This window comes from Rhipicephalus microplus, unplaced genomic scaffold (genome assembly GCF_043290135.1).
Source record: "Rhipicephalus microplus isolate Deutch F79 unplaced genomic scaffold, USDA_Rmic scaffold_64, whole genome shotgun sequence".
Taxonomy (NCBI): Eukaryota; Metazoa; Arthropoda; class Arachnida; order Ixodida; family Ixodidae; genus Rhipicephalus; species Rhipicephalus microplus.
The window spans coordinates 1,037,400-1,109,488 of record NW_027464637.1 but is presented as its reverse complement, the minus strand read 5'-3'; positions in this window follow the sequence as shown (position 1 = coordinate 1,109,488).

Genomic DNA, 72,089 nt, shown 5'->3' with positions numbered 1-72,089 from the left:
GACACACCGCTCTCGGGAGGGCTCGAACCTTCAAACTTTTGGTCAACACCCGAATGCGCTAGCCAATGGCGTCACGGAGGTAGTCGTGCTCCACTCTCACCACCATCAGAACATTTTTTCAAAGGTATCAGCGCAAAGAAAAAAAGAGACACACCGCTCATGGGAGGGTTCGAACCACCAACCTTTTGGTTAACAGCCCAACGCACTAGCGAATTGAACCATGGAGACAGTCGTTTTCCACTCTCACCACCATCAGAACATTTTTCCAAAGGTATCAGCGCAAAGAAAAAAAGAGACACACCGCTCATGGGAGGGTTCGAACCTCCAACCTTATGGTTAACAGCTTAACGCACTAGCCAATTGCGCCACAGAGACAGTCGTGCTCCATTCTCACCATGGTCAGGACACTTCTCCAAAGATATCAGTGCAAAGAAAACAAAAGCGACACACCACTCATTGGAGGGCTCGAACCTCCAACCTTTTGGTTAACAGCCAATCGCGCTAGCCATTGCACCACGGACCCAACCGCGCTCCACTCTCACCACCATCAGAACGTTTCTCCAAAGCTATCAGCGCAAAGAAAAAAAGCGACACACTGCTCCCGGGAGGGCTCGAACCTCCAACATTTTGCTTAACAGCCGACGCACTAGCATACTGCGCCACGGAGACAGTCGCGCTCCACTCTCACCACCGTCAGAACATTTCTCCAAAGCTATCAGCGCAAAGAAAAAAAAGACACACCGCTCTCGGGAGGGCTCGAACTTCCAACATTTTGATTAACAGCCGAACGCGCTAGCCAATTGCATCACAGAAGTAGTCATGCTCCACTCTCACCACCATCAGAACATTTCTCCAAAGCTATCAGTGCAAAGAAAAAAAAGAGACACATCGCTCTCGGGGGGCTCGAACCTCCAACCTTTTGGTTAACAGCCGAACGCGCTAGCCAATTGCGTCACGGAGGTAGTCGTCTTCACTCTCACCACCATCAGAACATTTTTCCAAAGGTATCAGCGCAAATAAAACAAGAGACACACCACTCATGGGAGGGTTCGAACCTCCAACCTTTTCGTTAACAGCCCAACGCGCTAGTCAATTGCGCAACAGAGACAGTCGTGCTCCACTCTCACCACCGTCAGAACGCTTCTCCAAGGCTATCATCGCAAACAAAAAAGCGACACACCGCTCATGGGAGGGCTCGAATCTCCAACCTTTTTGTTAACAGCCGACGCACTAGCAGATTGCGCCACGGAGACAGTCGCGCTCCACTCTCACCACCGTCAGAACATTTCTCCAAAGCTATCAGCGCAAAGAAAAAAAAGACACACCGCTCATGGGAGGGCTCGAATCTCCAACCTTTTGGTTAACAGCCGACGCACTAGCAGATTGCGCCACGGAGACAGTCGTGCTTCACTCTTCCCACCCCTAGAACATTTCTCCAAAGCTATCAGCGGAAAGAAAAAAAAAACACCGCTCTCGGGAGGGCTCGAACCTCCAACCTTTTGGATAACAGTTGATCGCGCTAGCCGATTCTGCAACGGAAACAGTCGTGCGCCACTCTCACCACCGTCAGAACATTTCTCCAAAGCTATCAGAGCAAAGAAAAAAAAGAGACACACCGCTCTAAGGAGGGCTCGAACCTCAAACCTTTTGCTTAACAGCCTACGCACTAGCAGATTGCGCCACGGAGACAGTCGTGCTCCACTCTCACCACCGACAGAACATTTCTCCAAAGCTACCAACGGAAAGAAAAAAAAGAGACACACCGCTCTCGGGAGGGCTCGAACCTCCAACCTTTTGGATAACAGTTGATCGCGCTAGCCGATTCTGCAACGGAAACAGCCGTGCGCCACTCTCACCACCGTCAGAAGATTTCTCCAAAGCTATCAGCGCAAAGAAAAAAAGCGACACACCGCTCATTGGAGGGCTCGAACCTCCAACCTTTTGGTTAACAGCCAATCGCGCTAGCCATTGCACCACGGACCAACCCGCGCTCCACTCTCACCACCATCAGAACGTTTCTCCAAAGCTATCAGCGCAAAGAAAAAAAGCGACACACCGCTCTCGGGAGGGCTCGAACTTCCAACATTTTGATTAACAGCCGAACGCGCTAGCCAATTGCGTCATGGAGGTAGTCGTCTTCACTCTCACCACTATCAGAACATTTTTCCAAAGGTATCAGCGCAAAGAAAAAAAGAGACACACTGCTCATGGGAGGGTTCGAACCTCCAACCTTTATGTTAACAGCCCAACGCGCTAGCCAATTGCTCAACAGAGACAGTCGTGCTCCACTCTCACCACCGTTAGAACGCTTCTCCAAGGCTATCATCGCAAACAAAAAAAGCGACACACTGCTCCTGGGAGGGCTCGAACCTCCAACCTTTTGGTTAACAGCCGAAAGCGCTAGCCAATGGCGTCACGGAGGTAGTCGTGCTCCACTCTCACCACCATCAGAACATTTTTCCAAAGGTATCAGCGCAAAGAAAAAAAGAGACACACCGCTCATGGGAGGGTTCGAACCTCCAACCTTTTCGTTAACAGCCCAACGCGCTAGCCAATTGCGCAACAGAGACAGTCGTGCTCCACTCTCACCACCGTCAGAACGCTTCTCCAAGGCTATCATCGCAAACAAAAAAAGCGACACACTGCTCCTGGGAGGGCTCGAACCTCCAACCTTTTGCTTAACAGCCGACGCACTAGCAGTTGCGCCACGGAGACAGTCGTGCTCCACTCTCAACACTGTCGGAACATTTCTCCATAGCTGTCAGCGCAAAGAAAGGAGAGACACACCGCTTTCGGGAGGGCTCGAACCTCCAACCTTTTGGTTAACAGCCGAACGCGCTAGCCAATTGCGTCATGGAGGTAGTCGTGCTCTACTCTCACCACCATCAGAACATTTTTCCAAAGGTATCAGCGCAAAGAAAAAAAGAGACACACCGCTCTCGGGAGGGCTCGAACCTCCAACCTTTTGGTTAACAGCCGAACGCGCTAGCCAATTGCGTCATGGAGGTAGTCGTGCTCTACTCTCACCTCCATCAGAACATTTTTCCAAAGGTATCAGAGCAAAAAAAAAGAGACACACCGCTCATGGGAGGGCTCGAATCTCCAACCTTTTGGTTAACAGCCAACGCAATAGCAGATTGCGCCACGGAGACAGTCGTGCTCCACTCTCACCACCGTTAGAACATTTCTCCAAAGCTATCAGTGGAAAAAAAAGAGACACACCGCTCTCGGGAGGGCTCGAACCTCCAACCTTTTGGTTAACAGCCGAACGCGCTAGCCAATTGCGTCATGGAGGTAGTCGTGCTCTACTCTCACCACCATCAGAACATTTTTCCAAAGGTATCAGCGCAAAGAAAAAAAGAGACACACCGCTCATGGGAGGGTTCGAACCTCCAACCTTTTGGTTAACAGCCCAACGCGCTAGCGAATTGAACCATGGAGACAGTCGTTTTCCACTCTCAACACCATCAGAACATTTTTCCAAAGGTATCAGCGCAAAGAAAAAATGAGACACACCGCTCATGGGAGGGTTCGAACCTCCAACCTTATGGTTAACAGCTTAACGCGCTAGCTAATTGCGCCACAAAGACAGTCGTGCTCCACTCTCACCATGGTCAGAACACTTCTCCAAAGATGTCAGTGCAAAGAAAACAAAAGCGACACACCGCTCATTGGAGGGCTCGAACCTCCAACCTTTTGGTTAACAGCCAATCGCGCTAGCCATTGCACCACGGACCCAACCGCGCTCCACTCTCACCACCATCAGAACGTTTCTCCAAAGCTATCAGCGCAAAGAAAAAAAGCGACACACTGCTCCCGGGAGGGCTCGAACCTCCAACCTTTTGCTTAACAGCCGACGCACTAGCAGACTGCGCCACGGAGACAGTCGCGCTCCACTCTCACCACCGTCAGAACATTTCTCCAAAGCTATCAGCGCAAAGAAAAAAAAAGAGACACACCGCTCTCGGGAGGGCTCGAACTTCCAACATTTTGATTAACAGCCGAACGTGCTAGCCAAATGCATCACGGAAGTAGTCGGGCTCCACTCTCACCACCATCAGAACATTTCTCCAAAGCTATCAGTGCAAAGAAAAAAAAGAGACACACCGCTCTCGGGAGGGCTCGAACCTCCAACCTTTTGGTTAACAGCCGAAAGCGCTAGCCAATTGCGTCACGGAGGTAGTCGTGCTCCACTCTCACCACCATCAGAACATTTTTCCAAAGGTATCAGCGCAAAGAAAGGAGAGACACACCGCTTTCGGGAGGGCTCGAACCTCCAACCTTTTGGTTAACAGCCGAACGCGCTAGCCAATTGCGTCATGGAGGTAGTCGTGCTCTACTCTCACCACCATCAGAACATTTTTCCAAAGGTATCAGCGCAAAGAAAAAAAGAGACACACCGCTTTCGGGAGGGCTCGAACCTCCAACCTTTTGGTTAACAGCCGAACGCGCTAGCCAATTGCGTCATGGAGGTAGTCGGGCTCCACTCTCACCACCATCAGAACATTTCTCTTCAGCTATCAGTGCAAAGAAAAAAAAGAGACACACCGCTCTCGGGAGGGCTCGAACCTCCAACCTTTTGGTTAACAGCCGAAAGCTCTAGCCAATTGCGTCACGGAGGTAGTCGTGCTCCACTCTCACCACCATCAGAACATTTTTCCAAAGGTATCAGCGCAAAGAAAAAAAGAGACACACCGCTCATGGGAGGGTTTAACCTGCAACCTTTTGGTTAACAGCCGAACACGCTAGCCAATTGCGCCATGGAGACAGTCGTGCTCCAATCTCACCACGGTCAGAACACTTCTACAAAGATATCAGTGCAAAGAAAAAAAAGCGACACACCGCTCATGGGAGGGCTCGAATCTCCAACCTTTTGGTTAACAGCCGACGCACTAGCAGATTGCGCCACGGAGACAGTCGTGCTCCACTCTTCCCACCCTTAGAACATTTCTCCAAAGCTATCAGCGGAAAGAAAAAAAAGAGACACACCGCTCTCGGGAGGGCTCGAACCTCCAACCTTTTGGATAACAGTTGATCGCGCTAGCCGATTCTGCAACGGAAACAGTCGTGCGCCACTCTCACCACCGTCAGAACATTTTTCCAAAGCTATAAGCGCAAAGAAAAAAAATGAAACACACCGCTCTCAGGAGGGCTCGAACCTCAAACCTTTTGCTTAACAGCCTACGCACTAGCAGATTGCGCCACGGAGACAGTCGTGCTCCACTCTCACCACCGACAGAACATTTCTCCAAAGCTATCAGCGGAAAGAAAAAAAAGAGACACACCGCTCTCGGGAGGGCTCGAACCTCCAACCTTTTGGATAACAGTTGATCGCGCTAGCCGATTCTGCAACGAAGACAGTCGTGCTCCACTCTCACCACCGTCAGAACATTTCTCCAAAGCTATCAGCGCAAAGAAAAAAAGAGACACACCGCTCTCGGGAGGGCTCGAACCTTCAAACTTTTGGTCAACACCCGAATGCACTAGCCAATTGCGTCACGGAGGTAGTCGTGCTCCACTCTCACCACCATCAGAACATTTTTTCAAAGGTATCAGCGCAAAGAAAAAAAGAGACACACCGCTCATGGGAGGGCTCGAACCACCAACCTTTTGGTTAACAGCCCAACGCACTAGCGAATTGAACCATGGAGACAGTCGTTTTCCACTCTCACCACCATCAGAACATTTTTCCAAAGGTATCAGCGCAAAGAAAAAAAGAGACACACCGCTCATGGGAGGGTTCGAACCTCCAACCTTATGGTTAACAGCTTAACGCACTAGCCAATTGCGCCACAGAGACAGTCGTGCTCCATTCTCACCATGGTCAGGACACTTCTCCAAAGATATCAGTGCAAAGAAGAAAAAAGCGACACACCGCTCATTGGAGGGCTCGAACCTCCAACCTTTTGGTTAACAGCCAATCGCGCTAGCCATTGCACCACGGACCCAACCGCGCTCCACTCTCACCACCATCAGAACGTTTCTCCAAAGCTATCAGCGCAAAGAAAAAAAGCGACACACTGCTCCCGGGAGGGCTCGAACCTCCAACATTTTGCTTACCAGCCGACGCACTAGCAGACTGCGCCACGGAGACAGTCGCGCTCCACTCTCACCACCGTCAGAACATTTCTCCAAAGCTATCAGCGCAAAGAAAAAAAAAGACACACCGCTCTCGGGAGGGCTCGAACCTCCAACCTTTTGGTTAACAGCCGAACGCGCTAGCCAATTGCGTCATGGAGGTAGTCGTGCTCTACTCTCACCACCATCAGAACATTTTTCCAAAGGTATCAGCGCAAAGAAAAAAAGAGACACACCGCTCATGGGAGGGTTTAACCTGCAACCTTTTGGTTAACAGCCGAACACGCTAGCCAATTGCGCCATGGAGACAGTCGTGCTCTACTCTCACCACGGTCAGAACACTTCTACAAAGATATCAGTGCAAAGAAGAAAAAGCGACACACCGCTCATGGGAGGGCTCGAATCTCCAACTTTTTGGTTAACAGCCGACGCACAGGCAGATTGCGCCACGGAGACAGTCGTGCTCCACTCTTCCCACCCCTAGAATATTTCTCCAAAGCTATCAGCGGAAAGAAAAAAAAGAGACACACCGCTCTCGGGAGGGCTCGAACCTCCAACCTTTTGGATAACAGTTGATCGCGCTAGCCGATTCTGCAACGGAAACAGTCGTGCGCCACTCTCACCACCGTCAGAACATTTCTCCAAAGCTATCAGCGCAAAGAAAAAAAAGAGACACACCGCTCTCAGGAGGGCTTGAACCTCAAACCTTTTGCTTAACAGCCTACGCACTAGCAGATTGCGCCACGGAGACAGTCGTGCTCGACTCTCACCACCGACAGAACATTTCTCCAAAGCTATCAGCGGAAAGAAAAAAAAGAGACACACCGCTCTCGGGAGGGCTCGAACCTCCAACCTTTTGGATAACAGTTGATCGCGCTAGCCGATTCTGCAACGGAAACAGCCGTGCGCCACTCTCACCACCGTCAGAACATTTCTCCAAAGCTATCAGCGCAAAGAAAAAAAAGAGACACAGCGCTCTCAGGAGGGCTCGAACCTCAAACTTTTTGCTTAACAGCCGACGCACTAGCACATTGCGCCACGAAGACAGTCGTGCTCCACTCTCACCACCGTCAGAACATTTCTCCAAAGCTATCAGCGCAAAGAAAAAAAGGGACACACCGCTCTCGGGAGGGCTCGAACCTTCAAACTTTTGGTCAACACCCGAATGCGCTAGCCAATTGCGTCACGGAGGTAGTCGTGCTCCACTCTCACCACCATCAAAACATTTTTCCAAAGGTATCAGCGCAAAGAAAAAAAGAGACACACCGCTCATGGGAGGGTTTAACCTGCAACCTTTTGGTTAACAGCCGAACACGCTAGCCAATTGCGCCATGGAGACAGTCGTCCTCCACTCTCACCACGGTCAGAACACTTCTACAAAGATATCAGTGCAAAGAAAAAAAAGCGACACACCGCTCATGGGAGGGCTCGAATCTCCAACCTTTTGGTTAACAGCCGACGCACTAGCAGATTGCGCCACGGAGACAGTCGTGCTCCACTCTTCCCACCCCTAGAACATTTCTCCAAAGCTATCAGCGGAAAGAAAAAAAAGAGACACACCGCTCTCGGGAGGGCTCGAACCTCCAACCTTTTGGATAACAGTTGATCGCGCTAGCCGATTCTGCAACGGAAACAGTCGTGCGCCACTCTCACCACCGTCAGAACATTTTTCCAAAGCTATAAGCGCAAAGAAAAAAAATGAGACACACCGCTCTCAGGAGGGCTCGAACCTCAAACCTTTTGCTTAACAGCCTACGCACTAGCAGATTGCGCCACGGAGACAGTCGTGCTCCACTCTCACCACCGACAGAACATTTCTCCAAAGCTATCAGCGGAAAGAAAAAAAAGAGACACACCGCTCTCGGGAGGGCTCGAACCTCCAACCTTTTGGATAACAGTTGATCGCGCTAGCCGATTCTGCAACGAAGACAGTCGTGCTCCACTCTCACCACCGTCAGAACATTTCTCCAAAGCTATCAGCGCAAAGAAAAAAAGAGACACACCGCTCTCGGGAGGGCTCGAACCTTCAAACTTTTGGTCAACACCCGAATGCACTAGCCAATTGCGTCACGGAGGTAGTCGTGCTCCACTCTCACCACCATCAGAACATTTTTTCAAAGGTATCAGCGCAAAGAAAAAAAGAGACACACCGCTCATGGGAGGGCTCGAACCTTCAAACTTTTGGTCAACACCCGAATGCGCTAGCCAATGGCGTCACGGAGGTAGTCGTGCTCCACTCTCACCACCATCAGAACATTTTTTCAAAGGTATCAGCGCAAAGAAAAAAAGAGACACACCGCTCATGGGAGGGTTCGAACCACCAACCTTTTGGTTAACAGCCCAACGCACTAGCGAATTGAACCATGGAGACAGTCGTTTTCCACTCTCACCACCATCAGAACATTTTTCCAAAGGTATCAGCGCAAAGAAAAAAAGAGACACACCGCTCATGGGAGGGTTCGAACCTCCAACCTTATGGTTAACAGCTTAACGCACTAGCCAATTGCGCCACAGAGACAGTCGTGCTCCATTCTCACCATGGTCAGGACACTTCTCCAAAGATATCAGTGCAAAGAAAACAAAAGCGACACACCACTCATTGGAGGGCTCGAACCTCCAACCTTTTGGTTAACAGCCAATCGCGCTAGCCATTGCACCACGGACCCAACCGCGCTCCACTCTCACCACCATCAGAACGTTTCTCCAAAGCTATCAGCGCAAAGAAAAAAAGCAACACACTGCTCCCGGGAGGGCTCGAACCTCCAACATTTTGCTTAACAGCCGACGCACTAGCATACTGCGCCACGGAGACAGTCGCGCTCCACTCTCACCACCGTCAGAACATTTCTCCAAAGCTATCAGCGCAAAGAAAAAAAAGACACACCGCTCTCGGGAGGGCTCGAACTTCCAACATTTTGATTAACAGCCGAACGCGCTAGCCAATTGCATCACAGAAGTAGTCATGCTCCACTCTCACCACCATCAGAACATTTCTCCAAAGCTATCAGTGCAAAGAAAAAAAAGAGACACATCGCTCTCGGGGGGCTCGAACCTCCAACCTTTTGGTTAACAGCCGAACGCGCTAGCCAATTGCGTCACGGAGGTAGTCGTCTTCACTCTCACCACCATCAGAACATTTTTCCAAAGGTATCAGCGCAAATCAAACAAGAGACACACCACTCATGGGAGGGTTCGAACCTCCAACCTTTTCGTTAACAGCCCAACGCGCTAGTCAATTGCGCAACAGAGACAGTCGTGCTCCACTCTCACCACCGTCAGAACGCTTCTCCAAGGCTATCATCGCAAACAAAAAAGCGACACACCGCTCATGGGAGGGCTCGAATCTCCAACCTTTTTGTTAACAGCCGACGCACTAGCAGATTGCGCCACGGAGACAGTCGCGCTCCACTCTCACCACCGTCAGAACATTTCTCCAAAGCTATCAGCGCAAAGAAAAAAAAGACACACCGCTCATGGGAGGGCTCGAATCTCCAACCTTTTGGTTAACAGCCGACGCACTAGCAGATTGCGCCACGGAGACAGTCGTGCTTCACTCTTCCCACCCCTAGAACATTTCTCCAAAGCTATCAGCGGAAAGAAAAAAAAACACCGCTCTCGGGAGGGCTCGAACCTCCAACCTTTTGGATAACAGTTGATCGCGCTAGCCGATTCTGCAACGGAAACAGTCGTGCGCCACTCTCACCACCGTCAGAACATTTCTCCAAAGCTATCAGAGCAAAGAAAAAAAAGAGACACACCGCTCTCAGGAGGGCTCGAACCTCAAACCTTTTGCTTAACAGCCTACGCACTAGCAGATTGCGCCACGGAGACAGTCGTGCTCCACTCTCACCACCGACAGAACATTTCTCCAAAGCTACCAACGGAAAGAAAAAAAAGAGACACACCGCTCTCGGGAGGGCTCGAACCTCCAACCTTTTGGATAACAGTTGATCGCGCTAGCCGATTCTGCAACGGAAACAGCCGTGCGCCACTCTCACCACCGTCAGAAGATTTCTCCAAAGCTATCAGCGCAAAGAAAAAAAGCGACACACCGCTCATTGGAGGGCTCGAACCTCCAACCTTTTGGTTAACAGCCAATCGCGCTAGCCATTGCACCACGGACCAACCCGCGCTCCACTCTCACCACCATCAGAACGTTTCTCCAAAGCTATCAGCGCAAAGAAAAAAAGCGACACACCGCTCTCGGGAGGGCTCGAACTTCCAACATTTTGATTAACAGCCGAACGCGCTAGCCAATTGCGTCATGGAGGTAGTCGTCTTCACTCTCACCACTATCAGAACATTTTTCCAAAGGTATCAGCGCAAAGAAAAAAAGAGACACACTGCTCATGGGAGGGTTCGAACCTCCAACCTTTATGTTAACAGCCCAACGCGCTAGCCAATTGCTCAACAGAGACAGTCGTGCTCCACTCTCACCACCGTTAGAACGCTTCTCCAAGGCTATCATCGCAAACAAAAAAAGCGACACACTGCTCCTGGGAGGGCTCGAACCTCCCACCTTTTGGTTAACAGCCGAAAGCGCTAGCCAATGGCGTCACGGAGGTAGTCGTGCTCCACTCTCACCACCATCAGAACATTTTTCCAAAGGTATCAGCGCAAAGAAAAAAAGAGACACACCGCTCATGGGAGGGTTCGAACCTCCAACCTTTTCGTTAACAGCCCAACGCGCTAGCCAATTGCGCAACAGAGACAGTCGTGCTCCACTCTCACCACCGTCAGAACGCTTCTCCAAGGCTATCATCGCAAACAAAAAAAGCGACACACTGCTCCTGGGAGGAGCTCGAACCTCCAACCTTTTGCTTAACAGCCGACGCACTAGCAGTTGCGCCACGGAGACAGTCGTGCTCCACTCTCAACACTGTCGGAACATTTCTCCATAGCTGTCAGCGCAAAGAAAGGAGAGACACACCGCTTTCGGGAGGGCTCGAACCTCCAACCTTTTGGTTAACAGCCGAACGCGCTAGCCAATTGCGTCATGGAGGTAGTCGTGCTCTACTCTCACCACCATCAGAACATTTTTCCAAAGGTATCAGCGCAAAGAAAAAAAGAGACACACCGCTCTCGGGAGGGCTCGAACCTCCAACCTTTTGGTTAACAGCCGAACGCGCTAGCCAATTGCGTCATGGAGGTAGTCGTGCTCTACTCTCACCTCCATCAGAACATTTTTCCAAAGGTATCAGAGCAAAAAAAAAGAGACACACCGCTCATGGGAGGGTTCGAACCTCCAACCTTTTGGTTAACAGCCCAACGCGCTAGCGAATTGAACCATGGAGACAGTCGTTTTCCACTCTCAACACCATCAGAACATTTTTCCAAAGGTATCAGCGCAAAGAAAAAATGAGACACACCGCTCATGGGAGGGTTCGAACCTCCAACCTTATGGTTAACAGCTTAACGCGCTAGCTAATTGCGCCACAAAGACAGTCGTGCTCCACTCTCACCATGGTCAGAACACTTCTCCAAAGATGTCAGTGCAAAGAAAACAAAAGCGACACACCGCTCATTGGAGGGCTCGAACCTCCAACCTTTTGGTTAACAGCCAATCGCGCTAGCCATTGCACCACGGACCCAACCGCGCTCCACTCTCACCACCATCAGAACGTTTCTCCAAAGCTATCAGCGCAAAGAAAAAAAGCGACACACTGCTCCCGGGAGGGCTCGAACCTCCAACCTTTTGCTTAACAGCCGACGCACTAGCAGACTGCGCCACGGAGACAGTCGCGCTCCACTCTCACCACCGTCAGAACATTTCTCCAAAGCTATCAGCGCAAAGAAAAAAAAAGAGACACACCGCTCTCGGGAGGGCTCGAACTTCCAACATTTTGATTAACAGCCGAACGTGCTAGCCAATTGCATCACGGAAGTAGTCGGGCTCCACTCTCACCACCATCAGAACATTTCTCCAAAGCTATCAGTGCAAAGAAAAAAAAGAGACACACCGCTCTCGGGAGGGCTCGAACCTCCAACCTTTTGGTTAACAGCCGAAAGCGCTAGCCAATTGCGTCACGGAGGTAGTCGTGCTCCACTCTCACCACCATCAGAACATTTTTCCAAAGGTATCAGCGCAAAGAAAGGAGAGACACACCGCTTTCGGGAGGGCTCGAACCTCCAACCTTTTGGTTAACAGCCGAACGCGCTAGCCAATTGCGTCATGGAGGTAGTCGTGCTCTACTCTCACCACCATCAGAACATTTTTCCAAAGGTATCAGCGCAAAGAAAAAAAGAGACACACCGCTTTCGGGAGGGCTCGAACCTCCAACCTTTTGGTTAACAGCCGAACGCGCTAGCCAATTGCGTCATGGAGGTAGTCGGGCTCCACTCTCACCACCATCAGAACATTTCTCTTCAGCTATCAGTGCAAAGAAAAAAAAGAGACACACCGCTCTCGGGAGGGCTCGAACCTCCAACCTTTTGGTTAACAGCCGAAAGCGCTAGCCAATTGCGTCACGGAGGTAGTCGTGCTCCACTCTCACCACCATCAGAACATTTTTCCAAAGGTATCAGCGCAAAGAAAAAAAGAGACACACCGCTCATGGGAGGGTTTAACCTGCAACCTTTTGGTTAACAGCCGAACACGCTAGCCAATTGCGCCATGGAGACAGTCGTGCTCCAATCTCACCACGGTCAGAACACTTCTACAAAGATATCAGTGCAAAGAAAAAAAAGCGACACACCGCTCATGGGAGGGCTCGAATCTCCAACCTTTTGGTTAACAGCCGACGCACTAGCAGATTGCGCCACGGAGACAGTCGTGCTCCACTCTTCCCACCCTTAGAACATTTCTCCAAAGCTATCAGCGGAAAGAAAAAAAAGAGACACACCGCTCTCGGGAGGGCTCGAACCTCCAACCTTTTGGATAACAGTTGATCGCGCTAGCCGATTCTGCAACGGAAACAGTCGTGCGCCACTCTCACCACCGTCAGAACATTTTTCCAAAGCTATAAGCGCAAAGAAAAAAAATGAGACACACCGCTCTCAGGAGGGCTCGAACCTCAAACCTTTTGCTTAACAGCCTACGCACTAGCAGATTGCGCCACGGAGACAGTCGTGCTCCACTCTCACCACCGACAGAACATTTCTCCAAAGCTATCAGCGGAAAGAAAAAAAAGAGACACACCGCTCTCGGGAGGGCTCGAACCTCCAACCTTTTGGATAACAGTTGATCGCGCTAGCCGATTCTGCAACGAAGACAGTCGTGCTCCACTCTCACCACCGTCAGAACATTTCTCCAAAGCTATCAGCGCAAAGAAAAAAAGAGACACACCGCTCTCGGGAGGGCTCGAACCTTCAAACTTTTGGTCAACACCCGAATGCACTAGCCAATTGCGTCACGGAGGTAGTCGTGCTCCACTCTCACCACCATCAGAACATTTTTTCAAAGGTATCAGCGCAAAGAAAAAAAGAGACACACCGCTCATGGGAGGGTTCGAACCACCAACCTTTTGGTTAACAGCCCAACGCACTAGCGAATTGAACCATGGAGACAGTCGTTTTCCACTCTCACCACCATCAGAACATTTTTCCAAAGGTATCAGCGCAAAGAAAAAAAGAGACACACCGCTCATGGGAGGGTTCGAACCTCCAACCTTATGGTTAACAGCTTAACGCACTAGCCAATTGCGCCACAGAGACAGTCGTGCTCCATTCTCACCATGGTCAGGACACTTCTCCAAAGATATCAGTGCAAAGAAGAAAAAAGCGACACACCGCTCATTGGAGGGCTCGAACCTCCAACCTTTTGGTTAACAGCCAATCGCGCTAGCCATTGCACCACGGACCCAACCGCGCTCCACTCTCACCACCATCAGAACGTTTCTCCAAAGCTATCAGCGCAAAGAAAAAAAGCGACACACTGCTCCCGGGAGGGCTCGAACCTCCAACATTTTGCTTACCAGCCGACGCACTAGCAGACTGCGCCACGGAGACAGTCGCGCTCCACTCTCACCACCGTCAGAACATTTCTCCAAAGCTATCAGCGCAAAGAAAAAAAAAGACACACCGCTCTCGGGAGGGCTCGAACCTCCAACCTTTTGGTTAACAGCCGAACGCGCTAGCCAATTGCGTCATGGAGGTAGTCGTGCTCTACTCTCACCACCATCAGAACATTTTTCCAAAGGTATCAGCGCAAAGAAAAAAAGAGACACACCGCTCATGGGAGGGTTTAACCTGCAACCTTTTGGTTAACAGCCGAACACGCTAGCCAATTGCGCCATGGAGACAGTCGTGCTCTACTCTCACCACGGTCAGAACACTTCTACAAAGATATCAGTGCAAAGAAAAAAAAGCGACACACCGCTCATGGGAGGGCTCGAATCTCCAACTTTTTGGTTAACAGCCGACGCACAGGCAGATTGCGCCACGGAGACAGTCGTGCTCCACTCTTCCCACCCCTAGAATATTTCTCCAAAGCTATCAGCGGAAAGAAAAAAAAGAGACACACCGCTCTCGGGAGGGCTCGAACCTCCAACCTTTTGGATAACAGTTGATCGCGCTAGCCGATTCTGCAACGGAAACAGTCGTGCGCCACTCTCACCACCGTCAGAACATTTCTCCAAAGCTATCAGCGCAAAGAAAAAAAAAAGAGACACACCGCTCTCAGGAGGGCTTGAACCTCAAACCTTTTGCTTAACAGCCTACGCACTAGCAGATTGCGCCACGGAGACAGTCGTGCTCGACTCTCACCACCGACAGAACATTTCTCCAAAGCTATCAGCGGAAAGAAAAAAAAGAGACACACCGCTCTCGGGAGGGCTCGAACCTCCAACCTTTTGGATAACAGTTGATCGCGCTAGCCGATTCTGCAACGGAAACAGCCGTGCGCCACTCTCACCACCGTCAGAACATTTCTCCAAAGCTATCAGCGCAAAGAAAAAAAAGAGACACAGCGCTCTCAGGAGGGCTCGAACCTCAAACTTTTTGCTTAACAGCCGACGCACTAGCACATTGCGCCACGAAGACAGTCGTGCTCCACTCTCACCACCGTCAGAACATTTCTCCAAAGCTATCAGCGCAAAGAAAAAAAGAGACACACCGCTCTCGGGAGGGCTCGAACCTTCAAACTTTTGGTCAACACCCGAATGCGCTAGCCAATTGCGTCACGGAGGTAGTCGTGCTCCACTCTCACCACCATCAGAACATTTTTTCAAAGGTATCAGCGCAAAGAAAAAAAGAGACACACCGCTCATGGGAGGGTTCGAACCACCAACCTTTTGGTTAACAGCCCAACGCACTAGCGAATTGAACCATGGAGACAGTCGTTTTCCACTCTCACCACCATCAGAACATTTTTCCAAAGGTATCAGCGCAAAGAAAAAAAGAGACACACCGCTCATGGGAGGGTTCGAACCTCCAACCTTATGGTTAACAGCTTAACGCGCTAGCCAATTACGCCACAGAGACAGTCGTGCTCCATTCTCACCATGGTCAGGACACTTCTCCAAAGATGTCAGTGCAAAGAAAACAAAAGCGACACACCGCTCATTGGAGGGCTCGAACCTCCAACCTTTTGGTTAACAGCCAATCGCGCTAGCCATTGCACCACGGACCCAACCGCGCTCCACTCTCACCCCCATCAGAACGTTTCTCCAAAGCTATCAGCGCAAAGAAAAAAAGCGACACACTGCTCCCGGGAGGGCTCGAACCTCCAACCTTTTGCTTAACAGCCGACGCACTAGCAGACTGCGCCACGGAGACAGTCGCGCTCCACTCTCACCACCGTCAGAACATTTCTCCAAAGCTATCAGCGCAAAGAAAAAAAAAGAGACACACCGCTCTCGGGAGGGCTCGAACTTCCAACATTTTGATTAACAGCCGAACGTGCTAGCCAATTGCATCACGGAAGTAGTCGGGCTCCACTCTCACCACCATCAGAACATTTCTCCAAAGCTATCAGTGCAAAGAAAAAAAAGAGACACACCGCTCTCGGGAGGGCTCGAACCTCCAACCTTTTGGTTAACAGCCGAAAGCGCTAGCCAATTGCGTCACGGAGGTAGTCGTGCTCCACTCTCACCACCATCAGAACATTTTTCCAAAGGTATCAGCGCAAAGAAAAAAAGAGACACACCGCTCTCGGGAGGGCTCGAACCTCCAACCTTTTGGTTAACAGCCGAACGCGCTAGCCAATTGCGTCATGGAGGTAGTCGTGCTCTACTCTCACCTCCATCAGAACATTTTTCCAAAGGTATCAGAGCAAAAATAAAGAGACACACCGCTCATGGGAGGGCTCGAATCTCCAACCTTTTGGTTAACAGCCAACGCACTAGCAGATTGCGCCACGGATACAGTCGTGCTCCACTCTCACCACCGTTAGAACATTTCTCCAAAGCTATCAGCGGAAAAAAAGAGACACACCGCTCTCGGGAGGGCTCGAACCTCCAACCTTTTGGATAACAGTTGATCGCGCTAGCCGATTCTGCAACGGAAACAGTCGTGTGCCACTCTCACCACCATCAGAACATTTCTCCAAAGCTATCAGCGCAAAGAAAAAAAAAGAGACACACCGCTCTCAGGAGGGCTCGAACCTCAAACCTTTTGCTTAACAGCCGACGCACTAGCAGATTGCGCCACGGAGACAGTCGTGCTCCACTCTCACCACCGCCAGAACATTTCTCCAAAGCTATCAGCGCAAAGAAAAAAAGAGACACACCGCTTTCGGGAGGGCTCGAACCTCCAACCTTTTGGTTAACAGCCGAACGCGCTAGCCAATTGCGTCATGGAGGTAGTCGTGCTCTACTCTCACCACCATGAGAACATTTTTCCAAAGGTATCAGCGCAAAGAAAAAAAGAGACACACCGCTCATGGGAGGGTTCGAACCTCCAACCTTTTGGTTAACAGCCCAACGCGCTAGCGAATTGAACCATGGAGACAGTCGTTTTCCACTCTCACCACCATCAGAACATTTTTCCAAAGGTAGCAGCGCAAAGAAAAAATGAGACACACCGCTCATGGGAGGGTTCGAACCTCCAACCTTATGGTTAACAGCTTAACGCGCTAGCAAATTGCGCCACAGAGACAGTCGTGCTCCACTCTCACCATGGTCAGAACACTTCTCCAAAGATGTCAGTGCAAAGAAAACAAAAGCGACACACCGCTCATTGGAGGGCTCGAACCTCCAACCTTTTGGTTAACAGCCAATCGCGCTAGCCATTGCACCACGGACCCAACCGCGCTCCACTCTCACCCCCATCAGAACGTTTCTCCAAAGCTATCAGCGCAAAGAAAAAAAGCGACACACTGCTCCCGGGAGGGCTCGAACCTCCAACCTTTTGCTTAACAGCCGACGCACTAGCAGACTGCGCCACGGAGACAGTCGCGCTCCACTCTCACCACCGTCAGAACATTTCTCCAAAGCTATCAGCGCAAAGAAAAAAAAAGAGACACACCGCTCTCGGGAGGGCTCGAACTTCCAACATTTTGATTAACAGCCGAACGTGCTAGCCAATTGCATCACGGAAGTAGTCGGGCTCCACTCTCACCACCATCAGAACATTTCTCCAAAGCTATCAGTGCAAAGAAAAAAAAGAGACACACCGCTCTCGGGAGGGCTCGAACCTCCAACCTTTTGGTTAACAGCCGAAAGCGCTAGCCAATTGCGTCACGGAGGTAGTCGTGCTCCACTCTCACCACCATCAGAACATTTTTCCAAAGGTATCAGCGCAAAGAAAGGAGAGACACACCGCTTTCGGGAGGGCTCGAACCTCCAACCTTTTGGTTAACAGCCGAAAGCGCTAGCCAATTGCGTCACGGAGGTAGTCGTGCTCCACTCTCACCACCATCAGAACATTTTTCCAAAGGTATCAGCGCAAAGAAAGGAGAGACACACCGCTTTCGGGAGGGCTCGAACCTCCAACCTTTTGGTTAACAGCCGAACGCGCTAGCCAATTGCGTCATGGAGGAAGTCGGCTCCACTCTCACCACCATCAGAACATTTCTCTTCAGCTATCAGTGCAAAGAAAAAAAAGAGACACACCGCTCTCGGGAGGGCTCGAACCTCCAACCTTTTGGTTAACAGCCGAAAGCGCTAGCCAATTGCGTCACGGAGGTAGTCGTGCTCCACTCTCACCACCATCAGAACATTTTTCCAAAGGTATCAGCGCAAAGAAAAAAAGAGACACACCGCTCATGGGAGGGTTCGAACCACCAACCTTTTGGTTAACAGCCCAACGCACTAGCGAATTGAACCATGGAGACAGTCGTTTTCCACTCTCACCACCATCAGAACATTTTTCCAAAGGTATCAGCGCAAAGAAAAAAAGAGACACACCGCTCATGGGAGGGTTCGAACCTCCAACCTTATGGTTAACAGCTTAACGCACTAGCCAATTACGCCACAGAGACAGTCGTGCTCCATTCTCACCATGGTCAGGACACTTCTCCAAAGATATCAGTGCAAAGAAAACAAAAGCAACACAGCGCTCATTGGAGGGCTCGAACCTCCAACCTTTTGGTTAACAGCCAATTGCGCTAGCCATTGCACCACGGACCCAACCGCGCTCCACTCTCACCACCATCAGAACGTTTCTCCAAAGCTATCAGCGCAAAGAAAAAAAGCGACACACTGCTCCCGGGAGGGCTCGAACCTCCAACATTTTGCTTAACAGCCGACGCACTAGCAGACTGCGCCACAGAGACACTCGCGCTCCACTCTCACCACCGTCAGAACATTTCTCCAAAGCTATCAGCGCAAAGAAAAAAAAAGACACACCGCTCTCGGGAGGGCTCGAACTTCCAACATTTTGATTAACAGCCGAACGCGCTAGCCAATTGCATCACAGAAGTAGTCGTGCTCCACTCTCACCACCATCAGAACATTTCTCCAAAGCTATCAGTGCAAAGAAAAAAAAGAGACACATCGCTCTCGAGAGGGCTCGAACCTCCAACCTTTTAGTTAACAGCCGAACGCGCTAGCCAATTGCGTCACGGAGGTAGTCTTCTTCACTCTCACCACCATCAGAACATTTTTCCAAAGGTATCAGCGCAAAGAAAACAAGAGACACACCGCTCATGGGAGGGTTCGAACCTCCAACGTTTTCGTTAACAGCCCAACGCGCTAGCCAATTGCGCAACAGAGACAGTCGTGCTCCATTCTCACCACCGTCAGAACGCTTCTCCAAGGCTATCATCGCAAAAAAAAGCGGCACACTGCTCCTGGGAGGGCTCGAACCTCCAACCTTTTGCTTAACAGCCGACGCACTAGCAGTTGCGCCACGGAGACAGTCGTGCTCCACTCTCAACACTGTCGGAACATTTCTCCATAGCTGTCAGCGCAAAGAAAAAAGAGACACACCGCTTTCGGGAGGGCTCGAACCTCCAACCTTTTGGTTAACAGCCGAACGCGCTAGCCAATTGCGTCATGGAGGTAGTCGTGCTCTACTCTCACCACCATCAGAACATTTTTCCAAAGGTATCAGCGCAAAGAAAAAAAGAGACACACCGCTCATGGGAGGGTTTAACCTGCAACCTTTTGGTTAACAGCCGAACACGCTAGCCAATTGCGCCATGGAGACAGTCGTGCTCCACTCTCACCACGGTCAGAACACTTCTACAAAGATATCAGTGCAAAGAAAAAAAAGCGACACACCGCTCTTGGGAGGGCTCGAATCTCCAACCTTTTGGTTAACAGCCGAACGCGCTAGCCAATTGCGTCACGGAGGTAGTCGTCTTCACTCTCAGCACCATCAGAACATTTTTCCAAAGGTATCAGCGCAAAGAAAACAAGAGACACACCGCTCATGGGAGGGTTCGAACCTCCAACCTTTTCGTTAACAGCCCAACGCGCTAGCCAATTGCGCAACAGAGACAGTCGTGCTCCACTCTCACCACCGTCAGAACGCTTCTCCAAGGCTATCATCGCAAACAAAAAAGCGACACACCGCTCATGGGAGGGCTCGAATCTCCAACCTTTTGGTTAACAGCCGACGCATTAGCAGATTGCGCCACGGAGACAGTCGTGCTCCACTCTTCCCACCCCTAGAACATTTCTCCAAAGCTATCAGCGGAAAGAAAAAAAAGAGACACACCGCTCTCGGGAGGGCTCGAACCTCCAACCTTTTGGATAACAGTTGATCGCGCTAGCCGATTCTGCAACGGAAACAGTCGTGCGCCACTCTCACCACCGTCAGAACATTTCTCCAAAGCTATCAGAGCAAAGAAAAAAAAGAGACACACCGCTCTCAGGAGGGCTCGAACCTCAAACCTTTTGCTTAACAGCCTACGCACTAGCAGATTGCGCCACGGAGACAGTCGTGCTCCACTCTCACCACCGACAGAACATTTCTCCAAAGCTATCAGCGCAAAGAAAAAAAGCGACACACCGCTCTCGGGAGGGCTCGAACTTCCAACATTTTGATTACAGCCGAACGCGCTAGCCAATTGCGTCATGGAGGTAGTCGTCTTCACTCTCACCACCATCAGAACATTTTTCCAAAGGTATCAGCGCAAAGAAAAAAAGAGACACACTGCTCATGGGAGGGTTCGAACCTCCAACCTTTATGTTAACAGCCCAACGCGCTAGCCAATTGCTCAACAGAGACAGTCGTGCTCCACTCTCACCACCATTAGAACGCTTCTCCAAGGCTATCATCGCAAACAAAAAAAGCGACACACTGCTCCTGGGAGGGCTCGAACCTCCAACCTTTTGCTCAACAGCCGACGCACTAGCAGTTGCGCCACGGAGACAGTCGTGCTCCACTCTCAACACTGTCGGAACATTTCTCCATAGCTGTCATCGCAAAGAAAAAAGAGACACACCGCTTTCGGGAGGGCTCGAACCTCAACCTTTTGGTTAACAGCCGAACGCGCTAGCCAATTGCGTCACGGAGGTAGTCGTGCTCCACTCTCACCACCATCAGAACATTTTTTCAAAGGTATCAGCGCAAAGAAAAAAAGAGACACACCGCTCATGGGAGGGTTCGAACCACCAACCTTTTGGTTAACAGCCCAACGCACTAGCGAATTGAACCATGGAGACAGTCGTTTTCCACTCTCACCACCATCAGAACATTTTTCCAAAGGTATCAGCGCAAAGAAAAAAAGAGACACACCGCTCATGGGAGGGTTCGAACCTCCAACCTTATGGTTAACAGCTTAACGCACTAGCCAATTACGCCACAGAGACAGTCGTGCTCCATTCTCACCATGGTCAGGACACTTCTCCAAAGATATCAGTGCAAAGAAAACAAAAGCAACACAGCGCTCATTGGAGGGCTCGAACCTCCAACCTTTTGGTTAACAGCCAATTGCGCTAGCCATTGCACCACGGACCCAACCGCGCTCCACTCTCACCACCATCAGAACGTTTCTCCAAAGCTATCAGCGCAAAGAAAAAAAGCGACACACTGCTCCCGGGAGGGCTCGAACCTCCAACATTTTGCTTAACAGCCGACGCACTAGCAGACTGCGCCACAGAGACACTCGCGCTCCACTCTCACCACCGTCAGAACATTTCTCCAAAGCTATCAGCGCAAAGAAAAAAAAAGACACACCGCTCTCGGGAGGGCTCGAACTTCCAACATTTTGATTAACAGCCGAACGCGCTAGCCAATTGCATCACAGAAGTAGTCGTGCTCCACTCTCACCACCATCAGAACATTTCTCCAAAGCTATCAGTGCAAAGAAAAAAAAGAGACACATCGCTCCCGAGAGGGCTCGAACCTCCAACCTTTTAGTTAACAGCCGAACGCGCTAGCCAATTGCGTCACGGAGGTAGTCTTCTTCACTCTCACCACCATCAGAACATTTTTCCAAAGGTATCAGCGCAAAGAAAACAAGAGACACACCGCTCATGGGAGGGTTCGAACCTCCAACGTTTTCGTTAACAGCCCAACGCGCTAGCCAATTGCGCAACAGAGACAGTCGTGCTTCATTCTCACCACCGTCAGAACGCTTCTCCAAGGCTATCATCGCAAAAAAAAAGCGGCACACTGCTCCTGGGAGGGCTCGAACCTCCAACCTTTTGCTTAACAGCCGACGCACTAGCAGTTGCGCCACGGAGACAGTCGTGCTCCACTCTCAACACTGTCGGAACATTTCTCCATAGCTGTCAGCGCAAAGAAAAAAGAGACACACCGCTTTCGGGAGGGCTCGAACCTCCAACCTTTTGGTTAACAGCCGAACGCGCTAGCCAATTGCGTCATGGAGGTAGTCGTGCTCTACTCTCACCACCATCAGAACATTTTTCCAAAGGTATCAGCGCAAAGAAAAAAAGAGACACACCGCTCATGGGAGGGTTTAACCTGCAACCTTTTGGTTAACAGCCGAACACGCTAGCCAATTGCGCCATGGAGACAGTCGTGCTCCACTCTCACCACGGTCAGAACACTTCTACAAAGATATCAGTGCAAAGAAAAAAAAGCGACACACCGCTCTTGGGAGGGCTCGAATCTCCAACCTTTTGGTTAACAGCCGAACGCGCTAGCCAATTGCGTCACGGAGGTAGTCGTCTTCACTCTCAGCACCATCAGAACATTTTTCCAAAGGTATCAGCGCAAAGAAAACAAGAGACACACCGCTCATGGGAGGGTTCGAACCTCCAACCTTTTCGTTAACAGCCCAACGCGCTAGCCAATTGCGCAACAGAGACAGTCGTGCTCCACTCTCACCACCGTCAGAACGCTTCTCCAAGGCTATCATCGCAAACAAAAAAGCGACACACCGCTCATGGGAGGGCTCGAATCTCCAACCTTTTGGTTAACAGCCGACGCATTAGCAGATTGCGCCACGGAGACAGTCGTGCTCCACTCTTCCCACCCCTAGAACATTTCTCCAAAGCTATCAGCGGAAAGAAAAAAAAGAGACACACCGCTCTCGGGAGGGCTCGAACCTCCAACCTTTTGGATAACAGTTGATCGCGCTAGCCGATTCTGCAACGGAAACAGTCGTGCGCCACTCTCACCACCGTCAGAACATTTCTCCAAAGCTATCAGAGCAAAGAAAAAAAAGAGACACACCGCTCTCAGGAGGGCTCGAACCTCAAACCTTTTGCTTAACAGCCTACGCACTAGCAGATTGCGCCACGGAGACAGTCGTGCTCCACTCTCACCACCGACAGAACATTTCTCCAAAGCTATCAGCGCAAAGAAAAAAAGCGACACACCGCTCTCGGGAGGGCTCGAACTTCCAACATTTTGATTACAGCCGAACGCGCTAGCCAATTGCGTCATGGAGGTAGTCGTCTTCACTCTCACCACCATCAGAACATTTTTCCAAAGGTATCAGCGCAAAGAAAAAAAGAGACACACTGCTCATGGGAGGGTTCGAACCTCCAACCTTTATGTTAACAGCCCAACGCGCTAGCCAATTGCTCAACAGAGACAGTCGTGCTCCACTCTCACCACCATTAGAACGCTTCTCCAAGGCTATCATCGCAAACAAAAAAAGCGACACACTGCTCCTGGGAGGGCTCGAACCTCCAACCTTTTGCTCAACAGCCGACGCACTAGCAGTTGCGCCACGGAGACAGTCGTGCTCCACTCTCAACACTGTCGGAACATTTCTCCATAGCTGTCATCGCAAAGAAAAAAGAGACACACCGCTTTCGGGAGGGCTCGAACCTCAACCTTTTGGTTAACAGCCGAACGCGCTAGCCAATTGCGTCATAGAGGTAGTCGTGCTCTACTCTCACCACCATCAGAACATTTTTCCAAAGGTATCAGCGCAAAGAAAAAAAGAGACACACCGCTCATGGGAGGGTTTAACCTGCAACCTTTTGGTTAACAGCTGAACACGCTAGCCAATTGCGCCATGGAGACAGTCGTGCTCCACTCTCACCACGGTCAGAACACTTCTACAAAGATATCAGTGCAAAGAAAAAAAAGTGACACACCGCTCATGGGAGGGCTCGAACCTCCAACTTTTTGCTTAACAGCCGACGCACTAGCAGACTGCGCCACGGAGACAGTCGCGCTCCACTTTCACCACCGTCAGCACATTTCTCCAAAGCTATCAGCGCAAAGAAAAAAAAGAGACACACCGCTCTCGGGAGGGCTCGAACTTCCAACATTTTGATTAACAGCCGAACGCGCTAGCCAATTGCATCACAGAAGTAGTCGTGCTCCACTCTCACCACCATCAGAACATTTCTCCAAAGCTATCAGTGCAAAGAAAAAAAAGAGACACACCGCTCTCGGGAGGGCTCGAACCTCCAACCTTTTGGTTAACAGCCGAACGCGCTAGCCAATTGCGTCACGGAGGTAGTCGTGCTCTACTCTCACCACCATCAGAACATTTTTCCAAAGGTATCAGCGCAAAGAAAAAAGAGACACACCGCTCATGGGAGGGTTCGAACCTCCAACCTTTTCGTTAACAGCCCAACGCGCTAGCCAATTGCGCAACAGAGACAGTCGTGCTCCACTCTCACCACTGTCAGAACGCTTCTCCAAGGCTATCAGCGCAAAGAAAAAAAGCGACACACTGCTCCTGGGAGGGCTCGAACCTCCAACCTTTTGCTTACAGCCGACGCACTAGCAGTTGCGCCACGGAGACAGTCGTGGTCCACTCTCAACAATGTCGGAACATTTCTCCATAGCTGTCAGCGCAAAGAAAAAAGAGACACACCGCTTTCGGGAGGGCTCGAACCTCCAACATTTTTGGTTAACAGCCGAATGCGCTAGCCAATTGCGTCATGGAGGTAGTCGTGCTCTACTCTCACCACCATCAGAACATTTTTCCAAAGGTATCAGCGCAAAGAAAAAAAGAGACACACCGCTCATGGGAGGGTTTAACCTGCAACCTTTTGGTTAACAGCCGAACACGCTAGCCAATTGCGCCATGGAGACAGTCGTGCTCCATTCTCACCACGCTCAGAACACTTCTCAAAAGATATCAGTGCAAAGAAAAAAAGCGACACACCGCTCAGGGGAGGGCTCGAATCTCCAACCTTTTGGTTAACAGCCGACGCACTAGCAGATTGCGCCACGGAGACAGTCGTGCTCCACTCTTCCCACCCTTAGAACATTTCTCCAAAGCTATCAGCGGAAAGAAAAAAAAGAGACACACCGCTCTCGGGAGGGCTCGAACCTCCAACCTTTTGGATAACAGTTGATCGCGCTAGCCGATTCTGCAACGGAAACAGTCGTGCGCCACTCTCACCACCGTCAGAACATTTCTCCAAAGCTATCAGCGCAAAGAAAAAAAGAGACACACCGCTCATGGGAGGGTTCGAACCTCCAACCTTTTGGTTAACAGCCCATCGCGCTAGCGAATTGCACCATGGAGACAGTCGTTTTCCACTCTCACCACCATCAGAACATTTTTCCAAAGGTATCAGCGCAAAGAAAAAAAGAGACACACCGCTCTTGGGAGGGTTCGAACCTCCAACCTTATGGTTAACAGCTTAACGCGCTAGCCAATCGCGCCACAGAGACAGTCGTGCTCCACTATCACCACGGTCAGAACACTTCTCCAAAGATATCAGTGCAAAGAAGAAAAAGCGACACACCGCTCATGGGAGGTCTGGAACCTCCAACCTTTTGGTCAACAGCCGATCGCGCTAGCCACATCACCACGGACCCAACCGCGCTCCACTGTCACCACCGTCGGAACGTTTCTCCAAAGCTATCAGCGCAAAGAAAAAAAGCGACACACTGCTCCCGGGAGGGCTCGAACCTCCAACCTTTTGCTCAACAGCCGACGCACTAGCCAATTGCGTCACGGAGGTAGTCATGCTCCACTTTCACCACATTCAGAATATTTTTCCAAAGGTATCAGCGCAAAGAAAAAAAGAGACACACCGCTTTTGGGAGGGTTCGAACCTCCATCCTTTTGGTTAAAAGACCAACGCGCTAGCCAATCGTCCCACGGAGACAGTCGTGCTCCACTCTCACCACGGTCAGAACACTTCTCCAAAGATATCAGTGCAAACAAAAAAAAAGCGACACACCGCTCGTGGGAGGGCTCGAACCTCCAACCTTTTGGTTACCAGCCGAACGCGCTAGCCAATTGCGCCACGGAGACAGTCGTGCTCCACTCTCACCACCGTCAGAACATTTCTCCAAAGCTATCAGCGCAAAGAAAAAAGACACACCGCTCTCGGGAGGGCTCGAACTTCCAACCTTTTTGATAACAGTTGATCGCGCAGGCCGATTCTGCAACGGAAACAGTCGTGCTCCACTCTCACCACCGTCAGAACATTTCTCCAAAGCTATCAGCGCAAAGAAAAAAACCAGACACACCGCTCTCGGGAGGGCTCGAACCTCCAACCTTTTGCTTAACAGCCGACGCACAAGCAGATTGCGCCACGGAGACAGCCTTGCTCCCCTTTTACCACCGTCAGAACATTTCTCCAAAGCTATCAGCGCAAAGACAAAAAAGAAACACACCGCTCTCGGGAGGGCTCGAACCTCCAAACTTTTGGTCAACAGCCGAACGCGCTAGCCAATTGCGTCACGGAGGTAGTCGTGCTCTACTCTCACCACCATCAGAACATTTTTCCAAAGGTATCAGCGCAAAGAAAAAAAGAGACACACCGCTCAGTGGAGGGTTCGAACCTCCAGCCTTTTGGTTAACAGCCCAACGCGCTAGCCAATAGCGCCATGGAGACAGTTCGTGCTCCACTCTCGCCACCGTCAGAACGTTTCTCCAAGGCTATCAGCGCAAAGAAAAAAGCGACACACTGCTCCTGGGAGGGCTCGAACCTCCAACCTTTTGCTTAACAGCCGACGCACTAGCAGTTGCGCCACGGAGACAGTCGTGCTCCACTCTCAACACTGTCGGAACATTTCTCCATAGGTGTAAGCGCAAAGAAAAAAGAGACGCAACGCTTTCGGGAGGGCTCGAACCTCCAACCTTTTGGTTAACAGCCGAACTCGCTAGCCAATTGCGTCATGGAGGTAGTCGTGCTCTACTCTCACCACCATCAGAATATTTTTCCAAAGGTATCAGCGCAAAGAAAAAAAGAGACACACCGCTCATGGGAGGCTTCGAACCTGCAACCTTTTGGATATCAGTGGATCGCGCTAGCCGATTCTGCAATGGAAACAGTCGTGCGCCACTCTCGCCATCGTCAGAACATTTCTCCAAAGCTATCAGCGCAAAGAAAAAAAAGAGGCACACCGCTCTCAGGAGGGCTCGAACCTCAAACCTTTTGCATAACAGCCGACGCACTAGCAGATTGCGCCACGGAGACAGTCGTGCTCCACTCTCACCACCTTCAGAACATTTCTCCAAAGCTATCAGTGCAAAGAAAAAAAGAGAAACACCGCTCATGGGAGGGTTCGAACCTCCAACCTTTTGGTTAACAGCCCAACGCGCTAGCGAATTGCACCATGGAGACAGTCTATTTCCACTCTCACCACCATCAGAACATTTTTCCAAAGGTAACAGCGCAAACAAAGAAAGAGACACACCGCTCATGGGAGGGTTCGAACCTCCAACCTTATGGTTAACAGCCCAACGCGCTAGCGAATTGCACTATGGAAACAGTCGTTTTCCACTCTCACCACCATCAGAACATTTTTCCAAAGGTATCATCGCAAAGAAAAAAAGAGACACACCGCTCATGGGAGGGTTCGAACCTCCAACCTTATGGTTAACAGCATAACGCGCTAGCCAATTGCGACACAGAGACAGTCGTGCTCCACTCTCACCACGTTTAGAACACTTCTTTAAAAATATCAGTGCGAAGAAAAAAAGTGACACACCGCTCATGGGAGGGCTAGAACCTCCAACCTTTTGGTTAACAGCCGATCGCGCTAGCCATCACCACGGACCCAACCGCGGTCCACTCTCACCACCGTAAGAACGTTTCTGCAAAGCTATCAGCGCAAAGAAAAAAAGCGACACGCTGCTCCCGGGGAGGACTCGAACCTCCAACCTTTTGCCTAACAGCCGACGAACTAGCAGATTGTGCCACGGAGACAGTCGTGCTCCACTCTCACCACTGTCGGAACATTTCTCCATAGCTGTCAGCGCAAAAAAAAAGAGACACACCGCTCTCGGGAGGGCTCGAACCTCCAACCTTTTGGTTATCAGCCGAACATGCTAGCCAATTGCGTCACGGAGGTAGTCATGCTCCACTTTCACCACAATCAGAACATTTTTCCAAAGGTATCAGCGCAAAGAAAAAAAGAAACACACCGCTTTTGGGAGGGTTCAAACCTCCATCCTTTTGATTAACAGACCAACGCGCTTGCCAATTGTCCCACGGAGACAGTCGTACTCCACTCTCACCACGGTCGAAACACTTCTCTAAAGATATCAGTGCCAAGAAAAAAAAGCGAAACACCGCTCGTGGGAGGGCTCGAACCTCCAACCTTTTGGTTAACAGCCGAACGCGCTAGCCAATTGCGCCACGGAGACAGTCGTGCTCCACTCTCACCACGGTCAGAACACTTCTACAAAGATATCAGTGCAAAGAAAAAAAAGCGACACACCGCTCATGGGAAGGCTCGAACCTCAAACGTTTTGGGTAACAGCCGACGCACTAGCAGATTGCGCCACGGAGACAGTCGTGCTCCACTCTCACCACCGTCAGAACATTTCTCCAAAGCTATCAGCGCAAAGAAAAAGAAGAGACACACCGCTCTCGGGAGGGCTCGAACCTCCAACCTTTTTGATAACAGTTGATCGCGCTTGCCGATTCTGCCACGGAAACAGTCGTGCTCCACTCTCACCACCGTAAGAACATTTCTTCAAAGCTATAAGGGCAAAGAAAAAAAAGAGACACACCGCTGTCGGGAGGGCTCGAACCTACAACCTTTTGCTTAACAGCCGACGCACTAGCAGATTGCGCCACGAAGACAGCCTTGCTCCACTTTTACCACCGTCAGAACATTTCTCCAAAGATATCAGCGCAAAGAAAAAAAAGAGACACACCGCTCTCGGGAGGGCTTGAACCTCCAAACTTTCGGTCAACAGCCGAACGCGGTAGCCAATTGCGTCACGGAGGTAGTCGTGCTCCACTCTCACCACCATCAGAACATTTTTCCAAAGGTATCAGCGCAAAGAAAAAAAGAGACACACCGCTCAGTGGAGGGTTCGAACCCCCAGCCTTTTAGTTAACAGCCCAACGCGCTAGCCAATAGCGCCACGGAGACAGTTCGTGCTGCACTCACACCATGGTTAGAACACTTCTCCAAAGATATCAGTGCAAAGAAAAAAAAAGCGACACACCGCTCATTGGAGGGCTCGAACCTCCAACTTTTTGATTACCAGCCAATCCCGCTAGCCATTGCACCACGGACCCAACCGCGCTCCACTTTCACCACCATTAGAACATTTCTCCAAAACTATCAGCGCAAAGAAAAAAAGCGACACACTGCTCCCGGGAGGGCTCGAACCTCCAACCTTTTGCTTAAGAGCCGACGCACTAGCAGACTGCGCCACGGAGACAGTCGTGCTCCACTCTCACCACCGTCAGAACATTTCTCCAAAGCTATCAGCGCAAAGAAAAAAAGAGACACACCGCTCATGGGAGGGTTCGAACCTCCAATCTTTTGGTTAACAGCCCAACGCGCTAGCCAATTGCGCCAAAAAACAGTCGTGCTCCACTCTCATCATGGTCACAACACTTCTTCAAAGATATCAGTGCAAAGAAAAAAAGTGACTCACCGCTCATGGGAGGGCTAGAACCTGCAACCTTTTGGTTAACAGCCGATCGCGCTAGCCATTGCACCACGGACCCAACCGCGGTCCACTCTCACCACCGCAAGAACGTTTCTCCAAAGCTATCAGCGCAACGAAAAAAAGCGACACGCTGCTCTCGGGGAGGACTGAAACCTCCAACCTTTTACTTAACAGCCGACGAACTAGCTGATTGTGCCACGGAGACAGTCGTGCTCCACTCTCACAACTGTCGGAACATTTCTCCATAGCTGTCAGCGCAAAGAAAAAAGAGACACACCGCTCTAAAGAGGGCTCGAACCTCCAAGCTTTTGGTTATCAGCCGAACGCTCTAGGCAATTGCGTCACGGAGGTAGTCATGCTCCACTTTCACCACAATCAGAACATTTTTCCAAAGGTATCAGCGCAAAGAAAAAAAGAGACACACCGCTTTTGGGAGGGTTCGAACATCCATCCTTTTGGTAACATACCAACGCGCTAGCCAATCGTCCCACGGAGACAGTCGTGCTCCACTCTCACCACGGTCAGAACACTTCTCCAAAGATATCAGTGCAAAGAAAAAAAAGTGACACACCGCTCGTGGGAGGGCTCGAACCACCAAACTTTTGGTTAACAGCCGAACGCGCTATCCAATTGCGCCACGGAGACAGTCGTGCTCCACTCTCACCACGGTCAGAACGCTTCTACAAAGATATCAATGCAAAGAAAAAAAAGCGACACACTGCTCATGGGAGGGCTCGAACCTCCAACCTTTTGGTTAACAGCCGACGCACTAGCAGATTGCGCCAAGGAGACAGTCGTGCTCCACTCTCACCATCGTCAGAACATTTCTTCAAAGCTATCAGCGCTAAGAAATAAAGAGACACACCGCTCTCGGGAGGGCTCGAACTTCGAACCTTTTGATTAACAGCCGAACGCGCTAGCCAATTGCATCACGGAAGTAGTCGTGCTCCACTCTCACCACCATCAGAACATTTCCCCAAAGCTATCAGCGCAAAGAAAAAAAAGAAACACACCGCTCTCGGGAAGGCTCGAACCTCCAACCTTTTGGTTAACAGCCGAACGCGCTAGCAAATTGCGTCACGGAGGTAGTCGTGCTCCACTCTCACCACCATCAGAACGTTTTTCCATGTAAAGCGCAAAAAAAAGACACACCGCTCATGGGAGGGTTCGAACTTCCAACCTTTTCGTTAACAGCCCAACGCGCTAGCCAATTGCGCAACAGAGACAGTTGTGCTCCACTCTCACCACCGTCAGAACGTTTCTCCAAGGCTATCAGCGCAAAGAAAAAAAGCGACACACTGCTCCTGGGAGGGCTCGAACTTCAAACCTTTTGCTTAACAGCCGACGCACTAGCATTTGCGCCACGGAGACAGTCGTGCTCCACTCTCAACACTGTCGGAACATTTCTCCATAGCTGTCAGCGCAAAGAAAAAAGAGACACACCGCTTTCGGGAGGCTCGAACCTCCAACCTTTTGGTTAACAGCCGAACGCGCTAGTCAATTGCGTCATGGAGGTAGTCGTGCTCTACTCTCACCACCATCAGAACATTTTTCCAAAGGTATCAGCGCAAAGAAAAAAAGAGACACACCGCTCATGGGAGGGTTCGAACCTGCAACCTTTTGGATATCAGTGGATCGCGCTAGCCGATTCTGCAACGGAAACAGTCGTGCGCCACTCTCGCCATCGTCAGAACATTTCTCCAAAGCTATCAGCGCAAAGAAAAAAAAGAGACACACCGCTCTGAGGAGGGCTCGAACCTCAAACCTTTTGCATAACAGCCGAAGCACTAGCAGATTGCGCCACGGAGACAGTCGTGCTCGACTCTCACCACCGTCAGAACATTTCTCCCAAGCTATCAGCGCAAAGAAAAAAAGCGACACGCTGCTCCCGGGGAGGACTCGAACCTCCAACCTTTTGCCTAACAGCCGACGAACTAGCAGATTGTGCCACGGAGACAGTCGTGCTCCACTCTCACCACTGTCGGAACATTTCTCCATAGCTGTCAGCGCAAAGAAAAAAAGACACACCGCTCTCGGGAGGGCTCGAACCTCCAACCTTTTGGTTATCAGCCGAACGCGCTAGCCAATTGCGTCACGGAGGTAGTCATGCTCCACTTTCACCACAATCAGAACATTTTTCCAAAGGTATCAGCGCAAAGAAAAAAAGAGACACACCGCTTTTGGGAGGGTTCGAACCTCCATCCTTTTGGTTAACAGACCAACGCGCTAGCCAATTGTCCCACGGAGACAGTCGTACTCCACTCCCACCACGGTCAAAACACTTCTCCAAAGATATCAGTGCAAAGAAAAAAAGCGACACAGCGCTCGTGGGAGGGCTCGAACCTCCAACCTTTTGGTTAACAGCCGAACGCGCTAGCCAATGGCGCAACGAAGACAGTCGTGCTCCACTCTCACCACGGTCAGAACACTTCTACAAAGATATCAGTGCAAAGAAAAAAAAGCGACACACCGCTCATGGGAGGGCTCGAACCTCCAACGTTTTGGGTAACAGCCGACGCACTAGCAGATTGCGCCACGGAGACAGTCGTGCTCCACTCTCACCACCGTCAGAACATTTCTACAAAGCTATCAGCGCAAAGAAAAAGGCACACCGCTTTCGGGAGGGCTCGAACCTCCAACCTTTTTGATAACAGTTGATCGCGCTAGCCGATTCTGCCACGGAAACAGTCGTGCTCCATTCTCACCACCGTCCGAACATTTCTTCAAAGCTATATGCGCAAAGAAAAAAAAGACACACACCGCTCTCGGGAGGGCTCGAACCTACAACCTTTTGGTTAACAGCCGAACGCGCTAGCAAATTGCGTCACGGAGGTTGTCGTGCTCCACTCTCACCACCATCAGAACTTTTTTCCAAAGGTAAAGCGCAAAGAACAAAAGAGACACACCCCTCAAGGGAGGGTTCGAACCTCCAACCTTTTCGTTAACAGCCCAACGCGCTAGCCAATTGCGCAACAGAGACAGTCGTGCTCCACTCTCACCACCGTCAGAACGTTTCTCCAAGGCTATCAGCGCAAAGAAAAAAAGCGACACACTGCTCCTGGGAGGGCTCGAACCTGCAACCTTTTGCTTAACAGCCGACGCACTAGCATTTGCGCCACGGAGACAGTCGTGCTCCACTCTCAACACTGTCGGAACATTTCTCCATAGCTGTCAGCGCAAAGAAAAAAGAGACACACCGCTTTCGGGAGGCTCGAACCTCCAACCTTTTGGTTAACAGCCGAACGCGCTAGTCAATTGCGTCATGGAGGTAGTCGTGCTCTACTCTCTCCACCATCAGAACATTTTTCCAAAGGTATCATCGCAAAGAAAAAAAAGACACACCGCTCATGGGAGGGTTCGAACCTGCAACCTTTTGGATATCAGCCGAAGCACTAGCAGATTGCGCCACGGAGACAGTCGTGTTCCACTCTCACCACCGTCAGAACATTTCTCCCAAGCTATCAGCGCAAAGAAAAAAAGAGACACACCGCTCTCGGGAGGGCTCGAACCTCCAAACTTTTGGTCAACACCCGAACGCGCTAGCCAATTGCGTCACGGAGGTAGTCGTGCTCCACTCTCACCACCATCAGGACATTTTTTCAAAGGTATCAGCGCAAAGAAAAAGAGACACACCGCTCATGAGAGGGTTCGAACCTCCAACCTTTTGGTTAACAGCCCAACGCGCTAGCGAATTGCACCATGGAGACAGTCGTTTTCCACTCTCACCACCATCAGAACATTTTTCCAAAGGTATCAGCGCAAAGAAAAAAAGAGACACACCGCTCATGGGAGGGTTCGAACCTCCAGCCTTATGGTTAACAGCTTAACGGGCTAGCCAACTGCGCCAAAGAGACAGTCGTGCTCCACTCTCACCACGGTCAGAACACTTCTTTAAAGATATCAGTGCGAAGAAAAAAAGTGACACACCGCTCATGGGAGGGCTAGAACCTCCAACCTTTTGGTTAACAGCTGATCGCGCTAGCCATTGCACCACGGACCCAACCGCGGTCCACTCTCACCACCGTAAGAACGTTTCTTCAAAGCTATCAGCGCAAAGAAAAAAAGCGACACGCTGCTCCCGGGGAGGACTCGAACCTCCAACCTTTTGCCTAACAGCCGACGAACTAGCAGATTGCGCCACGGAGACAGCCTTGCTCCACTTTTACCACCGTCAGAACATTTCTCCAAAGATATCAGCGCAAAGAAAAAAAAAGAGACACACCGCTCAGTGGAGGGTTCGAACCTCGAGCCTTTTGGTTAACAGCCCAACGCGCTAGCCAATAGCGCCACGGAGACAGTTCGTCCTCCACTCACACCATGGTCAGAACACTTCTCCAAAGATATCAGTGCAAAGAAAAAAAAGCGACACACCGCTCATTGGAGGGCTCGAACCTCCAACCTTTTGGTTAACAGCCAATCGCGCTAGCCATTGCACCACGGACCCAACCGCGCTCCACTCTCACCACCATTAGAACGTTTCTCCAAAACTATCAGCGCAAAGAAAAAAAAGTGACACACTGCTCCCGGGAGGGCTCGAACCTCCAACCTTTTGCTTAAGAGCCGACGCACTAGCAGACTGCGCCACGGAGACAGTCGCGCTCCACTCTCACCACCGTCAGAACATTTCTTCAAAGCTATCAGCGCAAAGAAAAAAGAGACACACCGCTCATGGGAGGGTTCGAACCTCCAACCTTTTGGTTAACAGCCCAACGCGCTAGCCAATTGCGCCAAAAAACAGTCGTGCTCCACTCTCATCATGGTCACAACACTTCTTCAAAGATATCAGTGCAAAGAAAAAAAGTGACTCACCGCTCATGGGAGGGCTATAACCTCCTACCTTTTGGTTAACAGCCGATCGCGCTAGCCATTGCACCACGGATTCAACCGCGGTCCACTCTCACCACCATTAGAACGTTTCTCCAAAACTATCAGCGCAAAGAAAAAAAGCGACACGCTGCTCCCGGGGAGGACTTGAACCTCCAACCTTTTGCTTAACAGCCGACGAACTAGCAGATTGTGCCACGGAGACAGTCGTGCTCCTCTCTCACCACTGTCGGAACATTTCTCCATAGCTGTCAGCGCAAAGAAAAAAGAGACACACCGCTCTCGGGAGGGCTCGAACCTCCAACCTTTTGCTTAACAGCCGAACGCGCTAGACAATTGCGTTACGGAGGTAGTCGTGCTCCACTCTCTCCACCATCAGAACTTTTTTCCAAAGGTAAAGCGCAAAGAAAAAAAGAGACATACCGCTCAGTGGAGGGTTCGAACCTCCAGCTTTTTGGTTAACATCCCAACGCGCTAGCCAATAGCGCCATGGAGACAGTTCTTGCTCCACACTCACCACCATCAGAACTTTTTTCCAAAGGTAAAGCGCAAAGAAAAAAAGAGACACACCGCTCATGGGAGGGCTCGAACCTCCAGCCTTTTGGTTAACAGCCCAACGCGCTAGCCATTAGCGCCATGGAGACAGTTCTTGCTCCACTCTCACCACCATCAGAACTTTTTTCCAAAGGTAAAGCGCAAAGAAAAAAACAGACACACCGCTCATGGGAGGGCTCGAACCTCCAACCTTTTGGTTAACAGCCAATCGCGCTAACCACTGCACCACGGACCCAACCGCGCTCCACTCTCACCACCATCAGAACGTTTCTCCAAAGCTATCAGCGCAAAGAAAAAAGCGACACACTGCTCCCGGGAGGGCTTGAACCTCTAACCTTTTGCTTAACAGCTGACGCACTAGCAGACTGCGCCACGGAGACAGTCGCGCTCCACTCTCACCACCGTCAGAACATTTCTCCAAAGCTATCAGCGCAAAGAAAAAAAAGAGACACACCGCTCTCGGGAGGGCTCGAACTTCCAACCTTTTGGTTAACAGCCGAACGCGCTAGCCAATGGCGTCACGGAGGTAGTCGTGCTCCACTCTCTCCACCATCAGAACTTTTTTCCAAAGGTAAAGCGCAAAGAAAAAAAGAGACACACCGCTCATGGGAGGGTTCGAACCTCCAACCTTTTCGTTAACAGCCCAACGCGCTAGCCAATTGCGCAACAGATACAGTCGTGCTCCACTCTCAACAACGTCAGAACGTTTCTCCAAGGCTATCAGCGCAAAGAAAAAAAGCAACACACTGCTCCTGGGAGGGCTCGAACCTCCAACCTTTTGCTTAACAGCCGACGCACTAGCAGTTGCGCCACGAAGACAGTCGTGCTCCACTCTCAACACTGTCGGAACATTTCTCCATTGCTGTCAGCGCAAAGAAAAAAGAGACACACCGCTTTCGGGAGGGCTCGAACCTCCTACCTTTTGGTTAACAGCCGAACGCGCTAGCCAATTGCGTCATGGAGGTAGTCGTGCTCTACTCTCACCACCATCAGAACATTTTTCCAAAGGTATCAGCGCAAAGAAAAAAATTGATTGATTTGTGTGGTTTAACATCCCAAAACCACCATATGATTATGAGAGACGCCGTAGTGGAGGGCTCTGGAAATTTTGACCACCTGGGGTTCTTTAACGTGCACCAAATCAGAGCACACGGGCCTCGACATTTCCGCCTTCATCGGTAGGCAAAGAAAAAAAAGAGACACACCACTCATAGGAGGGTTCGAACCTGCAACCTTTTGGTTAACAGCCGAACACGCTAGCCAATTGCGCCACGGAGACAGTCGTGCTCCACTCTCACCATGGTCAGAACACTTCTACAAAGATATCAGTGCAAAGAAAAAAAAGCGACACACCGCTCATGGGAGGTCTCGAATCTCCAACCTTTTGGTTAACAGCCGACGCACTAGCAGATTGCGCCACGGAAACAGTCGTGCGCCACTCTCACCATCGTCAGAACATTTCTCCAAAGCTATCAGCGCAAAGAAAAAAAGAGACACACCGCTCATGGTAGGGTTCGAACCTCCAAGCTTATGGTTAACAGCTTAACGCGCTAGCCAATTGCGCCACAGAGACAGTCGTGCTCCACTCTCACCACGGTCAGAACACTTCTTTAAAGATATCAGTGCGAAGAAAAAAAGTGACACACCGCTCATGGGAGGGCTAGAACCTTCAACCTTTTGGTTAACAGCCGATCGCGCTAGCCATTGCACCACGCACCCAAACGCGGTCCACTCTCACCACCGTAAGAACGTTTCTCCAAAGCTATCAGCGCAAAAAAAAAGAGACACACCGCTCATGGGAGGGTTCGAACCTCCAACCTTTTCGTTAACAGCCCAACGCGCTAGCCAATTGCGCAACAGATACAGTCGTGCTCCACTCTCAACAACGTCAGAACGTTTCTCCAAGGCTATCAGCGCAAAGAAAAAAAGCAACACACTGCTCCTGGGAGGGCTCGAACCTCCAACCTTTTGCTTAACAGCCGACGCACTAGCAGTTTCGCCACGAAGACAGTCGTGCTCCACTCTCACCACCATCAGAACATTCCTCCAAAGCTATCAGCGCAAAGAAAAAAAAGCGACACACCGCTCATGGGAGGGCTCGAACCTCCTACCTTTTGGTTAACAGCCGAACGCGCTAGCCAATTGCGTCATGGAGGTAGTCGTGCTCTACTCTCACCACCATCAGAACATTTTTCCAAAGGTATCAGCGCAAAGAAAAAAATTGATTGATTTGTGTGGTTTAACGTCCCAAAACCACCATATGATTATGAGAGACGCCGTAGTGGAGGGCTCTGGAAATTTTGACCACCTGGGGTTCTTTAACGTGCACCAAATCAGAGCACACGGGCCTCGACATTTCCGCCTCCATCGGTAGGCAAAGAAAAAAAAGAGACACACCACTCATGGGAGGGTTCGAACCTGCAACCTTTTGGTTAACAGCCGAACACGCTAGCCAATTGCGCCACGGAGACAGTCGTGGTCCACTCTCACCATGGTCAGAACACTTCTACAAAGATATCAGTGCAAAGAAAAAAAGTGACACACCGCTCATGGGAGGGCTAGAACCTTCAACCTTTTGGTTAACAGCCGATCGCGCTAGCCATTGCACCACGCACCCAAACGCGGTCCACTCTCACCACCGTAAGAACGTTTCTCCAAAGCTATCAGCGCAAAAAAAAAGAGACACACCGCTCATGGGAGGGTTCGAACCTCCAACCTTTTCGTTAACAGCCCAACGCGCTAGCCAATTGCGCAACAGATACAGTCGTGCTCCACTCTCAACAACGTCAGAACGTTTCTCCAAGGCTATCAGCGCAAAGAAAAAAAGCAACACACTGCTCCTGGGAGGGCTCGAACCTCCAACCTTTTGCTTAACAGCCGACGCACTAGCAGTTTCGCCACGAAGACAGTCGTGCTCCACTCTCACCACCATCAGAACATTCCTCCAAAGCTATCAGCGCAAAGAAAAAAAAGCGACACACCGCTCATGGGAGGGCTCGAACCTCCTACCTTTTGGTTAACAGCCGAACGCGCTAGCCAATTGCGTCATGGAGGTAGTCGTGCTCTACTCTCACCACCATCAGAACATTTTTCCAAAGGTATCAGCGCAAAGAAAAAAATTGATTGATTTGTGTGGTTTAACGTCCCAAAACCACCATATGATTATGAGAGACGCCGTAGTGGAGGGCTCTGGAAATTTTGACCACCTGGGGTTCTTTAACGTGCACCAAATCAGAGCACACGGGCCTCGACATTTCCGCCTCCATCGGTAGGCAAAGAAAAAAAAGAGACACACCACTCATGGGAGGGTTCGAACCTGCAACCTTTTGGTTAACAGCCGAACACGCTAGCCAATTGCGCCACGGAGACAGTCGTGGTCCACTCTCACCATGGTCAGAACACTTCTACAAAGATATCAGTGCAAAGAAAAAAAAGCGACACACCGCTCATGGGAGGTCTCGAATCTCCAACCTTTTGGTTAACAGCCGACGCACTAGCAGATTGCGCCACGGAAACAGTCGTGCGCCACTCTCACCATCGTCAGAACATTTCTCCAAAGCTATCAGCGCAAAGAAAAAAAGAGACACACCGCTCATGGTAGGGTTCGAACCTCCAACCTTATGGTTAACAGCTTGACGCGCTAGCCAATTGCGCCACAGAGACAGTCGTGCTCCACTCTCACCACGGTCAGAACACTTCTTTAAAGATATCAGTGCGAACAAAAAAAGTGACACACCGCTCATGGGAGGGCTAGAACCTTCAACCTTTTGGTTAACAGCCGATCGCGCTAGCCATTGCACCACGCACCCAAACGCGGTCCACTCTCACCACCGTAAGAACGTTTCTCCAAAGCTATCAGCGCAAAGAAAAAAAGAGACACACCGCTCATGGGAGGGTTCGAACCTCCAACCTTTTCGTTAACAGCCCAACGGGCTAGCCAATTGCGCAACAGATACAGTCGTGCTCCACTCTCAACAACGTCAGAACGTTTCTCCAAGGCTATCAGCGCAAAGAAAAAAAGCAACACACTGCTCCTGGGAGGGCTCGAACCTCCAACCTTTTGCTTAACAGCCGACGCACTAGCAGTTGCGCCACGAAGACAGTCGTGCTCCACTCTCACCACCATCAGAACATTCCTCCAAAGCTATCAGCGCAAAGAAAAAAAAGCGACACACCGCTCATGGGAGGGCTCGAACCTCCAAACTTTTGGTCAACAGCCGAACGCGCTAGCCAATTGCGTCACGGAGGTAGTCGTGCTTCACTCTCACCACCATCAGAACATTTTTCCAAAAGTATCAGCGCAAAGAAAAAAAGAGGCACACCGCTCATGGGAGGGTCCGAACCTCCAACCTTTTCGTTAACAGCCCAACGCGCTAGCCAGTTGCGCAACAGAGACAGACGTGCTCCCCTCTCACCACCGTCAGCACGTTTCTCCAAGGCTATCAGCGCAAAGAAAAAAGCGACACACTGCTTTTGAGAGGGCTCGAACCTCTAACCTTTTGCTTAATAGCCAACGCACTAGCAGTTGTGCCACGGAGACAGTCATGCTCCACTCTCATCACTGTCGGAACATTTCTCCATAGCTGTCAGCGCAAAGAAAAAAGAGACACAGCGCTTTCGGGAGGGTTCGAACCTCCAACCTTTTGGTTAACAGCCGAATGCGCTAGCCAATTGCGTCACGGAGGTAGTCGTGCTCTACTCTCTCCACCATCAGAACATTTTTTCAAAGGTATCAGCGCAAAGAAAAAAAGAGACACACCACTCATGGGAGGGTTCGAACCTGTAACCTTTTGGTTAACAGCCGAACGCGCTAGCCAATTGCGCCACGGAGAAAGTCGTGCTCCACTCTCACCACAGTCAGAACACTTCTACAAAGATATCAGTGCAAAGAAAAAAAAGCGACACACCGCTCATAGGAGGGCTCGAATCTCCAACCTGTTGGTTAACAGCCGACGCACTAGCAGATTGGGCCACGGAAACAGTCGTGCTCCACTCTCACCACCGTTAGAACATTTCTCAAAAGCTATCAGCGCAAAGAAAAAAAAAAGAGACACACCGCTCTCGGGAGGGCTCGAACCTCCAACCTTTTAGATAACAGTTGATCGCGCTAGCCGATTCTGCCACGGAAACAGTCGTGCGCCACTCTCACCACAGTCAGAACATTTCTCCAAAGCTATCAGCGCAAAGAAAAAAAGAGACAGACCGCTCTCAGGAGGGCTCGAACCTCAAACCTTTTGCTTAACAGCCGACGCACTAGCAGATTGCGCCACGGAGACAGTAGTGCTCCACTCTCACCACCGTCAGAACATTTCTCCAAAGCTATCAGCGCAAAGAAAAAAAACACACCGCTCATGGGAGGGTTCAAACCTCCAACCTTTTGGTTAACAACCCAACGCGCTAGCCAATTGCGCCACGTAGACAGTCGTGCTCTACTCTCACCACCGTCAGAACGTTTCTGCACAGCTGTCAGCGCAAAAAAAAGCGACACACTGCTCCCGGGAGGGCTTGAACTTCCAACCTTTCAGTTAACAGTGGATCGTGCTAGCCGATTCTGCCACGGAAGCAGTCGTGCTCCACTCTCACCACCGTCAGAACATTTCTCCAAAGCTATCAGTGCAAAGAAAAAAAAAGAGACACACCGCTCTCGGGAGGGTTCGAACCTCCAACCTTTCGGTGAACAGCCGAACGTGCTAGGCAATTGCGTCACGGAGGTAGTCGTGCTGCACTCTCACCACCATCAGAACATTTTTCCAAAGGTATCAGCGCAAAGAAAAAAAACACACCACTCATGGGAGGGTTCAAACCTCCAACCTTTTGGTTAACAACCCAACGCGCTAGCCAATTCCGCCACGGAGACAGTCGTGCTCCACTCTCACCACTGTCAGAACACTTCTACAAAGATATCAGTGCAAAGAAAAAAAGCGACACACCGCTCATGGGAGGGCTCGAACCTCCAACCTTTTGGTTAACAGCCGATCGCGCTAGCCATTGCACCACGGACCCAACCGCGCTCCACTCTCACCAGCGTCAGAACGTTTCTCTAAAGCTATCAGCGCAAAGAAAAAAAGCGACACACTGCTCCCGGGAGGGCTCGAACCTCCAACCTTTTGGTTAACAGCCGACGCACTAGCAGATTGCGCCACGGAGACAGTCGTGCTCCACTCTCACCACCGTCAGAACATTTCTCGAAAGCTATCAGCGCAAAGAAAAAAAAGAGACATACCGCTCTCGGGAGGGCTCGAACCTGCATCCTTTTGATTAACAGCCGAACGCGCTAGCCAATTGCGTCACGGAGGTAGTCGTGCTCCACTCTCACCACCATCAGAACATTTTTCCAGAGGTATCAGCGCAAAGAAAAAAAGAGACACACCGCTCATGGGAGGGTTCGAACCTCCAACCTTTGGGTTGACAGCCGAACGCGCTAGCCTATTACGTCACGGAGGTGGTCGTGCTCCACTCTCACCACCATCAGAACATTTTTCCAAAAGTATCAGCGCAAAAAAAAAAGAGGCACACCGCTCATGGGAGGGTTCGAACCTGTAAGCTTTTGGTTAACAGCCGAACGCGCTAGCCGATTGCGCCACGGAGAAAGTCGTGCTCCACTCTCACCACAGTCAGAACACTTCTACAAAGATATGAGTGCAAAGAAAAAAAGCGACACACCGCTCATAGGAGGGCTCGAATCTCCAACCTGTTGGTTACCAGCCGACGCACTAGCAGATTGGGCCACGGAGACAGTCGTGCTCTACTCTCACTACCGTTAGAACATTTCTCCAAAGCTATCAGCGCAAAGAAAAAAAAAGAGACACACCGCTCTCGGGAGGGCTCGAACCTCCAACCTTTTAGATAACAGCCGACGCACTAGCAGATTGCGCCACGGAGACAGTCGTGCTCTACTCTCACTACCGTTAGAACATTTCTCCAAAGCTATCAGCGCAAAGAAAAAAAAAGAGACACACCGCTCTCGGGAGGGCTCGAACCTCCAACCTTTTAGATAACAGTTGATCGCGCTAGCCGATTCTGCCACGGAAACAGTCGTGCGCCACTCTCACCACCGTCAGAACATTTCTCCAAAGCTATCAGCGCAAAGAAAAAAAGAGACAGACCGCTCTCAGGAGAGCTCGAACCTCAAACCTTTTGCTTAACAGCCGACGCACTAGCAGATTGCGCCACGGAGACAGTAGTGCTCCACTCTCACCACCGTCAGAACATTTCTCCAAAGCTATCAGCACAAAGAAAAAAAGAGACACACAGCTCTCGGGAGGGCTCGAACCTCCAAAATTTTGGTCTACACCCGAACGCGCTAGCCAATTGGGTCACGGAGGTAGTCGTGCTCCACTCTCACCACCATCTGAACATTTTTTCAAAGGTATCAGCGCAAAGAAAAGAAAGAGACACACTGCTCATGGGAGGGTTCGAACCTCCAACCTTATGGTTAACAGCCCAACGCGCTAGCCAATTGCGCCACGGAGACTTTCATGCTCCACTCTCACTACGGTCAGAACACTTCTCCAAAGATATCAGTGCAAAGAAAAAAAGCGACACAGCGCTCATGGGAGGGCTCGAACCTCCAGCCTTTTGGTTAACAGCCGAACGCGCTAGCCAATTGCGTCACGGAGGTAGTCGTGCTCCACTTTCACCACCATCAGTACATTTTGCCAAAGGTATCAGCGCAAAGAAAAAAAGAGACACACCGCTCATGGGAGGGTTCGAACCTCCAACCTTTTGGTGACAGCCCAACGCGCTAGCCAATTTCGCCACGGAGACAGTCGTGCTCCACTCTCACCACGGTCAGAACACTTCTCAAAAGATATCAGTGCAAAGAAAAAAAAGCGAACCACCGCTCATGGGAGGGCTCGAACCTCCAACCTTTTGGTTAACAGCCAATCGCGCTAGCCATTGCACCATGGACCCAACCGCGCTCAACTCTCACCACCGTCAGAACGTTTCTCCAAAGCTATCAGCGCAAAGAAAAAAAGCGACACACTGCTCCCGGGAGGGCTCGAACCTCCAACCTTTTGCTTAACAGCCGACGCACAAGCAGACTGCGCCATGGAGACAGTCGCGCTCCACTCTCACCACCGTCAGAACATTTCTCCACAGCTATCACTGCAAAGAAAAAAAAGAGACACACCGCTCTCGGGAGGGCTCGAACTTCCAACCTTTTGATTAACAGCCGAACGCGCTAGCCAATTGCGTCATGGAGGTGGTCGTGCTCCACTCTCACCACCATCAGAACATTTTTCCAAAAGTATCAGCGCAAAGAAAAAAAGAGGCACACCGCTCTCGGGAGGGCTCAAACCTCCAACCTTTTCGTTAACAGCCCAACGCGCTAGCCAATTGCGCAACAGAGACAGTCGTGCTCCACTCTCACCACCGTCAGAACGTTTCTCCAAGGCTATCAGCGCAAAGAAAAAAGCGACACACTGCTCCTGAGAGGGCTCGAACCTCTAACCTTTTGCTTAACAGCCGACGCACTAGCAGTTGTGCCACGGAGACAGTCATGCTCCACTCTCATCACTGTCGGAACCATTCTCCATAGCTGTCAGCGCAAAGAAAAAAGAGACACACCGCTTTCGGGAGGGTTCGAACCTCCAACGTTTTGGTTAACAGCCGAACGCGCTAGCCAATTGCGTCACGGAGGTAGTCATGCTCTACTCTCACCACCATCAGAACACTTCTACAAAGATATCAGTGCAAAGAAAAAAAAGCGACACACCGCTCATAGGAGGGCTCGAATCTCCAACCTGTTGGTTAACAGCCGACGCACTAGCAGATTGGGCCACGGAGACAGTCGTGCTCCACTCTCACCACCGTTAGAACATTTCTCCAAAGCTATCAGCGCAAAGAAAAAAAAGAGACACACCGCTCTCGGGAGGGCTCGAACCTCCAACCTTTTAGATAACAGTTGATCGCGCTAGCCGATTTTGCCACGGAAACAGTCGTGCGCCACTCTCACCACCGTCAGAACATTTCTCCAAAGCTATCAGCGCAAAGAAAAAAAGAGACAGACCGCTCTCAGGAGGGCTCAAACCTCAAAACTTTTGCTTAACAGCCGACGCACTAGCTGATTGCGCCACGGAGACAGTAGTGCTCCACTCTCACCACCGTCAGAACATTTCTCCAAAGCTATCAGCGCAAAGAAAAAAAGAGACACACAGCTCTCGGGAGGGCTTAACCTACAAACTTTTGGTCTACACCCGAACGCGCTAGCCAATTGGGTCACGGAGGTAGTCGTGCTCCACTCTCACCACCATCAGAACATTTCTTCAAAGGTATCAGCGCAAAGAAAAGAAAGAGACACACTGCTCATGGGAGGGTTCGAACCTCCAACCTTATGGTTAACAGCCCAACGCGCTAGCCAATTGCGCCACGGAGACTTTCGTGCTCCACTCTCACTACGGTCAGAACACTTCTCCAAAGATATCAGTGCAAAGAAAAAAAGCGACACACCGCTCATGGGAGGGCTCGAACCTCCAACCTTTTGGTTAACAGCCGAACGCGCTAGCCAATTGCGTCACGGAGGTTGTCGTGCTCCACTTTCACCACCATCAGTACATTTTGCCAAAGGTATCAGCGCAAAGAAAAAAGAGACACACCGCTCATGGGAGGGTTCGAACCTCCAACCTTTCGGTGACAGCCCAACGCGCTAGCCAATTTCGCCACGGAGACAGGCGTGCTCCACTCTCACCACGGTCAGAACACTTCTCAAAAGATATCAGTTCAAAGAAAAAAAAGCGACACACCGCTCTCGGGAGGGCTCGAACCTCCAAACTTTAGGTCAACAGCCGAACGCGCTAGCCAATTGCGTCACGGAGGTAGTCGTGCTCTACTCTTACCACCATCAGAACATTTTTCCAAAGGTATCAGCGCAAAGAAAAAAAGAGACACACCACTCATGGGAGGGTTCGAACCTCCATCCTTTTTGTTAACAGACCAACGCGCTAGCCAATCGTCCCACGGAGCCAGTCGTGCACCACTCTCACCATGGTCAGAACACTTCTCCAAAGATATCAGTACAAAAAAAAGCGACACACCCTCGTGGGAGGGCTCGAACCTCCAACCTTTTGGTTAATAGCCGAACGCGCTAGCCAATTGCGCCACGGAGACAGTCATGCTCCACTCTCACCACGGTCAGAAAACTTCTACAAAGATATCAGTGCAAAGAAAAAAAAGCGACACACCGCTCATGAGAGGGCTCGAACCTCCAACCTTTTGCTCAACAGCCGACGCAGTAGCAGATTGCGCCACGGAGACAGTCGTGCTCCACTCCCACCACCGTCAGTACATTTCTCCAAAGCTATCAGCGCAAAGAAAAAAAAAGAGACACACCGCTCTCGGGAGGGCTCGAACCTCCAACCTTTTGCTTAACAGCCGACGCACTAGCAGATTGCGCCACGGAGACAGCCTTGCTCCAATTTTACCACCGTCAGAACATTTCTCCAAAGCTATCAGCGCAAAAAAAGAGACACACCGCTCTCGGGAGAGCTCGAACCTCCAAACTTTTGGTCAACAGCCGAACGCGCTAGCCAATTGCGTCACGGAGGTAGTCGTGCTCCACTCTAACCACCATCAGAACATTTTTCCAAAGGTGTCAGCGCAAAGAAAAAAAGAGACACACCGCTCATGGGAGGGTTCGAACCTCCAGCCTTTTGGTTGACAGCCCAACGCGCTAGCCAATTGCGCCATGGAGACAGTTCGTGCTCCACTCTCAGCACGGTCAGAACGTTTCTCCAAAGATATCATTGCAAAGAAAAAAAAGCGACACACCGCTCATGGGAGGGCTTGAACCTCCAACCTTTTGGTTAACAGCCAATCACGCTAGCCAATTGCGTCATGGAGGTAGTCGTGCTCTACTCTCACCACCATCAGAACATTTTTCCAAAGCTATCAGCGCAAAGAAAAAAGCGACACACTGGTCCCGGGAGGGCTCGAACCTCCAACCTTTTGCTTAACAGCCGACGCACAAGCAGACTGCGCCATGGAGACAGTCGCACTCCACTCTCACCACCGTCAGAACATTTATCCAAAGCTATCAGCGCAAAGAAAAAAAAGAGACACACCGCTCTCGGGAGGGCTCGAACTTCCAACCTTTTGATTAACAGCCGAACGCGCTAGCCAATTGCGTCACGGAAGTAGTCGTGCTCCACTCTCACCACCATCAGAACATTTCTCCAAAGCTATCAGCGCAAAAAAAAGAGACACACCGCTCTCGGGAAGGCTCGAACCTCCAACCTTTTGGTTAACAGCCGAACGCGCTAGCCTATTGCGTCACGGAGGTAGTCGTGCTCCACTCTCACCATCATCAGAACATTTTTCCAAAGGTATCAGCGCAAAGAAAAAAAGAGGCACACCGGTCATGGGAGGGTTCGAACCTCACCTTATGGTTAACAGCCCAACGCGCTAGCCACTTGCGCCACGGAGACATTCGTGCTCCACTCTCACTAAGGTCAGAACACTTCTCCAAAGATATCAGCGCGAAGAAAAAAAGTGACACACCGCTCATGGGAGGGCTAGAACCTTCAACCTTTTGGTTAACAGCCGATCGCGCTAGCCATTGCACCACGCACCCAAACGCGGTCCACTCTCACCACCGTAAGAACGTTTCTCCAAAGCCATCAGCGCAAAGAAAAAAAGAGACACACCGCTCATGGGAGGGTTCGAACCTCCAACCTTTTCGTTAACAGCCCAACGCGCTAGCCAATTGCGCAACAGATACAGTCGTGCTCCACTCTCAACAACGTCAGAACGTTTCTCCAAGGCTATCAGCGCAAAGAAAAAAAGCAACACACTGCTCCTGGGAGGGCTCGAACCTCCAACCTTTTGCTTAACAGCCGACGCACTAGCAGTTGCGCCACGAAGACAGTCGTGCTCCACTCTCACCACCATCAGAACATTCCTCCAAAGCTATCAGCGCAAAGAAAAAAAAGCGACACACCGCTCATGGGAGGGCTCGAACCTCCAAACTTTTGGTCAACAGCCGAACGCGCTAGCCAATTGCGTCACGGAGGTAGTCGTGCTTCACTCTCACCACCATCAGAACATTTTTCCAAAAGTATCAGCGCAAAGAAAAAAAGAGGCACACCGCTCATGGGAGGGTCCGAACCTCCAACCTTTTCGTTAACAGCCCAACGCGCTAGCCAGTTGCGCAACAGAGACAGACGTGCTCCACTCTCACCACCGTCAGCACGTTTCTCCAAGGCTATCAGCGCAAAGAAAAAAGCGACACACTGCTTTTGAGAGGGCTCGAACCTCTAACCTTTTGCTTAACAGCCGACGCACTAGCACTTGTGCCACGGAGACAGTCATGTTCCACTCTCATCACTGTCGGAACATTTCTCCATAGCTGTCAGCGCAAAGAAAAAAGAGACACACCGCTTTCGGGAGGGTTCGAACCTCCAACCTTTTGGTTAACAGCCGAATGCGCTAGCCAATTGCGTCACGGAGGTAGTCGTGCTCTACTCTCTCCACCATCAGAACATTTTTTCAAAGGTATCAGCGCAAAGAAAAAAAGAGACACACCACTCATGGGAGGGTTCGAACCTGTAACCTTTTGGTTAACAGCCGAACGCGCTAGCCAATTGCGCCACGGAGAAAGTCGTGCTCCACTCTCACCACAGTCAGAACACTTCTACAAAGATATCAGTGCAAAGAAAAAAAAGCGACACACCGCTCATAGGAGGGCTCGAATCTCCAACCTGTTGGTTAACAGCCGACGCACTAGCAGATTGGGCCACGGAAACAGTCGTGCTCCACTCTCACCACCGTTAGAACATTTCTCAAAAGCTATCAGCGCAAAGAAAAAAAAAGAGACACACCGCTCTCGGGAGGGCTCGAACCTCCAACCTTTTAGATAACAGTTGATCGCGCTAGCCGATTCTGCCACGGAAACAGTCGTGCGCCACTCTCACCACCGTCAGAACATTTCTCCAAAGCTATCAGCGCAAAGAAAAAAAGAGACAGACCGCTCTCAGGAGGGCTCGAACCTCAAACCTTTTGCTTAACAGCCGACGCACTAGCAGATTGCGCCACGGAGACAGTAGTGCTCCACTCTCACCACCGTCAGAACATTTCTCCAAAGCTATCAGCGCAAAGAAAAAAAAACACACCGCTCATGGGAGGGTTCAAACCTCCAACCTTTTGGTTAACAACCCAACGCGCTAGCCAATTGCGCCACGTAGACAGTCGTGCTCTACTCTCACCACCGTCAGAACGTTTCTGCACAGCTGTCAGCGCAAAAAAAAGCGACACACTGCTCCCGGGAGGGCTTGAACTTCCAACCTTTCAGTTAACAGTGGATCGTGCTAGCCGATTCTGCCACGGAAGCAGTCGTGCTCCACTCTCACCACCGTCAGAACATTTTTCCAAAGCTATCAGTGCAAAGAAAAAAAAAGAGACACACCGCTCTCGGGAGGGTTCGAACCTCCAACCTTTCGGTGAACAGCCGAACGTGCTAGGCAATTGCGTCACGGAGGTAGTCGTGCTGCACTCTCACCACCATCAGAACATTTTTCCAAAGGTATCAGCGCAAAGAAAAAAAAAACACACCACTCATGGGAGGGTTCAAACCTCCAACCTTTTGGTTAACAACCCAACGCGCTAGCCAATTGCGCCACGGAGACAGTCGTGCTCCACTCTCACCACTGTCAGAACACTTCTACAAAGATATCAGTGCAAAGAAAAAAAGCGACACACCGCTCATGGGAGGGCTCGAACCTCCAACCTTTTGGTTAACAGCCGATCGCGCTAGCCATTGCACCACGGACCCAACCGCGCTCCACTCTCACCAGCGTCAGAACGTTTCTCTAAAGCTATCAGCGCAAAGAAAAAAAGCGACACACTGCTCCCGGGAGGGCTCGAACCTCCAACCTTTTGGTTAACAGCCGACGCACTAGCAGATTGCGCCACGGAGACAGTCGTGCTCCACTCTCACCACCATCAGAACATTTCTCGAAAGCTATCAGCGCAAAGAAAAAAAAGAGACATACCGCTCTCGGGAGGGCTCGAACCTGCATCCTTTTGATTAACAGTCGAACGCGCTAGCCAATTGCGTCACGGAGGTAGTCGTGCTCCACTCTCACCACCATCAGAACATTTTTCCAGAGGTATCAGCGCAAAGAAAAAAAGAGACACACCGCTCATGGGAGGGTTCGAACCTCCAACCTTTGGGTTGACAGCCGAACGCGCTAGCCTATTACGTCACGGAGGTGGTCGTGCTCCACTCTCACCACCATCAGAACATTTTTCCAAAAGTATCAGCGCAAAGAAAAAAAGAGGCACACCGCTCATGGGAGGGTTCGAACCTGTAACCTTTTGGTTAACAGCCGAACGCGCTAGCCGATTGCGCCACGGAGAAAGTCGTGCTCCACTCTCACCACAGTCAGAACACTTCTACAAAGATATGAGTGCAAAGAAAAAAAGCGACACACCGCTCATAGGAGGGCTCGAATCTCCAACCTGTTGGTTACCAGCCGACGCACTAGCAGATTGGGCCACGGAGACAGTCGTGCTCTACTCTCACTACCGTTAGAACATTTCTCCAAAGCTATCAGCGCAAAGAAAAAAAAAGAGACACACCGCTCTCGGGAGGGCTCGAACCTCCAACCTTTTAGATAACAGTTGATCGCGCTAGCCGATTCTGCCACGGAAACAGTCGTGCGCCACTCTCACCACCGTCAGAACATTTCTCCAAAGCTATCAGCGCAAAGAAAAAAAGAGACAGACCGCTCTCAGGAGAGCTCGAACCTCAAACCTTTTGCTTAACAGCCGACGCACTAGCAGATTGCGCCACGGAGACAGTAGTGCTCCACTCTCACCCCCGTCAGAACATTTCTCCAAAGCTATCAGCACAAAGAAAAAAAGAGACACACAGCTCTCGGGAGGGCTCGAACCTCCAAACTTTTGGTCTACACCCGAACGCGCTAGCCAATTGGGTCACGGAGGTAGTCGTGCTCCACTCTCACCACTATCTGAACATTTTTTCAAAGGTATCAGCGCAAAGAAAAGAAAGAGACACACTGCTCATGGGAGGGTTCGAACCTCCAACCTTATGGTTAACAGCCCAACGCGCTAGCCAATTGCGCCACGGAGACTTTCATGCTCCACTCTCACTACGGTCAGAACACTTCTCCAAAGATATCAGTGCAAAGAAAAAAAGCGACACACCGCTCATGGGAGGGCTCGAACCTCCAGCCTTTTGGTTAACAGCCGAACGCGCTAGCCAATTGCGTCACGGAGGTAGTCGTGCTCCACTTTCACCACCATCAGTACATTTTGCCAAAGGTATCAGCGCAAAGAAAAAAAGAGACACACCGCTCATGGGAGGGTTCGAACCTCCAACCTTTTGGTGACAGCCCAACGCGCTAGCCAATTTCGCCAAGGAGACAGTCGTGCTCCACTCTCACCACGGTCAGAACACTTCTCAAAAGATATCAGTGCAAAGAAAAAAAAGCGAACCACCGCTCATGGGAGGGCTCGAACCTCCAACCTTTTGGTTAACAGCCAATCGCGCTAGCCATTGCACCATGGACCCAACCGCGCTCAACTCTCACCACCGTCAGAACGTTTCTCCAAAGCTATCAGCGCAAAGAAAAAAAGCGACACACTGCTCCCGGGAGGGCTCGAACCTCCAACCTTTTGCTTAACAGCCGACGCACAAGCAGACTGCGCCATGGAGACAGTCGCGCTCCACTCTCACCACCGTCAGAACATTTCTCCACAGCTATCACTGCAAAGAAAAAAAAGAGACACACCGCTCTCGGGAGGGCTCGAACTTCCAACCTTTTGATTAACAGCCGAACGCGCTAGCCAATTGCGCCACGGAGGTGGTCGTGCTCCACTCTCACCACCATCAGAACATTTTTCCAAAAGTATCAGCGCAAAAAAAAAGAGGCACACCGCTCTCGGGAGGGCTCAAACATCCAACCTTTTCGTTAACAGCCCAACGCGCTAGACAATTGCGCAACAGAGACAGTCGTGCTCCACTCTCACCACCGTCAGAACGTTTCTCCAAGGCTATCAGCGCAAAGAAAAAAGCGACACACTGCTCCTGAGAGGGCTCGAACCTCTAACCTTTTGCTTAACAGCCGACGCACTAGCAGTTGTGCCACGGAGACAGTCATGCTCCACTCTCATCACTGTCGGAACCATTCTCCATAGCTGTCAGCGCAAAGAAAAAAGAGACACACCGCTTTCGGGAGGGTTCGAACCTCCAACGTTTTGGTTAACAGCCGAACGCGCTAGCCAATTGCGTCACGGAGGTAGTCGTGCTCTACTCTCACCACCATCAGAACACTTCTACAAAGATATCAGTGCAAAGAAAAAAAAGCGACACACCGCTCATAGGAGGGCTCGAATCTCCAACCTGTTGGTTAACAGCCGACGCACTAGCAGAATGGGCCACGGAGACAGTCGTGCTCCACTCTCACCACCGTTAGAACATTTCTCCAAAGCTATCAGCGCAAAGAAAAAAAAGAGACACACCGCTCTCGGGAGGGCTCGAACCTCCAACCTTTTAGATAACAGTTGATCGCGCTAGCCGATTTTGCCACGGAAACAGTCGTGCGCCACTCTCACCACCGTCAGAACATTTCTCCAAAGCTATCAGCGCAAAGAAAAAAAGAGACAGACCGCTCTCAGGAGGGCTCAAACCTCAAAACATTTGCTTAACAGCCGACGCACTAGCTGATTGCGCCACGGAGACAGTAGTGCTCCACTCTCACCACCGTCAGAACATTTCTCCAAAGCTATCAGCGCAAAGAAAAAAAGAGACACACAGCTCTCGGGAGGGCTTAACCTACAAACTTTTGGTCTACACCCGAACGCGCTAGCCAATTGGGTCACGGAGGTAGTCGTGCTCCACTCTCACCACCATCAGAACATTTTTTCAAAGGTATCAGCGCAAAGAAAAGAAAGAGACACACTTCTCATGGGATTGTTCGAACCTCCAACCTTATGGTTAACAGCCCAACGCGCTAGCCAATCGCGCCACGGAGACTTTCGTGCTCCACTCTCACTACGGTCAGAACACTTCTCCAAAGATATCAGTGCAAAGAAAAAAAGCGACACACCGCTCATGGGAGGGCTCGAACCTCCAACCTTTTGGTTAACAGCCGAACGCGCTAGCCAATTGCGTCACGAAGGTTGTCGTGCTCCACTTTCACCACCATCAGTACATTTTGCCAAAGGTATCAGCGCAAAGAAAAAAAGAGACACACCGCTCATGGGAGGGTTCGAGCCTCCAACCTTTCGGTGACAGCCCAACGCGCTAGCCAATTTCGCCACGGAGACAGGCGTGCTCCACTCTCACCACGGTCAGAACACTTCTCAAAAGATATCAGTTCAAAGAAAAAAAAGCGACACACCGCTCTCGGGAGGGCTCGAACCTCCAAACTTTTGGTCAACAGCCGAACGCGCTAGCCAATTGCGTCACGGAGGTAGTCGTGCTCTACTCTTACCACCATCAGAACATTTTTCCAAAGGTATCAGCGCAAAGAAAAAAAGAGACACACCACTCATGGGAGGGTTCGAACCTCCATCCTTTTTGTTAACAGACCAACGCGCTAGCCAATCGTCCCACGGAGCCAGTCGTGCACCACTCTCACCATGGTCAGAACACTTCTCCAAAGATATCAGTACAAAAAAAAGCGACACACCCTCGTGGGAGGGCTCGAACCTCCAACCTTTTGGTTAACAGCCGAACGCGCTAGCCAATTGCGCCACGGAGACAGTCATGCTCCACTCTCACCACGGTCAGAAAACTTCTACAAAGATATCCGTGCAAAGAAAAAAAAGCGACACACCGCTCATGAGAGGGCTCGAACCTCCAACCTTTTGCTCAACAGCCGACGCACTAGCAGATTGCGCCACGGAGACAGTCGTGCTCCACTCCCACCACCGTCAGTACATTTCTCCAAAGCTATCAGCGCAAAGAAAAAAAAAGAGACACACCGCTCTCGGGAGGGCTCGAACCTCCATCCTTTTGCTTAACAGCCGACGCACTAGCAGATTGCGCCACGGAGACAGCCTTGCTCCAATTTTACCACCGTCAGAACATTTCTCCAAAGCTATCAGCGCAAAAAAAAGAGACACACCGCTCTCGGGAGAGCTCGAACCTCCAAACTTTTGGTCAACAGCCGAACGCGCTAGCCAATTGCGTCATGGAGGTAGTCGTGCTCCACTCTAACCACCATCAGAACATTTTTCCAAAGGTGTCAGCGCAAAGAAAAAAAGAGACACACCGCTCATGGGAGGGTTCGAACCTCCAGCCTTTTGGTTGACAGCCCAACGCGCTAGCCAATTGCGCCATGGAGACAGTTCGTGCTCCACTCTCAGCACGGTCAGAACGTTTCTCCAAAGATATCATTGCAAAGAAAAAAAAGCGACACACCGCTCATGGGAGGGCTTGAACCTCCAACCTTTTGGTTAACAGCCAATCACGCTAGCCAATTGCGTCATGGAGGTAGTCGTGCTCTACTCTCACCACCATCAGAACATTTTTCCAAAGCTATCAGCGCAAAGAAAAAAGCGACACACTGGTCCCGGGAGGGCTCGAACCTCCAACCTTTTGCTTAACAGCCGACGCACAAGCAGACTGCGCCATGGAGACAGTCGCGCTCCACTCTCACCACCGTCAGAACATTTATCCAAAGCTATCAGCGCAAAGAAAAAAAAGAGACACACCGCTCTCGGGAGGGCTCGAACTTCCAACCTTTTGATTAACAGCCGAACGCGCTAGCCAATTGCGTCACGGAAGTAGTCGTGCTCCACTCTCACCACCATCAGAACATTTCTCCAAAGCTATCAGCGCAAAAAAAAGAGACACACCGCTCTCGGGAGGGCTCGAACCTCCAACCTTTTGGTTAACAGCCGAACGCGCCAGCCTATTGCGTCACGGAGGTAGTCGTGCTCCACTCTCACCACCATCAGAACATTTTTCCAAAGGTATCAGCGCAAAGAAAAAAAGAGGCACACCGGTCATGGGAGGGTTCGAACCTCACCTTATGGTTAACAGCCCAACGCGCTAGCCACTTGCGCCACGGAGACATTCGTGCTCCACTCTCACTAAGGTCAGAACACTTCTCCAAAGATATCAGTGCAAAGAAAAAAAGCGACACACCGCTCATTGGAGGGCTTGAACCTCCATCCTTTTGGTTAACAGCTGAACGCGCTAGCCAATTGCGTCACGGAGGTAGTCGTGCTCTACTCTCACCACCATCAGCACATTTTTCCAAAGGTATCAGCGCAAAGAAAAAAAGAGACACACCGCTCATGGGAGGGTTCGAACCTCCAACTTTTTGGTTAACAGCCTAACGCGCTAGCGAATTGCACCATGGAGACAGTCGTGCTTCACTCTCACCACGGTCAGAACACTTCTCCAAAGAAGATATCAGTGCAAAGAAAAAAAAGCAACACACCACTCATGGCAGAATTCGAACCTCCTACCTTTTGGTTAACAGCACAACGCGCTAGCCAATTGCACCACGGAGACAGTCGTGCTCCACTCTCACCACGGTCAGAACACTTCTACAAAGATATCAGTGCAAAGAAAAAAAAGAGACACACCGCTCTCGGGAGGGCTCGAACCTCCAACCTTTTGCTTAACAGCCGATTCACTAGCAGATTGCGCCACGGAGACAGCCTTGCTCCAATTTTACCACCGTCAGAACATTTATCCAAAGCTATCAGCGCAAAGTAAAAAAAAGAGACACACCGCTCTCGGGAAAGCTCGAACCTCCAAACTTTTGGTCAACAGCCGAACGCGCGAGTCAATTGCGTTACGGAGGTAGTCGTGCTCCACTTTCACCACCATCAGAACATTTTTCCAAAGATATCAGCGCAAAGAAAAAAAGAGACACACCGCTAATGGGAGGGTTCGTACCTCCAGCCTTTTGGTTAACAGCCCAACGCGCTAGCCAATTGCGCCACGGAGACAGTTTTTGCTCCACTCTCACCATGATCAGAACGTTTCTCCAAGGCTATCAGCGCAAAGAAAAAAAGCGACACACTGCTCCTGGGAGGGCTCGAACCTCCAACCTTTTGCTTTACAGCTGACGCACTAGCAGATTGCGCCACGGAAACAGTCGTGCTCCACTCTCACCACCGTCAGAACATTTCCCCAAAGCTATCAGCGCAAAGAAAAAAAAGAGACACACCGCTCTCGGGAGGGCTCGAACCTCCAACCTTTTGCTTAACAGCCGATTCACCAGCAGATTGCGCCACGGAGACAGCCTTGCTCCAATTTTACCACCGTCAGAACATTTATCCAAAGCTATCAGCGCAAAGTAAAAAAAAGAGACACACCGCTCTCGGGAAAGCTCGAACCTCCAAACTTTTGGTCAACAGCCGATCGCGCGAGTCAATTGCGTTACGGAGGTAGTCGTGCTCCACTTTCACCACCATCAGAACATTTTTCCAAAGATATCAGCGCAAAGAAAAAAAGAGACACACCGCTAATGGGAGGGTTCGTACCTCCAGCCTTTTGGTTAACAGCCCAACGCGCTAGCCAATTGCGCCACGGAGACAGTTTTTGCTCCACTCTCACCATGATCAGAACGTTTCTCCAAGGCTATCAGCGCAAAGAAAAAAAGCGACACACTGCTCCTGGGAGGGCTCGAACCTCCAACCTTTTGCTTTACAGCTGACGCACTAGCAGATTGCGCCACGGAAACAGTCGTGCTCCACTCTCACTACCGTAAGAATATTTCTCCAAAGCTATCAGCGCAAAGAAAAAAAGAGACACACCGCTCTCGGGAGGGCTCGAACCTCTAACCTTTTGGTTAACAGCCGAACGCGCTAGCCAAATGCGCCACGTAGACAGTCGTGCTCTACTCTCACCACCGTCACAACATTTTTTCAAAGGTATCAGCGCAAAGAAAAAAAGAGACACACCGCTCATGGGAGGGTTCGAACCTCCAACATTTTGGTTAACAGCCCAACGCGCTAGCGAATTGCACCATGGAGACAGTCGTGCTCCACTCTCACCACCATCAGAACATTGTTCCAAAGGTATCAGCGCAAAGAAAAAAAGTGACACACCGCTCATGGGAGGGCTAGAACCTCCAACCTTTTGGTTAACAGCCAATCGCGCTAGCCATTGCACCATGGACCCAACCGCGGTACACTCTCACCACCGTAAGAACGTTTCTCCAAAGCTATCAGCGCAAAGAAAAAAAGCGACACGCTGCTCCCGGGGAGGACTCGAACCTCCAAACTTTTGCTTAACAGCCGACGAACTAGCAGATTGTGCCACGGAGACAGTCGTGCTCCACTCTCACCACTGTCGGAACATTTCTCCATAGCTGTCAGCGCAAAGAAAAAGAGACACACCACTCTCGGGAGGGCTCAAACCTCCAACCTTTTGGTTATCAGTCGAACGCGCTAGCCAATTGCGTCATGGAGGTAGTCATACTCCACTTTCACCACAATCAGAACATTTTTCAAAAGGTATCAGCGCAAAGAAAAAAAGAGACACACCGCTTTTGGGAGGGTTCGAACCTCCATCCTTTCGGTTAACAGACCAACGCGCTAGCCAATCGTCCCACGAAGACAGTCGTGCTCCACTCTCACCACGGTCAGAACACTTCTCCAAAGATATCAGAGCAAAGAAAAAAAAAGCGACACACCGCTCATGGGAGGGCTCGAACCTCCAACCTTTTGGTTAACAGCTGAACGCGCTAGCCAATTGCGCCACGGAGACAGTAGTGCTTCACTCTCACCACGGTCCGAACACTTCTACAAAGCTATCAGCGCAAAGAAAAAAGACACACCGCTCCTGGGAGGGCTCGAACCTCCAACCTTTTGCTTAACAGCCGACGCACTAGCAGTTGCGCCACGGAGACAGTCGTGCTCAACTCTCACCACTGTCGGAACATTTCTCCAAAGATATCAGTGCAAAGGAAAAAAAAAGCGACACACCGCTCATTGGAGTGCTTGAACCTCCAACCTTTTGGTTAGCAGCCAATCGCGCTAGCCATTGCACCACGGACCCAACCGCGCTCCACTCTCACCACCATCAGAACGTTTCTCCAAAGCTATCAGTGCAAAGAAAAAAAGCGACACACCGCTCTCGGGAGGGCTCGAACTTCCAACATTTTGATTAACAGCCGAACGCGCTAGCCAATTGCATCACGGAAGTAGTCGTGCTCTACTCTCACCACCATCAGAACATTTCTCCAAAGCTATCAGCGCAAAAAAAAGAGACACACCGCTCTCGGGAGGGCTCGAACCTCCAACCTTTTGGTTAACAGCCGAGCGCGCTAGCCAATTGCGTCACGGAGGTAGTCGTGCTCCACTCTCACCACCATCTGAACTTTTTTCCAAAGGTTAAGCGCAAAGAAAAAAAGAGACACACCGCTCATGGGAGGGTGCGAACCTCCAACCTTTTCGTTAACAGCCCAACGCGCTAGCCAATTGCGCAACAGAGACAGTCGTGCTCCACTCTCACCACCGTCAGAACGTTTCTCCAAGGCTATCATAGCAAAGAAAAAAAGCGACACACTGCTCCTGGGAGGGCTTAAACCTCCAACCTTTTGCTTAACAGCCGACGCACTAGCAGTTGCGCCACGGAGACAGTCGTGCTCCACTCTCAACACTGTCGGAACATTTCTCCATAGCTGTCAGCGCAAAGAAAAAAGAGACACACCACTCTCGGGAGGGCTCGAACCTCCAACCTTTTGGTTATCAGCCGAACGCGCTAGCCAATTGCGTCACGGAGGCAGTCATGCTCCACTTGCACCACAATCAGAACATTTTTCCAAAGGTATCAGCGCAAAGAAAAAAAGAGACACACCGCTTTTGGGAGGGTTCGAACCTCCATCCTTTTGGTTAACAGACCAACGCGCTAGCCAATCGTCCCACGGAGACAGTTATGCTCCACTCTCACCACGGTCAGAACACTTCTCCAAAGATATCAGTGCAAAGAAAAAAAAGCGACACACCGCTCGTGGGAGGGCTCGAATCTCCAACCTTTTGGTTAACAGCCGAACACGCTAGCCAATTGCGTCACGTAGACAGTCGTGCTCCACTCTCGCCACCATCAGAACATTTCTCCAAAGCTATCAGCGCAAAGAAAAAAAGAGACACACCGCTCTCGGGAGGGCTCGAACCTCCAACCTTTTGGTTAACAGCCGAACGCGCTAGCCAATTGCGTCACGGAGAAAGTCGTGCTCCACTCTCACCACCATCAGAACATTTTTCCAAAGGTATCAGCGCAAAGAAAAAAAGAGACACGCCGCTCATGGGAGGGTTCGAACCTGCAAGCTTTTGGTTAACAGCCAACGCACTAGCAGATTGCGCCACGGAGACAGTAGTGCTCCACTCTCACCACTGTCAGAACATTTCTCCAAAGCTATCAGCGCAAAGGAAAAAAAAACACACAGCTCTCGGGAGGGCTCGAAACCCCAAACTTTTGGTCTACACTCGAACGCGCTAGCCAATTGCGTCACGGAGGTAGTCGTGCTTCACTCTCACCACCATCAGAACATTTTTACAAAGGTATCAGCGCAAAGAAAAAAAGAGACACACTGCTCATGGGAGGGTTCGAACCTCCAACCTTATGGTTAACAGCCCAACGCGCTTGCCATTTGCGCCACGGAGACATTCGTGCTCCACTCTCACTACGGTCAGAACACTTCTCCAAAGATATCAGTGCAAAGAAAAAAAGCGACACACCGCTCATGGGAGGGCTCGAACCTCCAACCTTTTGGTTAACAGCCGAACGCGCTAGCCAATTGCGTCACGGAGGTAGTCGTGCTCTACTCTCACCACGGTCAGAACACTTCTCCAAAGATATCAGTGCAAAGAAAAAAAAAGCAACACACCGCTCATGGCAGAATTCGAACCTCCAACCTTTTGGTTACCAGCCCAACGCGAAGCCAATTGCGCCACGTAGACAGTCGTGCTCCACTCTCACCACGGTCAGAACACTTCTACAAAGATATCAGTGGAAAGAAAAAAAAGCGACACACCGCTCATGGGAGGGCTCGAACCTCCAACCTTTTGGTTAACAGCCGACGCACTAGCAGACTTCGCCACGGAGACAGTCGTGCTCCACTCTCACCACCGTCAGAACATTTCTCCAAAGCTATCAGCGCAAAGAAAAAAAAAGAGACACACCGCTCTCGGGAGGGCTCGAACCTCCAACCTTTTGCTTAACAGCCGATGCACTAGCAGATTGCGCCACGGAGACAGCCTTGCTCCAATTTTACCACCGTCAGAACATTTATCCAAAGCTATCAGCGCAAAGAAAAAAAAAGAGACACACCGCTCTGGGGAGAGCTCGAACCTCCAAACTTTTAGTCAACAGCCGAACGCGCTAGCCAATTGCGTCACGGATGTAGTCGTGCTCCACTCTCACCACCATCAGAACATTTTTCCAAAGATATCAGTGCAAAGAAAAAAAAGCGACACACCGCTCATGGGAGGGCTCGAACCTCCAACGTTTTGGTTAACAGCCAATCGCGCTAGCCATTGCACCACAGGACCCAACCACGCTCGGCTCGCACCACCGTCAAAACGTTTCTGCAAAGCTATCAGCGCAAAGAAAAAAAGCGACACACTGCTCCCGGGAGGGCTCGAACCTCCAACCTTTTGCTTAACAGCCAACCCACTAGCAGACTGCGCCACGGAGACAGTCGCGCTCCGCTCTCACCACCGTCAGAACATTTCTCCAAAGCTGTCAGCGCAAAGAAAAAAGAGACACACCGCTTTTGGGAGGGCTCGAACCTCCAACCTTTTGGTTAACAGCCGAACGCGCTAGCCAATTGCGTCATGGAGGTAGTCGTGCTCTACTCTCACCACCATCAGAACATTTTTCCAAAGGTATCAGCGCAAAGAAAAAAAGAGACACACCGCTCATGGGAGGGTTCGAACCTGCTACCTTTTGGTTAACAGCCGAACACGCTAGCCAATTGCGCCACGGAGACAGTCGTGCTCCACTCTCACCACGGTCAGAACACTTCTATAAAGATATCAGTGCAAAGAAAAAAGCGACACACCGCTCATGGGAGGGCTCGAATCTCCAACCTTTTGGTTAACAGCCGACGCACTAGCAGATTGCGCCACGGAGACAGTCGTGCTCCACTCTCTTCACCGTTAGAACATTTCTCCAAAGCTATCAGCGGAAAGAAAAAAAGAGACACACCGCTCTCGGGAGGGCTCGAACCTCCAAACTTTAGGATAACAGTTGATCGCGCTAACCGATTCTGCAACGAAAACAGTCGTGCGCCACTCTCACCATCATCAGAACATTTCTCCAAAGCTATCCGCGCAAAGAAAAAAAAGAGACACACCGTTTTCAGGAGGGCTCGAACCTCAAACCTTTTGCTTAACAGCCGACGCACTACCAGATTGCGCCACGGAGACAGTCGCGCTCCACTCTCACCACCGTCACAACATTTCTCCAAAGCTATCAGCGCAAAGAAAAAAAGAGACACACCGCTCTCGGGAGGGCTCGAACCTCCAAAAATTTGGTCAACACCCGAACCCGCGAGCCAATTGCGTCACGGAGGTAGTTATGCTCCACTCTCACCACGGTCAGAACATTTCTCCAAAGCTATCAGCGCAAAGAAAAAAAAAGAGACACACCGCTCTCGGGAGGGCTTGAACTTCCAACCTTTTGATTAACAGCCGAACGCGCTAGCCAATTGCATCACGGAAGTAGTCGTGCTCCACTCTCACCACCATCAGAACATTTCTCCAAAGCTATCAGCGCAAAGAAAAAAAGAGACACACCGCTCTCGGGAGGGCTCGAACCTCCAACCTTTTGGTTAACAGCCGAATGCGCTAGCCAATTGCGTCACGGAGGTAGTCGTGCTCCACTCTCACCACCGTCAGAACGTTTCTCCAAGGCTATCAGCGCAAAGAAAAAAAGCGACACACTGCTCCTGGGAGGGCTCGAACCTCCAACCTTTTGATTAACAGCCGACACACTAGCAGTTGCGCCACGGAGACAGTCGTGCTCCACTCTCATCACTGTAGGAACATTTCTCCATAGCTGTCAGCGCAAAGAAAAAAGAGACACCCCGCTTTCGGGAGGGCTCGAACCTCCAACCTTTTGGTTAACAGCCGAACGCGCTAGCCAATTGCGTCACGGAGAAAGTCGTGCTCCACTCTCACCACCATCAGAACATTTTTCTAAAGGTATCAGTGCAAAGAAAAAAAGAGACACGCCGCTCATGGGAGGGTTCGAACCTGCAACCTTTTGGTTAACAGCCAACGCACTAGCAGATTGCGCCACGGAGACAGTAGTGCTTCACTCTCACCACTGTCAGAACATTTTTCAAAGCTATCAGCGCAAAGGAAAAAAAAACACACCGCTCTCGGGAGAGCTCGAACCTCCAAACTTTTGGTCAACAGCCGAACGCGCTAGCCAATTGCGTCATGGAGGTAGTCGTGCTCCACTCTAACCACCATCAGAACATTTTTCCAAAGGTGTCAGCGCAAAGAAAAAAAGAGACACACCGCTCATGGGAGGGTTCGAACCTCCAGCCTTTTGGTTGACAGCCCAACGCGCTAGCCAATTGCGCCATGGAGACAGTTCGTGCTCCACTCTCAGCACGGTCAGAACGTTTCTCCAAAGATATCATTGCAAAGAAAAAAAAGCGACACACCGCTCATGGGAGGGCTTGAACCTCCAACCTTTTGGTTAACAGCCAATCACGCTAGCCAATTGCGTCATGGAGGTAGTCGTGCTCTACTCTCACCACCATCAGAACATTTTTCCAAAGCTATCAGCGCAAAGAAAAAAGCGACACACTGGTCCCGGGAGGGCTCGAACCTCCAACCTTTTGCTTAACAGCCGACGCACAAGCAGACTGCGCCATGGAGACAGTCGCGCTCCACTCTCACCACCGTCAGAACATTTATCCAAAGCTATCAGCGCAAAGAAAAAAAAAGAGACACACCGCTCTCGGGAGGGCTCGAACTTCCAACCTTTTGATTAACAGCCGAACGCGCTAGCCAATTGCGTCACGGAAGTAGTCGTGCTCCACTCTCACCACCATCAGAACATTTCTCCAAAGCTATCAGCGCAAAAAAAAGAGACACACCGCTCTCGGGAGGGCTCGAACCTCCAACCTTTTGGTTAACAGCCGAACGCGCCAGCCTATTGCGTCACGGAGGTAGTCGTGCTCCACTCTCACCACCATCAGAACATTTTTCCAAAGGTATCAGCGCAAAGAAAAAAAGAGGCACACCGGTCATGGGAGGGTTCGAACCTCACCTTATGGTTAACAGCCCAACGCGCTAGCCACTTGCGCCACGGAGACATTCGTGCTCCACTCTCACTAAGGTCAGAACACTTCTCCAAAGATATCAGTGCAAAGAAAAAAAGCGACACACCGCTCATTGGAGGGCTTGAACCTCCATCCTTTTGGTTAACAGCTGAACGCGCTAGCCAATTGCGTCACGGAGGTAGTCGTGCTCTACTCTCACCACCATCAGCACATTTTTCCAAAGGTATCAGCGCAAAGAAAAAAAGAGACACACCGCTCATGGGAGGGTTCGAACCTCCAACTTTTTGGTTAACAGCCTAACGCGCTAGCGAATTGCACCATGGAGACAGTCGTGCTTCACTCTCACCACGGTCAGAACACTTCTTCAAAGAAGATATCAGTGCAAAGAAAAAAAAGCAACACACCACTCATGGCAGAATTCGAACCTCCTACCTTTTGGTTAACAGCACAACGCGCTAGCCAATTGCACCACGGAGACAGTCGTGCTCCACTCTCACCACGGTCAGAACACTTCTACAAAGATATCAGTGCAAAGAAAAAAAAGAGACACACCGCTCTCGGGAGGGCTCGAACCTCCAACCTTTTGCTTAACAGCCGATTCACTAGCAGATTGCGCCACGGAGACAGCCTTGCTCCAATTTTACCACCGTCAGAACATTTATCCAAAGCTATCAGCGCAAAGTAAAAAAAAGAGACACACCGCTCTCGGGAAAGCTCGAACCTCCAAACTTTTGGTCAACAGCCGAACGCGCGAGTCAATTGCGTTACGGAGGTAGTCGTGCTCCACTTTCACCACCATCAGAACATTTTTCCAAAGATATCAGCGCAAAGAAAAAAAGAGACACACCGCTAATGGGAGGGTTCGTACCTCCAGCCTTTTGGTTAACAGCCCAACGCGCTAGCCAATTGCGCCACGGAGACAGTTTTTGCTCCACTCTCACCATGATCAGAACGTTTCTCCAAGGCTATCAGCGCAAAGAAAAAAAGCGACACACTGCTCCTGGGAGGGCTCGAACCTCCAACCTTTTGCTTTACAGCTGACGCACTAGCAGATTGCGCCACGGAAACAGTCGTGCTCCACTCTCACCACCGTCAGAACATTTCCCCAAAGCTATCAGCGCAAAGAAAAAAAAGAGACACACCGCTCTCGGGAGGGCTCGAACCTCCAACCTTTTGCTTAACAGCCGATTCACTAGCAGATTGCGCCACGGAGACAGCCTTGCTCCAATTTTACCACCGTCAGAACATTTATCCAAAGCTATCAGCGCAAAGTAAAAAAAAGAGACACACCGCTCTCGGGAAAGCTCGAACCTCCAAACTTTTGGTCAACAGCCGATCGCGCGAGTCAATTGCGTTACGGAGGTAGTCGTGCTCCACTTTCACCACCATCAGAACATTTTTCCAAAGATATCAGCGCAAAGAAAAAAAGAGACACACCGCTAATGGGAGGGTTCGTACCTCCAGCCTTTTGGTTAACAGCCCAACGCGCTAGCCAATTGCGCCACGGAGACAGTTTTTGCTCCAATCTCACCATGATCAGAACGTTTCTCCAAGGCTATCAGCGCAAAGAAAAAAAGCGACACACTGCTCCTGGGAGGGCTCGAACCTCCAACCTTTTGCTTTACAGCTGACGCACTAGCAGATTGCGCCACGGAAACAGTCGTGCTCCACTCTCACTACCGTAAGAATATTTCTCCAAAGCTATCAGCGCAAAGAAAAAAAGAGACACACCGCTCTCGGGAGGGCTCGAACCTCTAACCTTTTGGTTAACAGCCGAACGCGCTAGCCAAATGCGCCACGTAGACAGTCGTGCTCTACTCTCACCACCGTCACAACATTTTTTCAAAGGTATCAGCGCAAAGAAAAAAAGAGACACACCGCTCATGGGAGGGTTCGAACCTCCAACATTTTGGTTAACAGCACAACGCGCTAGCGAATTGCACCATGGAGACAGTCGTGCTCCACTCTCACCACCATCAGAACATTGTTCCAAAGGTATCAGCGCAAAGAAAAAAAGTGACACACCGCTCATGGGAGGGCTAGAACCTCCAACCTTTTGGTTAACAGCCAATCGCGCTAGCCATTGCACCATGGACCCAACCGCGGTACACTCTCACCACCGTAAGAACGTTTCTCCAAAGCTATCAGCGCAAAGAAAAAAAGCGACACGCTGCTCCCGGGGAGGACTCGAACCTCCAAACTTTTGCTTAACAGCCGACGAACTAGCAGATTGTGCCACGGAGACAGTCGTGCTCCACTCTCACCACTGTCGGAACATTTCTCCATAGCTGTCAGCGCAAAGAAAAAGAGACACACCACTCTCGGGAGGGCTCAAACCTCCAACCTTTTGGTTATCAGTCGAACGCGCTAGCCAATTGCGTCATGGAGGTAGTCATACTCCACTTTCACCACAATCAGAACATTTTTCAAAAGGTATCAGCGCAAAGAAAAAAAGAGACACACCGCTTTTGGGAGGGTTCGAACCTCCATCCTTTCGGTTAACAGACCAACGCGCTAGCCAATCGTCCCACGAAGACAGTCGTGCTCCACTCTCACCACGGTCAGAACACTTCTCCAAAGATATCAGAGCAAAGAAAAAAAAGCGACACACCGCTCATGGGAGGGCTCGAACCTCCAACCTTTTGGTTAACAGCTGAACGCGCTAGCCAATTGCGCCACGGAGACAGTAGTGCTTCACTCTCACCACGGTCCGAACACTTCTACAAAGCTATCAGCGCAAAGAAAAAAGACACACCGCTCCTGGGAGGGCTCGAACCTCCAACCTTTTGCTTAACAGCCGACGCACTAGCAGTTGCGCCACGGAGACAGTCGTGCTCAACTCTCACCACTGTCGGAACATTTCTCCAAAGATATCAGTGCAAAGGAAAAAAAAAGCGACACACCGCTCATTGGAGTGCTTGAACCTCCAACCTTTTGGTTAGCAGCCAATCGCGCTAGCCATTGCACCACGGACCCAACCGCGCTCCACTCTCACCACCATCAGAACGTTTCTCCAAAGCTATCAGTGCAAAGAAAAAAAGCGACACACCGCTCTCGGGAGGGCTCGAACTTCCAACATTTTGATTAACAGCCGAACGCGCTAGCCAATTGCATCACGGAAGTAGTCGTGCTCTACTCTCACCACCATCAGAACATTTCTCCAAAGCTATCAGCGCAAAAAAAAAGAGATACACCGCTCTCGGGAGGGCTCGAACCTCCAACCTTTTGGTTAACAGCCGAGCGCGCTAGCCAATTGCGTCACGGAGGTAGTCGTGCTCCACTCTCACCACCATCTGAACTTTTTTCCAAAGGTTAAGCGCAAAGAAAAAAAGAGACACACCGCTCATGGGAGGGTGCGAACCTCCAACCTTTTCGTTAACAGCCCAACGCGCTAGCCAATTGCGCAACAGAGACAGTCGTGCTCCACTCTCACCACCGTCAGAACGTTTCTCCAAGGCTATCATAGCAAAGAAAAAAAGCGACACACTGCTCCTGGGAGGGCTTAAACCTCCAACCTTTTGCTTAACAGCCGACGCACTAGCAGTTGCGCCACGGAGACAGTCGTACTCCACTCTCAACACTGTCGGAACATTTCTCCATAGCTGTCAGCGCAAAGAAAAAAGAGACACACCACTCTCGGGAGGGCTCGAACCTCCAACCTTTTGGTTATCAGCCGAACGCGCTAGCCAATTGCGTCACGGAGGCAGTCATGCTCCACTTACACCACAATCAGAACATTTTTCCAAAGGTATCAGCGCAAAGAAAAAAAGAGACACACCGCTTTTGGGAGGGTTCGAACCTCCATCCTTTTGGTTAACAGACCAACGCGCTAGCCAATCGTCCCACGGAGACAGTTATGCTCCACTCTCACCACGGTCAGAACACTTCTCCAAAGATATCAGTGCAAAGAAAAAAAAGCGACACACCGCTCGTGGGAGGGCTCGAATCTCCAACCTTTTGGTTAACAGCCGAACACGCTAGCCAATTGCGTCACGTAGACAGTCGTGCTCCACTCTCACCACGGTCAGAACATTTCTCCAAAGCTATCAGCGCAAAGAAAAAAAAAGAGACACACCGCTCTCGGGAGGGCTCGAACTTCCAAGCTTTTGATTAACAGCCGAACGCGCTAGCCGATTGCATCACGGAAGTAGTCGTGCTCCACTCTCGCCACCATCAGAACATTTCTCCAAAGCTATCAGCGCAAAGAAAAAAAGAGACACACCGCTCTCGGGAGGGCTCGAACCTCCAACCTTTTGGTTAACAGCCGAACGCGCTAGCCAATTGCGTCACGGAGAAAGTCGTGCTCCACTCTCACCACCATCAGAACATTTTTCCAAAGGTATCAGCGCAAAGAAAAAAAGAGACACGCCGCTCATGGGAGGGTTCGAACCTGCAAGCTTTTGGTTAACAGCCAACGCACTAGCAGATTGCGCCACGGAGACAGTAGTGCTCCACTCTCACCACTGTCAGAACATTTCTCCAAAGCTATCAGCGCAAAGGAAAAAAAAACACACAGCTCTCGGGAGGGCTCGAAACCCCAAACTTTTGGTCTACACTCGAACGCGCTAGCCAATTGCGTCACGGAGGTAGTCGTGCTCCACTCTCACCACCATCAGAACATTTTTACAAAGGTATCAGCGCAAAGAAAAAAAGAGACACACTGCTCATGGGAGGGTTCGAACCTCCAACCTTATGGTTAACAGCCCAACGCGCTTGCCATTTGCGCCACGGAGACATTCGTGCTCCACTCTCACTACGGTCAGAACACTTCTCCAAAGATATCAGTGCAAAGAAAAAAAGCGACACACCGCTCATGGGAGGGCTCGAACCTCCAACCTTTTGGTTAACAGCCGAACGCGCTAGCCAATTGCGTCACGGAGGTAGTCGTGCTCTACTCTCACCACCATCAGAACATTTTTCCAAAGGTATCAGCGCAAAGAAAAAAAGAGACACACCGCTCATGGTAGGGTTCGAACCTCCAACCATTTGGTTAACAGCCTAACGCGCTAGCGAATTGCACCATGGAGACAGTCGTGCTTCCCTCTCACCACGGTCAGAACACTTCTCCAAAGATATCAGTGCAAAGAAAAAAAAAGCAACACACCGCTCATGGCAGAATTCGAACCTCCAACCTTTTGGTTACCAGCCCAACGCGAAGCCAATTGCGCCACGTAGACAGTCGTGCTCCACTCTCACCACGGTCAGAACACTTCTACAAAGATATCAGTGGAAAGAAAAAAAAGCGACACACCGCTCATGGGAGGGCTCGAACCTCCAACCTTTTGGTTAACAGCCGACGCACTAGCAGACTTCGCCACGGAGACAGTCGTGCTCCACTCTCACCACCGTCAGAACATTTCTCCAAAGCTATCAGCGCAAAGAAAAAAAAAGAGACACACCGCTCTCGGGAGGGCTCGAACCTCCAACCTTTTGCTTAACAGCCGATGCACTAGCAGATTGCGCCACGGAGACAGCCTTGCTCCAATTTTACCACCGTCAGAACATTTATCCAAAGCTATCAGCGCAAAGAAAAAAAAAGAGACACACCGCTCTGGGGAGAGCTCGAACCTCCAAACTTTTAGTCAACAGCCGAACGCGCTAGCCAATTGCGTCACGGATGTAGTCGTGCTCCACTCTCACCACCATCAGAACATTTTTCCAAAGATATCAGTGCAAAGAAAAAAAAGCGACACACCGCTCATGGGAGGGCTCGAACCTCCAACGTTTTGGTTAACAGCCAATCGCGCTAGCCATTGCACCACAGGACCCAACCACGCTCCGCTCGCACCACCGTCAAAACGTTTCTGCAAAGCTATCAGCGCAAAGAAAAAAAGCGACACACTGCTCCCGAGAGGGCTCGAACCTCCAACCTTTTGCTTAACAGCCAACCCACTAGCAGACTGCGCCACGGAGACAGTCGCGCTCCGCTCTCACCACCGTCAGAACATTTCTCCAAAGCTGTCAGCGCAAAGAAAAAAGAGACACACCGCTTTTGGGAGGGCTCGAACCTCCAACCTTTTGGTTAACAGCCGAACGCGCTAGCCAATTGCGTCATGGAGGTAGTCGTGCTCTACTCTCACCACCATCAGAACATTTTTCCAAAGGTATCAGCGCAAAGAAAAAAAGAGACACACCGCTCATGGGAGGGTTCGAACCTGCAACCTTTTGGTTAACAGCCGAACACGCTAGCCAATTGCGCCACGGAGACAGTCGTGCTCCACTCTCACCACGGTCAGAACACTTCTATAAAGATATCAGTGCAAAGAAAAAAGCGACACACCGCTCATGGGAGGGCTCGAATCTCCAACCTTTTGGTTAACAGCCGACGCACTAGCAGATTGCGCCACGGAGACAGTCGTGCTCCACTCTCTTCACCGTTAGAACATTTCTCCAAAGCTATCAGCGGAAAGAAAAAAAGAGACACACCGCTCTCGGGAGGGCTCGAACCTCCAAACTTTAGGATAACAGTTGATCGCGCTAACCGATTCTGCAACGAAAACAGTCGTGCGCCACTCTCACCATCATCAGAACATTTCTCCAAAGCTATCCGCGCAAAGAAAAAAAGAGACACACCGTTTTCAGGAGGGCTCGAACCTCAAACCTTTTGCTTAACAGCCGACGCACTACCAGATTGCGCCACGGAGACAGTCGCGCTCCACTCTCACCACCGTCACAACATTTCTCCAAAGCTATCAGCGCAAAGAAAAAAAGAGACACACCGCTCTCGGGAGGGCTCGAACCTCCAAAAATTTGGTCAACACCCGAACCCGCGAGCCAATTGCGTCACGGAGGTAGTTGTGCTCCACTCTCACCACGGTCAGAACATTTCTCCAAAGCTATCAGCGCAAAGAAAAAAAAAGAGACACACCGCTCTCGGGAGGGCTTGAACTTCCAACCTTTTGATTAACAGCCGAACGCGCTAGCCAATTGCATCACGGAAGTAGTCGTGCTCCACTCTCACCACCATCAGAACATTTCTCCAAAGCTATCAGCGCAAAGAAAAAAAGAGACACACCGCTCTCGGGAGGGCTCGAACCTCCAACCTTTTGGTTAACAGCCGAATGCGCTAGCCAATTGCGTCACGGAGGTAGTCGTGCTCCACTCTCACCACCGTCAGAACGTTTCTCCAAGGCTATCAGCGCAAAGAAAAAAAGCGACACACTGCTCCTGGGAGGGCTCGAACCTCCAACCTTTTGATTAACAGCCGACACACTAGCAGTTGCGCCACGGAGACAGTCGTGCTCCACTCTCATCACTGTAGGAACATTTCTCCATAGCTGTCAGCGCAAAGAAAAAAGAGACACCCCGCTTTCGGGAGGGCTCGAACCTCCAACCTTTTGGTTAACAGCCGAACGCGCTAGCCAATTGCGTCACGGAGAAAGTCGTGCTCCACTCTCACCACCATCAGAACATTTTTCTAAAGGTATCAGTGCAAAGAAAAAAAGAGACACGCCGCTCATGGGAGGGTTCGAACCTGCAACCTTTTGGTTAACAGCCAACGCACTAGCAGATTGCGCCACGGAGACAGTAGTGCTTCACTCTCACCACTGTCAGAACATTTTTCAAAGCTATCAGCGCAAAGGAAAAAAAACACACAGCTCTCGGGAGGGCTCGAAACCCCAAACTTTTGGTCTACACTCGAACGCGCTAGCCAATTGCGTCACGGAGGTAGTCGTGCTCCACTCTCACCACCATCAGAACATTTTTTCAAAGGTATCAGCGCAAAGAAAAAAAGAGACACACTGCTCATGGGAGGGTTCGAACCTCCAACCTTATGGTTAACAGCCCAACGCGCTTGCCACTTGCGCCACGGAGACATTCGTGTTCCACTCTCAGTACGGTCAGAACACTTCTCCAAAGATATCAGTGCAAAGAAAAAAAGCGACACACCGCTCATGGGAGGGCTCGAACCTTCAACCTTTTGGTTAACAGCCGAACGCGCTAGCCAATTGCGTCACGGAGGTAGTCGTGCTCTACTCTCACCACCATCAGAACATTTTTCCAAAGGTATCAGCGCAAAGAAAAAAAGAGACACACCGCTCATGGTAGGGTTCGAACCTCCAACCATTTGGTTAACAGCCTAACGCGCTAGCGAATTGCACCATGGAGACAGTCGTGCTTCCCTCTCACCACGGTCAGAACACTTCTCCAAAGATATCAGTGCAAAGAAAAAAAAGCAACACACCGCTCATGGCAGAATTCGAACCTCCAACCTTTTGGTTACCAGCCCAACGCGAAGCCAATTGCGCCACGGAGACAGTCGTGCTCCACTCTCACCACGGTCAGAACACTTCTACAAAGATATCAGTGGAAAGAAAAAAAAGCGACACACCGCTCATGGGAGGGCTCGAACCTCCAACCTTTTGGTTAACAGCAGACGCACTAGCAGACTTCGCCACGGAGACAGTCGTGCTCCACTCTCACCACCGTCAGAACATTTCTCCAAAGCTATCAGCGCAAAGAAAAAAAAAGAAACACACCGCTCTCGGGAGGGCTCGAACCTCCAACCTTTTGCTTAACAGCCGATGCACTAGCAGATTGCGCCACGGAGACAGCCTTGCTCCAATTTTACCACCGTCAGAACATTTATCCAAAGCTATCAGCGCAAAGAAAAAAAAAGAGACACACCGCTCTGGGGAGAGCTCGAACCTCCAAACTTTTAGTCAACAGCCGAACGCGCTAGCCAATTGGGTCACGGATGTAGTCGTGCTCCACTCTCACCACCATCAGAACATTTTTCCAAAGATATCAGTGCAAAGAAAAAAAAAGCGACACACCGCTCATGGGAGGGCTCGAACCTCCAACCTTTTGGTTAACAGCCAATCGCGCTAGCCATGGCACCACGGACCCAACCACGCTCCGCTCGCACCACCGTCAAAACGTTTCTGCAAAGCTATCAGCGCAAAGAAAAAAAGCGACACACTGCTCCCGGGAGGGCTCGAACCTCCAACCTTTTGCTTAACAGCCGACCCACTAGCAGACTGCGCCACGGAGACAGTCGCGCTCCGCTCTCACCACCGTCAGAACATTTCTCCAAAGCTATCAGCGCAAAGAAAAAAAAAGAGACACACCGCTCTCGGGAGGGCTTGAACTTCCAACCTTTTGATTAACAGCCGAACGCGCTAGCCAATTGCATCACGGAAGTAGTCGTGCTCCACTCTCACCACCATCAGAACATTTCTCCAAAGCTATCAGCGCAAAGAAAAAAAGAGACACACCGCTCTCGGGAGGGCTCGAACCTCCAACCTTTTGGTTAACAGCCGAACGCGCTAGCCAATTGCGTCACGGAGGTAGTCGTGCTCCACTCTCACCACCATCAGAACATTTCTCCAAAGCTATCAGCGCAAAGAAAAAAAGAGACACACCGCTCTCGGGAGGGCTCGAACCTCCAACCTTTTGGTTAACAGCCGAACGCGCTAGCCAATTGCGTCACGGAGGTAGTCGTGCTCCACTCTCACCACCGTCAGAACGTTTCTCCAAGGCTATCAGCGCAAAGAAAAAAAGCGACACACTGCTCCTGGGAGGGCTCGAACCTCCAACCTTTTGATTAACAGCCGACACACTAGCAGTTGCGCCACGGAGACAGTCGTGCTCCACTCTCATCACTGTAGGAACATTTCTCCATAGCTGTCAGCGCAAAGAAAAAAAGAGACACCCCGCTTTCGGGAGGGCTCGAACCTCCAACCTTTTGGTTAACAGCCGAACGCGCTAGCCAATTGCGTCACGGAGAAAGTCGTGCTCCACTCTCACCACCATCAGAACATTTTTCTAAAGGTATCAGTGCAAAGAAAAAAAGAGACACGCCGCTCATGGGAGGG